Below are 71562 nucleotides of genomic sequence, written 5' to 3'. Positions count from 1 at the left end.
AAAATTTCCCCACAGATCTATCTGCTAACTGGGCCTAGAAGAAAGGATGCCTCAGAAGCAATGAGCACAGATAACTCTGTACCTTAATTTTCAAAAACCATTACCTACTAAAAGGAACCAGAGATACTAACAGAAAATAGCAATTAGTGTCAACTACACTGACTCCAGGACTGTGCCAGGGAAACTACAAGATGAACCTAACATATCTTGCTGTGCCAGAATGTAGGTGCTCAGAAATGATGGGGGTAATTTAAAAGGACACAGAAGCCAGCTTGAAGGGAATCTCACTGGCCAAATCTGACACACTTTGAGCATCAATGATGACAGTAACTGATTATCAATCTTGGGAACTTAAACAAATAAATATGGAAGATGGGATGATTTTCCTTACAGAGGTTTGCCAAATGATGTGAAAGTGAGAACAAAATTTAAAAATGCCCATTTAAACAACACCATCAGAATGATGATAGATGCAGGCAAAATTTGTGAGTCAATGTTAAAGAATAGGTAAAATTTTGATGAGGATCAGGATATTTATGTAGTCTCAGAGTATTTCCCTTATAATTACAATGGAAAATGATAATTTTTCAGGGAAGAAACAGTAATTACAAACTTAAAATCAAGTGATCAAGGTAACTTCAGTCAGCTCATGCCTCTTGGTGTGAGAGAGGATAATAATGTGATTTCTGTGACATTTCGCCCAGTTTCCATAACCTGATGTAATCTTATCATGACTAGTACAGGTTAAGAAAAGTTGAACAAAAACTGGAAAAACTCTTCGAAAACATGTCGGTGTTGTGAAAGACAAGAAGATTAAGAAACTGTTCCAAATTAAAGGGCACTAAAGAGTCAAGACAACTAGAATCACATGTGATTCAGAAATAGATCCTAGCTTGGGAGAGAAATTTCTATGAAAGTTTTTATTGGTACAATTAAACAATTTTTAATAGACTTTATATTAGATTATATTAACATTTATAAATGTTAAATTTACTGAACTTGATAATTGTGCTGTGTTAAAGAATTGACTTTGTTCTTAAGAAATATACATTGAAGTATTTAAGAATAAAAATACATAATGTCTGAAAATCATTATCAAATAATTTAGAGAAATAATCTGTGTCTGATATATATATGTATACACACTATACAATACATACATATGATATGTATTCCAGCGTTGTTGATTGGGTATTGAGGAAAATCTGAAATTATTCCAAGATTTGAACAATATACACTTCTCAGATGGTTCCCATTTCATTTTAAATGTTGCTAGGCAGAGACAAAGATACAAATTTCTCAATGTGTATTAGAACGTAGAAAGTGTTTTATTCTATTTTCCTTGTCACACTCCTTGCTTGTGAGTCAATCAACTAAAGACATCTGAAAGAGAGAATTTCTTTCTCAGAGTCAGGAAGTGATGAGGGGCTGCTGCGGTAGGGAAAGAAATGGTGAAGTTGTTCTTTTTTGGAGAAAAGAAGCAAAAAGAGAGAGGAGAAAAAGAGAAAGAATAGAAGGAAGGGAAGGAGGAAAAGAAACAGTGAAGTTGACAAACAGAACTCCCTTCCCTCTTTATTAGTCTTCAGGAAAGGTAGGGTTGGAAACTATAACATCCCTGGAAACCGTTTAAATAGAGCCATCAGTAGGCCAGAAATTTTGATTAATGCCTTGAAAATAAAACCAGAAGTGATTAGATGGACAGGAAACAGCAGAGAAAATGGCTGCTCCTTCACTACAGTTGAAATGTCTTAGACATCTGGGAACTATTTGTCTTCTTCTGAGAGGAGGGACACTTTTTCAGATACTAAAAAAGAATTGTTTGGCACTTCATGGCAGCAAGATGTTTGATGTTTACTGACATTTCCAGACATCCAGGCATGATTTTTATTTAGCTACTTTAAAGGAAGGATGAATTCGGCCGGGCATGGTGTCTCACGCCTGTAATCCCAGCACTTTGGGAGGCCAAGGGGGGCAGATCGCAAGGTCAGGATATCGAGACCATCCTGGCTAACACGGTGAAACCCTGTCTCTACTAAAAATACAAAAAAATTAGCCGGGTTTGGTGGCGGGCATCTGTAGTCACAGCCACTCGGGAGGCTGAGGTAGGAGAATCGCGTGAACACGGAAGGCGGAGCTTACAGTGAGCCGAGATCGCACCACTGCACTCCAGCTCGGGCGAGAGAGCGAGACTACGTCTCAAAAAAAAAAAAAAAAAAAAGAAAGAAAGAAAGAAAGAAAGAAAATAAAGGAAGAAAGAAAAGAAAGGAAGGAGGAAAGAAGGAAGGAGCGAGAGAGAAAGAAAGGAAGGACAGAGAGAGAGAGGGCAAAAGGAAAAATGGAATGGAGGGAGGGAGAGATTGACAGAATAGATTAGAAAACGTAATCCAACTATACACCGTCTAAAAGAAACGCATTTCAGGCCGGGCGCGGTGGCTCACGCCTGTAATCCCAGCACTTTGGGAGGCCGAGGCGGGCGGATCACGAGGTCAGGAGATCGAGACCATCCTGGCTAACACGGTGAAACCCCGTCTCTACTAAAAAATACAAAAAACTAGCCGGGCGAGGTGGCGGGCGCCTGTAGTCCCAGCTACTCAGGAGCCTGAGGCAGGAGAATGGCGTGAACCCGGGAGGCGGAGCTTGCAGTGAGCTGAGATCGCGCCACTGCACTCCAGCCTGGGCGACAGAGCGAGACTCCGTCTCAAAAAAAAAAAAAAAAAAAAGAAAAGAAAGAAACGCATTTCAAATATAATTATACAAGCAGTCTGAAATTAAGGGGATAAAAATATATTACATGCAAACGTTAATCAAAAGAAAGCAAAAGTGCCTATATTAATACAAACTTCAGAACAAAGAAAATCCACCAAGAAGGCATAACAATCCTTTGGTGTATATGTATACACCAAACAGCAGAGCTGCAACATATGTAACGAAAAAAAAAAAGGACCGGATGCGGTGGCTCACGCCTGTAATCCCAGCACTTTGGGAGGCCGAGGCGGGTGGATCACAAGGTCTGGAGATCGAGACAATCCTGACCAATATGGTGAAACCCCATTTCTACTAAAAATGCAAAAATAAAATAAAATAAAGTAAAATAAAATAAAATAAAATAAAGCTGGGCGTGGTGGTGCGCACCTGTAGTCCCAGCTACTCGGTAGTCTGAGGCAGGAGAATCGCTTGAACCTGGGAAGCAGAGGTTGCAGTGAGCCGAGATCGTGCCACTGCACTACAGCCTGGGCAACAAAGTGAGACTCCGTCTCAAAAAAAAAAAAAAAAAAAAAAAAAAAAGGCAGGGCGCAGACCTGTAATCTCAGCACTTTGGGAGGCCGAGGTGGGGGGATCACTTGAGGCCAGGAGTTGGAAACCAGCCTAGCCAACATGGTGACACCGTCTCTACCAAAAATACAAACATTAGCCAGGCATAGTGGTCCGGTGATGTGTGCCTGTAGTCCCAGCTACTAGGGAGGCTGAGACTCGAGAACTGCTTGAACCTGGGAGGTGGAGGTTGCAGTGAGCTGAGGTGGTGCCACTACACTCCAGCCTGGGTGACAGAGCGAGACCCTGACTCATAAATAAATAAATAAATGTAATACATAAATAAATATTTTTTAAAAAAGAAAAAAAATGATAGAACTAAAAAAATCGACAAATTCAGTTACATTGGAGACTTCACTTCCTTCATAATAAAAGAACAAATAAACCGAAAATCTACAAGGATATTGAAGAACCCCAAATCATTTTCAGCCAGCAGAATTCAGGCACCATGTGTAGAACAGTCCACACAAGAAAAGCAGAACACACATTCATTTCAAATTCATACAGAACATAGATCAAGATAGAACATATCTTGGGCCTCAACAAATTTAAAAGAAGTGACTGATATGGTATGATCCCTAACCACAATGAAATCAAACTAAAAATCAGTCACAGAAAGACAACAAAAATATCCAAACACTACTAAACAGTAGAAAATGAAAAACACACTACTAAACAGTCCGTAGGACAAAGAGAAAGCCTTAGTAGAGATCAAAAACTAAATTAACCTGAATAAAAATGAAAACACAGTGTATCAAAATTTCCAAGACAACTTAAAGGAGCTCTGAGAGAGAAATTTACAGCACTAATTGCATACATTAGAAAGGAAAAAAGTCAGCACAGTGGCTCACACCTGTAATCCCAGCTCTTTGGGAGGCCGAGGCATGTGGATTAGGAGGTCAGGAGTTGGAGACTAACCTGGCCAAAAACAAAAGAAAAAAGAAAAAAGTATCAAATCAGTCCTCTAAGCTCTTACTTGAAGAACTCAGGTGGGGAAAAGGGCAAAATAACCCAAAGCAAATAGAAGAAAGCAAATGAGCAGAAATAAATGGAACTGAACACACACAAAAAATGGAAAAACAAGCAAAAACTAGTTCCTTTAAAGGATCAATAAAAGAAGTCCTCTAGGAGGACTGAGAATTTTTAAGAAGAGAGATGACACAAATTACAATATCAAGAATAAAAAGAGGAGTATATCACTACAGACTCTGCTGACATCAAAAGGGTAAAGGAATACTATGAACAACACTTTACACACAAATTTGAAAACTTACATGAGATGGACTAATTCCTCGAAAATCACTAACTACCACAACTCCCTCAATATGAAATATATTTTTCTATAACCTTGTAACTACGAAGGGAATTAAATTTGTGATATAAAAACTTTTTTTAAAAAAACCAGACTCTTCAGGTTCAAGAAAGTTTCACTGTATAATTCATCTTCCCCCAACTCCACCCCCCAGAAGGAGTCTTGCTCTGTCTCCCAGGCTGGAGTGCAGTGGTGCGATCTCGGCTCACGGCTCACTGCAACCTCCACCTCCTGGATTCAAGCGATTCTCCTGCCTCAGCCTCCCAAGTAGCTGGGATTACAGGCAAGTGCCACCAAGCCCAGCTAATTTTTGTATTTTTAGTAGAGACAGGGTTTCACCAGGTCGGCCAGGCAGATTTCCAACTCCTGGCCTCAGGTGATCCACCCGACTCCACCTCCGCCTCCGCCTCTCAAAGTGCTGGGATTGCAGGCATGAGCCACCGCGCCCCGCCAATGTAGGCATATTTTAAAAAGATACATGACGGGCCGGGCACGGTGGCTCACGCCTGTAATCCCAGCACTTTGAGAGGCCGAGGCGGGCGGATCACGAAGTCAGAATATCGAGACCATCCTGCCTAGCACGGTGAAATCCCGTCTCTACTAAAAATACAAAAACTTAGCCGGGCGTAGTGCCGGGCGCCTGTAGTCCCAGCTACTAGGGAGGCTGAGGCAGGAGAATGGCATGAATTTAGGAGATGGAGCTTGAAGTGAGCCGAGATCACGCCACTGCACTCCAGCCCAGACTCCGTCTCAAAAAAAAAAAAGAAAAAAGAAAAAAGAAAAAAAAAAAGAAAAAGAAAAAGAAAAAGGATACATGACCTGGGGATACTTTGAGTATTGAGATTAATTAATTTTTAAAGAACATCCAGGCATGGTGGCTCAGGCCTCTAATCTCAACACTGTGGGAGGTTGAGGCAGGCTGATAGCTTGAGCCCAGGAGTTTGAGACCAGTTTGGGCAACATGGCAAAATCCAGTGCCTACAAAAAATACAAAAATCAGCTGGGTATGGGGGCACAGCCTGTAGTCCCATCTACTGGGGAGGCTAAAGGGGAGTCCCTTGAACATGGAGGTAGAGGCTGCAGTGAGCCGAGATCGCGCCACTGCACTCCACCCTGGGTGACAGAGTGAAACCCTGTTTCAAAAATAAAATAATAACAATAATAATAATAATAATATTTCAATCCATTGGATAAAAAAGATTGAGTCATTACTAGTAGTAAATAAATTACTGAAGAGGAAAGTGGGTGGACAGTGGACATGTTACTGCACCATGGTATACCAACTAATAAATGTGGAAGAAATGATAAATTTAAAATATCGTGATACCAACACAGTAATGATCGATTAAGGCAAAATTCATTGATCAACCCATAAAACTATGAGTAAAACTTTGATGAAGAACGGAATATTTGCATATCCTCAAATATTTCCTTACAGATTACATACTAGTTACATGGGGAGGAAATTATGATTTTACATTTAGTTAACATCACCAAAAATGGGGGGAAAAATCCTTATGCGATGTACTAAAAACACAACATATCTTATGTTATATTCTCACCAAATGTGCATAACCTGAATCTAATCCTGAGGAAACATCAGAAAACTCAAACTGAAGGACATTCTACTGACAACTGGCTTGAATTCTTCAAAATCAATGCCATAAAATACAAAAGAAAGGTTGGGAAACCACTTCAGATCAAAGGATACTAAAGAAACAAGAAAGGATATGTTGGAATTCATGGTGAAATTTAGATATAGACTGTATATTAAATAATAGTATTGTATTAATGTTTAATTTTCTGAGTTTGAAAATTAACTGTGGTTTACAAGAGAATGTTCTTTTTCGTAGGAAGTACACATTGAATTACTAGAGATAAAAAATACATGATATATGCAAACTATAAAAAACCGATCGGGAAAAATAATGGGTGTGTGTATTTATATGTGTAGAGACAGATAAAGAAGAATCAATGCGGTAAAATATTTGAAATTGCTAAATCTGTGTAACGAGTGTATGGTAGTTCTTTGTATTACTTTTACAATTTTTCTGTAGGCTTGAAATACTTTCAAACTAAAACTTTTTTTTAACTTCTCGCTTCTTACATATTCTTTTCCTTCTGCCTTCAAGGGCTGTCACACGGAGAGTAAAGTAGGTGGATACAAAAACAGAAGGGTCAGTACCGCCTGGGGGGATTTAGGTCCAGGTGAGGAGGTGAGAAAGTGGAAATCCCAGCTCTTAGAAATGAAAACCCAGGAGCGTGGGTCGCCGACCGTCCTTACCCTCGCCAGCCCCTGGGCCGGCACCGTGGCTGAAACCCAGCATGGATTTCATCTTGGGGAAACTGTGGCTCCAGTTCTGAGACTCAAGAAACGACGGATGGAGAGGAGAACGAGGACCACCTGCGAAAAGAGCGCGAGGAGGGAAGCAGGGAAGCGGTGGGGTGCGCACCTGCGGCGGGGCAGGCAAAGGCGGAGGAGGAGCGAAGTGGACGAGCGCCTGAGGCTGCCAGAGGATCTGGGCAGCCCGGGTGCCCATCTCCACTGCGTTTCCTCGGTGTCCGCGATAAGCGAGCGGGCTCATTCCCAGTAGGAAAAGTGAACTGGAAACACTTTCCCGCAAGATCTCTCTCGTTTGTGCTTAAGGCAGTCGCGGCATTGAGAATGCCTCGCAACTCCTTTACTGGCTCGGACACTGGGGATCACGGGTACTCTTGAGTTTTGGTACAGGCGGGTGGTACTGGTGGCTTCCGAGGAAACGACAGAGAAGCCGCCTATTTCCAATCCCTACTGTTCGCGAAGGGGAGAGTGTTGAACCAGGAAGAGAGACCCTCCTGCTTAAGCCCCTTTGTTACAGGTAGGAGAGTGTGTTCTGTTTTCGTATTTGAGAGAGAGAGAGAAAGAAAGAGAGAGAGAGAGAGAGAGAGTGTGTGTGTTTAACTTCTTGAGCTTGGAATATGTCGTGAAAAACAAGAAAGGTCAGGGAGCCTCAGTATATTTTAAACTTAAATTGGTTTTCAGAAGCACTTCTACCTTGTTCCTAAGGAATTCAGGGTGTCCAGATTTCAACCTACCCAGCAGTGCGAAGCTCTATGAATCGAATAACCCAGGCTTTCTTCCACATCAGCAAGCCTCTGAAATTTAGGTTTCTTCCTGGAGAATATCACCCACACTTTAGCAGTGGGCTCCTACATTGCCTACATCCAACTCTTGGAAGCAAGAAGAGTGTGGAAAGTCAAGGTCTCCACACAAAAGAGTATCCCTACACGAGATAAGTGGAAATAAAGCGCTGGCTTAGGTGTGGAAAGGAAGAGACAAATGTGAAAACGCAGAAGGTGGACAGACAGAGAACATCTTCCAAGGAGGAAGAGGAACAGTCTGCTAACAACAAGGAATTCTCTACTTAATGCTGCGAAGATATTTTAATTACATTTTATGCATTAGACTGAGCTTTTTTGTTTGTTTTTGTTTTTTGTTTTTGATGGAGTCTCATTGTGTCACCAGGCTTGAGTGCAGTGGCGCGATCTCGGCTCACTGTAATCTCCGCTTCCGAGGTTCAAAGGATTCTCCTGCCTCAGCCTCCCCGTAGCTGGAACTACAGGCGCAGCCACCATGCCCAGTTAATTTTTTATTTTCCTGCCTCAGCCTCCCTGGCCACCATGCTCAGCTAATTTTTGTATTTTTGGTAGAGACGGGTTTCACCATGTTGGACAGGATGGTCTTGATCTCTTGACCTGGTGATTCACCCGACTTGGCCTCCCAAAGTGCTGGGATTACAGGTGTGAGCCACCGCCCCCAGCCACATAGACTGGGTTTTAACAACTTGATCTTAGACCAGAACATTGGCAGAATTAGTGGGGGCTGGAGAGACAGGAGGGTGAATCCCAACCCTGAGGATGGAGAAAGAGTGATTACAATGTCTTCCTTAGAGCTTAGAAACTTCCAAGCCTAGGTTTCAAATTGAAAGGCCAAAATAGCTCGAGAGGGCTCCAGGTATTTTGGCTGGAAATAGTCTCCTGGCTCTAAAGAACCCCTGTGAGTTCTTCTACAGGAAAATTAAAGGCTCTTGTGTGTGAGCTCCAGCCATCTAAAATATTGAAGGTCTCAAAGAGATAACAAATTCACTTTCACCCCTGATGTAAGGCAAATATAAACCTCACTGGCTTTCCTAGGTGGTCCGAGTTTTTCTATTGAAAATAGGCAGGGAACCCTGGGAGCAACTCTTTCTCCTTAGCCAACATCTGGCCCTGGGACCTCCTTCTGAAACTTCTAGAGCAGTGCTTCTCAAACTTTAGCATCAGAGTCACTTGAGGGCTTATCCAACACGGGCAGCTGGGCCCCATTCTTATCAATTCTGATTCTGTAGATCTGAGGTTGGGCCTGGAATTTGGCATTCCACTGGTAGCACCCTAATCCTTCACCCCTTGCTCTCCTGTGCAGCATCATTTGTGGCAAACATGACACTGTTTCCTTCAAGTGCCTCGAGAGAACCAGTAGCTAGCAGGGGGGGAAAAGCAAGAAATGAAAAGAAAATATATGGCATGTCTTCATTACCTCTTCAAAAAATGCATCTTAAAACAAACATATGATTGGCCTGGGGACACACAGCCAATCCTCAGCTAAACAGGTTTCACAAGACAGTATCCCTCCTGGAAGCTGGTTATGGATATTTTTACCGGATAAAAGAATCAAGAAGTAAGGACATCCCAGCCTGATAGAGTGTTAGACTGGTGGATTGTGACAAACATCATACTCTGTTGCCTCTCAAAGATGCTTTGATTCAACAGCAAACCTACACACAGAGTACAACAATTTTGAAACATACAGCATTGGAAACCCCTAAAAGGTATCATCAGTGGACAGGATTTCCTGGGAGTTCCCTGGTCATACAATGCAGATGTGATGGGAATGACGAGAAAGAACAAAACAATTTTTGCGATCCACTCATCTTTTACTCTGCGTCTATCTTCTATTGTGACAGAAAAACTTTTCCTACTTTTTCATATGAGTCCTCCGTTGACCGTTAACAGAGGTTTCCAGGCAATGTTTTATTTTAACGAGGAAATGGAATTGCTGAAGAAATACAGGAAAATGAATCGATTGTATGGAATATCAGTACGGAATGTTGATCCATATTGGTTTCTGCTCCTAGCATGTGGAAGGCCTCTAATTCCCCGACAGTCTTCGTTCGGTCATCCAGTATCCTTCCACTCCCAACTCAAGTGGCTGGAGAGCCACAGCAGTCCTTGTCTCAGTATTGGATCACACTTGTGGCTGTGCTCTCTGCACAGGTTGACAGGGAGAGACTGTAGGAGAAATCAGTGGATAAGATGCTTTCGCTCTGTTCTTTGGCCCAAAAAACAAAACTAATGTAAAAAAAAGATGATGCTGGGAGCAGTGGCTCACGCCTGTAATCCCAGCATTTTGGGAAACTGTGGCGGGTGGATCACCTGAGGTCTGGAGTTCGAGACCAGCGTGGCCAACATGATGTAACCCCGTCTCTACTAAAAATACAAAAATTACCCAGGCGTGATGACACGCGCCTGTAATCCCAGTTGCTGAGGCAGGAGAATCACTCGAACCCGGGAGGCAGAGGTTGCAGTGAGCGGAGATCGAGCCACTGCACTGCAGCCTGGGCTACAGAGAGAGACTCCGTCTCAAAAAAAAAAAAAAAAAAAAAAAGGCCGCGCGGCGTTTTTCTCCCTTCTTCTTCTTTCTTTGTCTTTCCTTCTCTTTAATCATAGTACAAAATGAGAGCTAATGTGAACTGCCCGTGGATGTGCAGTCTTTGGTTTGGGTTCAAGAGGCCCTGTTGGAATCCCATTCTTTCTTCCTCATTTCTTTTTCACCTTCCTTCGGCCGTGGCAGTCGCCTTCGGTGATGTCGAAGCTCACAGCATAGAGATTGGTTATAAATGGAGGCAACCCATTGGGTTACGTCTTTACTCTCTGTATGTGCAGAAATAGGATAGAAAAAGGTGCGGAGGCAGAAGTCTACGTTGCTCGAGAATTCGGAGTCTAACGTTGCTTGAGAATTAGGTTTGAGCACTGCCATAGCAAAACCAACGTTTGGAGGTGCTGGGGATCGAACCCGGGGCCTCATGCATGCAAAGCATGCGCTCTACCACTGAGCTACACCCCCTTCCTGGAAAACCTTCTTGTAGTAATTTTCAGGAGGTAGCTTTCTTTTTCTGAGTCTAATGGAGCGTCTGCAGCGGCTGTGAGTAGAAGATCCTCGGTACTAATAGGGGATATAAATTATTTAGAATACTGTATACGACATGAAATGGAAGGCGCCTGTAATCCCAGCTACTGAGGCAGGAGAATCCTTGAACCCGGGAGGCGGAGGTTGCAGTGAGCCGAGATCGCGCCACTGCACTCCAGCCTGGGCGCCTGAGGAAAACTCAATCTCAAAAAAAAAAAAAAAAAAAAAAAAATCACTTCCTAGGTTTAAGACTTTAAATAATTTATTAATGTCAGCGCTTCATGGAAGACTTCAGTGGAATATGAAACCAAAGTGATGCATATATACATGCATATATATATATACACGTATATACACACACATATGTGTGTGTGTGTAGTACCTTTATCGGATTTTCAACAGCAAAAAATTGGAGTTCTATACACCCTTCTGGTATTGGCATGCAAGTGTTGTATAAGGGTTGTATTAGCCGGGCGCTGTGGCTAAAGCCTCTAATTCCAGCCCTTTGGGAGGCCGAGGCTGAGGGATCACCTGAGGTCGGGAGTTTGAGACCAGCCTGACCAACATGGAGAAAGTCCATCTGTACTAAAAATACAAAATTAGCCAGGCGTGGTGGTGCCTGCCTGTAATCCCATCTATTCGGGAGGCTGAGGCGGGAGAATCACTTGAACCCAGGAGGCGGAGGTTGCAGTGAGCCGAGTTCGCTCCATTGCACTCCATCCTGGACAACAAGAGTGAAACTCCAAGGAAAAAATAAGTAAATAAATAAAAATAAGAGTTCTATTAGGCAAAACTAAAACTGAAAAAACAAACCTGCCGAAACCCGGGATTGAACCAGGGACCTTTAGATCTTCAGTCTAACGCTCTCCCAACTGAGCTATTTCGGCTGCTTTGAGCCTATTCTTTTAGCTATTTCTTCAAAATATAAAACTGTCATTTGTAGGGTCAGTATATCTTCCAGTTCTGTTGTCTTCAATATCCCCTGTCATTCACTCACCCCTTCACCCCCAAAATATAGATTCTGCTCCAATTTATGCCTGAAAATAGGACCCAATTTTAAGGACAATGAATGGGTTAGCAAAAGCCGGGGAAAGAAAAGGCAAAGGTGAAGAATAGAGCAAAGCAATGAGGAGAGAACTATTTCTCTTACTGTCTCCTGTCTCTGAAGAGGAGGAGGAAGAAAAAGTTGAAAAACAACAGGAATCAAGTCAGTGGCAAGACCAGCCAGTGCCATTGATGACCAGGCCTGAGGTTAAAAGATTAACCCCCCACTCTAACCACATGTGCTCTCAATCTATCACGACCCTTTCATGTGGAACCCCTTGGAGTTGTAAGCCCTTAAAAGAGCCAGGAACTCTGTCTTCGGGGAGCTCGGCTCTTAAGATGAATCTGCCAATGCTCCCAGTGGAATAAAAACCTCTTCCTTCTTTAATCCGGTGTCTGAGGAGTTTTGTCTGTGGCTCGTCCTGCTACATTTGTTGGTTCCCTGACCGGGAATCGAGGTGATTAACACGCGGTCGAGGCAGCCCTTTAGGCCACTTAGGCCTGCCCTGTGGAACATCCCTGCGGGGTACTCTGGCCAGCTTGAGGGACGGGGTCCTGAGAGTGCTTCCGGGTAGGCAATTGCCCCGGTGGAATGCCTCCTCAGAGCAGTGCACAGCAGGCCCAATAGAGGATCAACACAGTGGCTGAACATGGGGAAGGAACTGGCCCTTTAAGTCTGGACATCTGAAACGTGGTAAAACTGGTCTTTGGAACTTGCCCACTCCATTTGAGTGGAAGCGTGGCCTGATCACCAGATCACCCACGGCTTGCCTGAGCCGGCACTTTGGCTTTGACTTGACTTGAATTGCTTGATACTTTGGATTTGGTTTTGACCTGGCTTGGATTTCTGGATACTCTGATTTTGGTTTTGATTCTGGTTTGGTGTAAACTAAAAGAGTGTGTGTGTGTGCCCTTTTTACCCGCTCTTTGTTCTGTGATGTGTGCATGTGGTGTGAGTGTGGTGTTTTGTCTCGTGGAAACATGGGTCAGACACAAAGAAAGCCCACTCCACTAGGAACTATGTTGCAAAATTTCAAGGAAGGATTTAGTGGAGACTATAGGGTTACTATGACACCAGGAAAACTTAGAACTTTGTGTGAAATAGATTGGCCAACATTAGAAGTGGGTTGGCCATCAGAAGGAAGTTTGGACAGGTCCCTTGTTTCTAAAGTATGGCACAGGGTAACTGGTAAGGCAGGATACTCAGACCAGTTCCCATACATAGATAATTGGTTACAGCTGGTGCTAGACCCCCCACGGTGGCTAAGAGGGCAGGCAGCAGCAGTCCTAGTAGCAAAGAGAAAGATAGCCAAGGAAGGATCCCACTCCACCTGCCAAGGGAAATAAACTCCTGAAGCTCTGTTCGACCCAATATCAGAAGATCCATTGCAGGAGATGGCACCAGTGATCCCAGTGGTGCCCTCCCCTTACCAGGGAGAGAGGCTCCCCACTCTTGAGCCCACAGTGCTTGCCCCTCCGCAAAACATACATATCCCTAGGCCACCCAGAGTAGACAAGAGAGGAGATGAAGACTTGGGAGAAACCCCTCCCTTGGCAGCTCATTTACGACCCAAAATTGGGATACAAATGCCCCTGAAAGAGCAGCAGTATGCTGGGATAGATGAGGACGGTCACATGGTGGAGAGGCATGTTTTTGTGTACCAGCCGTTCACCTCTGCTGACCTTCTCAACTGGTACCCTGTCCTATACTGAAAAGCCACAAGCTCTAATTGATTTGCTCCAAACTATTATCCAGACCCACAACCCCACCTGGGCTGATTGCTACCAGTTGCTCACGTTCCTCTTTAACACAGATGAAAGGCGGAGAGTGCTCCAAGCAGCAACTAAGTGGCTGATTACCAAAACCCCCAAGAGTATGTAAAGACCTAGTTACCAGGAACCAACCGACCCCAGTGGGACTCAAATGAAAGAGAGGATGTAGAAAGGCTAAACCAATACAGGGAAGCTCTCTTGGAAGGATTAAAGAGGGGAGCCCAGAAGGCCACAAACGTTAATGAAGTCTCTGAGGTCGTTCAGGGAATAGAAGAAAGTCCAGCACAATTCTACCAGAGACTGTGTGAGGCCCATCGTATATATACTCCCTTTGATCCCGATAGCCCTGAAAATCAGCGCATGATTAACATGGCTTTAGTTAGTCAAAGCGCAGAAGACATTAGAGGAAAACTGCAGAAACAGGCTGGCTTTGCAGGGATGAATACATCACAGTTATTAGAAATAGCTAACCAGGTGTTAGTAAACAGGGATGCAGTAAGCCGTGAGGAAAACTGCAAAGAGGATGAACGTCAGGCCCAGCGAAATGCTGACCTGTTAGCTGCAGCAATCAGAGGGGTCCCCCCAAAGAGGCAAGGGAAGGGGGGGCCTGGGAAAGAAACTCAGCCTGGCTGTCAGCGTTTGCAGCATAACAAGTGTGCTTATTGTAAAGAAATAGGACATTGGAAGAACAAATGCCCTTAGCTAAAAGGAAAACAAGGTGACTCAGAGCAGGAGGCCCCAGACAAGGAGGAAGGGACCCTGCTCAACCTGGCAAAAGGGTTATTGGACTGAGGGGGACTGGGCTCAAGTGCCCCCAAAGAGCCTATGGTCAGGATGACAGTCGAGGGTAAAGACATTGATTTTGTTGTAGATACCGGTGCTGAACATTTGGTAGTAACTGCCCCATTCGCCCCCTTATCCAAACAGACTATTGACATAATCGGAGCCACAGGGGTTTCAGCAAAGCAAGCTTTCTGCTTGCACCGGACTTGTACTGTAGGAGGACATAAAGTGATTCATCAGTTTTTGTACATGCCTGACTGTCCCTTGCTCTTGTTGGGAAGGGACTTGCTTAGCAAGCTGAGAGCCACCATCTCTTTTACAGAGCACGGCTATTTGTTGCTAAAGTTACCCGGAACAGGAGTCATTATGACCCTTACGGTCCCCTGAGAGGAGGAATGGAGACTTTTCTTAACTGAGCCAGGCCAAGATATAAGACCAGCTCTAGCTAAGTAGTGGCCAAAAGTGTGGTCACAAGACAACCCTCCAGGGTTGGCAGTCAACCAAGCCCCCATACTTATAGAAGTTAAGCCTGGGGCCCAGCCAGTTAGGCAAAAATAGTACCTGGTCCCAAGAGAAGCTCTTGAAGGTATCCAGGTCCATCTCAAGCGCCTAAGAACCTTTGGAATTATAGTTCCTTGTCCGTCTCTGTGGAACACTCCCCTCCTGCCTGTTCCCAAGCCAGGGACCAAAGACTACAGGCTGGTACAGGATTTGCACTTAGTTAATCAAGCTACTGTGACTTCGCATCCAACAGTACCTAACCCGTACACATTGTTGGGGTTGCTGCCAGCTGAGGACAGCTGGTTCACCTGCTTGGACCTGAAAGACGCTTTCTTTAGCATCTGAGAGTCAGAAACTGTTTGCCTTTCAGTGGGAAGATCCAGAGTCAGGTGTCACTGACTCAGTACACTTGGACCCAGCTTCCCCAAGGGTTCAAGAACTCCCCCACCATCTTTGGGGAGGCATTGACTCGAGACCTCCAGAAGTTTCCCACCAGAGACCTAGGCTGCGTGTTGTTCCAGTACGTTGATGACCTTCTGCTGGGACACCCCACGGCAGGCGGGTGCGCCAAGGAAACGGATGCCCTACCCCAGCACCTGGAAGACTGTGGGTATCAGGTGTCCAAGAAAAAAGCTCAGATCTGCCGACAGCAGGTATATTACTTGGGATTTACTATCCGACAGTGGGAGCGCAGCCTGGGATCAGAAAGAAAGCAGGTCATTTGTAATCTACCCGAGCCTAAGACCAGAAGGCAGGTGAGAGAATTCTTAGGAGCTGTGAGGTTTTGCAGACTGTGGATCCCGAACTTTGCAGTATTAGCCAAGCCTTCGTATGAGGTCACAAAGTGGTGGCGGGGAGGGGACTGGGAAACTTTTGAATGGGGATCCCAACAACAGCAAGTCTTTCATGAGTTAAAGGAAAAACTTATGTCAGCCCCAGCCCTGGGGCTACCCAATCTGACAAAGCCTTTTGCATTGTATGTGTCAGAGAGAGAAAAGATGGCAGTTGGAGTTTTAACCCAAACTGTGGGGCCCTGGCCAAGGCCGGTGGCCTACCTCACCAAACAATTAGATGGGGTTTCTAAAGGATGGCCCCCATGTTTGAGGGCCTTTGCAGCAACTGCCCTGCTAGTACAAGAAGCAGATAAGCTGACTCTTGGGCAAAACCTGAACATAAACGCCCCCTATGCTGCGGTGACTTTAATGAATACTAAAGGACATCATTGGCTAACGAATGCTAGACTCACCAAGTACCAAAGTTTGCTCTGTGAAAATCCCCGTGTAACTATTGATGTTTGTAACACCCTGAACCCCGCCACCTTGCTCCCGTTATCAAGAGAGCCCTGTTGAGCATGACTGTGTACAAGTGTTGGACTCAGTTTATTCTAGCAGACCTGACCTCTGGGACCAGCCTTGGGCATCAGTAGACTGGGAACTATACATGGATGGGAGCAGCTTCATCAACCCACAAGGAGAGAGATGTTCAGGGTATGCAGTGGTAACCCTGGACACTGTTTTTTTTGTTGTTTTTTTTTTTTTTTTTTTTTTTTTTTTGAGACGGAGTCTCGCTCTGTCACCCAGGCTGGAGTGCAGTGGCCGGATCTCAGCTCACTGCAAGCTCCGGCTCCCGGGTTCATGCCATTCTCCTGCCTCAGCCTCAGGAGTAGCTGGGACTACAGGCGCCCGCCACCTCGCCCGGCTAGTTTTTTGTATTTTTTAGTAGAGACGGGGTTTCACCGTGTTAGCCAGGATGGTCTCGATCTCCTGACCTCGTGATCCGCCCGTCTCGGCCTCCCAAAGTGCTGGGATTACAGGCTTGAGCCACCGCGCCCGGCCGTGGACACTGTTGTTGAAGCCAGATTGTTGCCCCAGGGCACTTCAGCCCAGAAAGCTGAACTCATTGCTTTAATTTGGGCCTTAAAACTCAGTGAAGGTAAGACTGTAAACATTTACACTGATTCTCAGTATGCCTTTTTAACCCTTCAAGTGCATGGAGCATTATATAAAGACAAGGGCCTATTGAACTGTGGGGGAAAAGACATAAAATATCCACAAGAAATCTTGCAATTATTAGAAGCAGTATGGAAACCCCACAAGGTGGCAGTTATGCATTGCAGAGGACACCGGTGAGCTTCCACCTTGGTGGGTTTGGGGAATTCCCGCGCTGACTCAAAGGCTCGAAAAGCAGCATCTGCCCCCTTCCGGGCATCAGTCACAGCCCCTCTGTTCCCTCAAGCACCTGATCTTATACCTACTGATTCTAAAGAAGAAAAGGACTTTCTCCAGGCAGAGGGAGGGCAAGTGATGGAGGAAAGACTGATTCGGTTACCAGATGGGAGAGTAGCTGTGCCACAGCTGCTAGGAGCTGCAGTTGTACTGGCTGTGCACGAAACCACCCATCTAGGTCAGGAGTCACTTGAAAAGTTGTTAGGCCAGTATTTCTACATCTTGCATTTGTCAGCCCTTGCCAAAACGGTGACGCAGCAGTGTGTTACCTGCCAGCAGTGTGTTACCTGACAGCACAATACAGGCAAGGTCCAGCCGTTCCATCTGGCATACAAGCTTATGGAGCAGCCCCCTTTGAAGATTGCCAGGTGGAATTCACAGAGATGCCAAAGTGTGGAGGTAACAAGTATTTACTAGTTCTTGTGTGTACCTACTCTGGGTGGGTGGAGGCTTATCCAACACGAACTGAGAAAGCTCGTGAAGTAACCCATGTGCTTCTTCGAGATCTTATTCCTAAATTTGGACTGCCCTTATGGATCGGCTCAGATAATGGGCCAGCATTTGTGGTTGACTTGGTACAGAAGACGGCAAAGGTATTGGGGATCACATGGAAACTGCATGCCACCTACTGGCCTCAAAGTTCCGGAAAGGTGGAATGGATGAATTGGACTATCAAAAATAGTTTAGGGAAAGTGTGTCAGGAAACAAGATTAAAATGGATACAGGCTCTCCCTGTGGTATTATTTAAAATTAGGTGTACCCCTTCTAAAAGAACAGGATATTCCCCTTATGAAATATTATCTCATAGGCCCCCTCCCATATTGTGGGGACTTCTAGGCACTCCCTGAGAGTTAGGTGAAGTTGAGTTACAGCAACAGCTACAGGCTTTAGGAAAAATTACACACACAATCTCACCTGGGTAAATGAGAGATGCCCTGTTAGCTTATTCTCCCCAGTTCACCCTTTCTCCCCAGGTGATTGAGTGTGGATCAAGGACTGGAACATAGCCTCTTTGTGCCCACAGTGGAAAGGACCCCAGACTGTCGTCCTGACCACTCCCACTGCTGTGAAGGTAGAGGGAATCCCAGCCTGGATCCACCATAGCCATGTAAAACCTGCAGCACCTGAAACCCGGGAGGCAAGACCAAAGCTGGACAACCATTGCAGAGTGACTCTGAAGTAGATGATAAGCCCTGCTCCAGTCACACCCAGAAGCTGACTGGTCCACGCATGGCTGAAGCGTGAGGAAGTTCATCATGGGATTCATTTTTCTTAAATTTTGGACTTGTATAGTAAGGACTTCAACTGACCTTCCTCAGACTGAGATAGGGCAAAAAGTTCAAACAGTCTTTTTGTTTAAAAGGGACTTATGTGTATAATGCCACCCAGTGCAAGGTATGCAGCCCAGGAAGGGACCAGACTGATGTGTGCTATAACCCATTAGAACTACTTGATCCCCGTTGGAAAACAGGAAAGTATGTAACTCTAGAAGTCAATGGAACTGGACTGGCAGGAAGACCTGGGTAGTGAAGATGAGAGTGAGAACTCCCACTAGTGAGTGAGGTTCTCAAAGGGGGGAATGAGGAAAGAAACCATTTCTCTTACTGTCTCCTGTCTCTGAAGAGGAGGAGGAAGGAAAAGTTGAAAAACAACAGGAATTAAGTCAGTGGCAAGACCAGCCAGTGCCACTGATGACCAGGCCTGAGGTTAAAAGATTAACCCCCCACTCTTTCCACATGTGCTCTCAATCTATCACGACCCTTTCACGTGGAACCCCTTGGAGTTGTAAGCCCTTAAAAGGGCCAGGAACTCTGTCTTCAGGGAGCTCAGCTCTTAAGAGTGTCTGCCGATGCTCCCGGCCAAATAAAAACCTCTTCTTTCTTTAATCCGGTGTCTGAGGAGTTCTGTCTGTGGCTCATCCTGCTACAGCAAGAACATGTTCTCCAACTTGTTCACAGCTCAGAATACCAAGGGAATTCAACAGAAAAATTTCTAGACTTTTCAAAATCTTTTCTCTTCTCTGGGCTCTTGTTTTTCTGTCTTACTCTTCAACGATATGGCAAAAAGGAACAAAAGATTATTGGGCATGTTAATGTGGTGTGGGTTTATAGCTTCCGACTAAAGAAATCCAGAGCAAGACAATTCATTTTCGCTATTCCCTTCCTGTCACTCATCTCGGGCTGACACATCCACCTTAGGTGGTACGGAGACCCAGGGAGTGGAAATGGAAAGTATGTTTATTTTAGTGTGACCACGCAAAACGTGTTTTTAAAAGGAGAAAAGTACAGAATGGCAAGAATTGTGAAAAACAGATGAACATGTGTGCTTTTGAACCCTGTGCAAGGCAAGGACACACTACCACTGAGCCACACCTCTCTCACTAAGAAACATCGTGAAGATCTTTTTTGATGCTTTAGCCATATTTCTGAGAGGTCTTCAAAAATATGATAAGTTGGCCAGATAGAAAATCCACTGCCTCATATCTCAGTATTTCTTACCTCTAAACTATATCCCCTAAAAGCTTCTAGGAGAAAAGTAAGAGAATCACAGACCAAATCACACTGTTTCTGCTTCTAGAACATTTCAGCCCATCAGTTTATTCTGAGGTTTTTCTCTCCAGCCAACTGCCTGAGGGCATTTTCTCCCACAGCCAAGAGGTAAGATGTCCAGATGGAACTCTCTCTGGGGTCTTCAACTTGTCTGTGTCCATTTCTTCTCCTTCATCTGCTTACGAAGTTTTTCAAGCCCCATCCTACTTAAGAAAAGACGAGCCTGGGCGCAGTGGCTCACGCCTGTAATCCCAGCACTTTGGGAGGCCGAGGTGGTCGGATCACGAGGTCAGGAGATCAAGACCATCCTGGCTAACACGGTGCAAACCCCATCTCTACTAAAAATACAAAAAATTAGCTGGGAGCGGTGGCATGCACCTGTAGTCCCAGCTACTCTGGAGGCTGAGGCAGGAGAATGGTGTGAAACCGGGAGGTGGAGCTTGTAGTGAGCCGAGATCGCGCCACTGCACTCCAGCCTGGGTGACAGAGCAAGACTCTGTCTTTAAAAAAAAAAAAAAAAAGGTGGGGGGCCTGGCGCGGTGGCTCAAGCTTGTAATCCCAGCACTTTGGGAGGCCGAGACGGGCAGATCACGAGGTCAGGAGATCGAGACCATCTGGCTAACACGGTGAAACCTCGTCTCTACTAAAAAATACAAAAAACTAGCCGGGCGAGGTGGCGGGCACCTGTAGTCTCAGCTACTTGGGAGGCTGAGGCAGGAGAATGGCGTAAACCTGGCAGGCGGAGCTTGCAGTGAGCTGAGATCTGGCCACTGCACTCCAGCCCCAGCGACAGAGCCAGACTCTGTCTCAAAAAAAATAATAAATAAAAATAAGAAGAGATGATGAACCACAGTCTAGGAGAAGATATTTCAATACTTATGTTTTACTAAGGATCTTTATCTGGAATATGTTAAGAACTTCTACAAAGTATTAAGAAAAAGACTAAAACTTCAATAAGAAAGAGCAAATTAATATGCACTTCACAAAAAATTGCTCTTGAGTGATATAAAATATGCTCAACATCTTTTGCTAAAAAGGAAATGCAAATTAAAAACACAACAAAGCTGTGCACGGTGGCTCATGCCTATACTCCCAGCACTTTGGGAGGTCGAGGCGGATGTATCTCCTGAGGTCGGGAGTTCAAGATCAGCCTGGCCAACGTGGCAAAACCCGGTCTCTACTACAAATACAAAAGTTTAGACTGCCACGTGCCCCGGTAGTCCCAGCTACTTGGGGAGGCTGAGGCATGAGAATCTCTTGATCCTGGAAAGCAAAGGCTACAGTGAGCTGAGATTGTACCACTGCATTCCAGCCTGGGCAGCAGAGCAAGACACCATCAAAAACACATACACCCACAAAATAATACTGCTCTTCATCAGAATCATTTAACGTGAAAGTGAACAATATCAAGTGTTGCTGAGTATGTGAAGCAATTGGAACATGCAAACATGGCTGATGAGACTGTAAACTGCTATATCTACACTGGGAAACTATATGAAAATATCAACTAAAAATATATATATAAAACCTGTGACCCAAAACTAGACAGTTACATTTATGCCCAAGAGAAGTGCATGAGCATTTCCCTTGAAGGACATGTATCAGAACATTTACAGCAGCATTAAACATTTCAACCAAAAACTAGGGGTGCTGCAAATGTACTTGGACAGTAAAATGAATAAATCATGATGTACAGTATTCAGACAATGGAACACTCTAGAGCAATAAAAAATAACTACTGTTACTAGCAACAATATAACGACAATGAATCTAATTTTTTTTTTTAACAGAAATTGAGTAAAAGAATCCATACACAGATGAGAACAGATTTGCTATGGTTTGAAAGTGTCCCCTCCAAAGCTTAGGTGTCACCATGTGATAATTATCAAGAGATAGGGCCTTTAAGAAGATTAAGCCATCAGGGTTCCTTCCTCATGAATAATATTAGGTACCCTTATAATAAGACTTGACAAAGGAAATTCATCTCTCTATTGCCCTCAGTTTTCTGCCATGTGAGGACACAACAAAAAGGCCATCACCAGACACCAGAGCCAGTGCCTTGATCTTGGACTTCCCAGGCTCCAGAATTGAGAGAAAGTAAGTTTCTGGGCCTGGCATGGTGGCTGTTTCCTGTAATCACAGCACTTTGGGAGGCCAAGGTGGATGGATCACCTGAGGTCAGGAGTTCAAGACCAGCCTGGCAAACATGGTGAAACCCCATCTCTACTAAAAACACAGAAAAATTAGCCAGGTGTGGTGGCACTCGCCTGTAATCCCGGCTACCCAGGAAGTTGAGACAGGAGAATTGCTTGAATCCAGAGGCTTAGGTTGCAGTGAGCCAAGATGGCTCCAGCCTGGGCAACAAGAGTGAAACTCTGTTGAAAGAAAAGAAAAGAAAAGAAAGAGGGAGGAAAAGATGGAAGGAAGGAAGTTTCTGTTCGTTACAAATTACCAGGAAGGAAGGAAGGAAATAAGTTTCTGTTGGTTACAAATTACCAGTCTTGAGTGATTTTGTAGCAGCCCAAAATACGATGATATTATATGATCCCACTTATATTATTTATTTATTTATTTATTTATTTATTTATTTATTTATAAGGCCTCGCCCGGCCTTATATTATTTAAAACATAACGAAAATAATCTATGGAGGTGGATGTCAGAGAGTTAGGATGATTGAAATGAGGCAAAAGGCAGCTGTTGGTTGCTGAAAAATTCAGTATCTTGGTCTGAGTTTTGGTTATATATATAATAAGCCATAAACTGAATAGATTTCATGCGTTTTATTTTATATAAATGAAGGCTTAAATTTAAATACAAAAAAAAAAAAAGAAGGTTCTCCTAGATACTTCCTATCCTCCAGCACATTCTCTCCCTTCTTTAGGGTTGTTTTGTTTTGAGACGGAGTCTCGCTCTGTCGCATCCTCAAGATTATTAGGACTTGGACGGACGGGATGGTAGAGTGAGTCTAAGCGCTACATTCCTCCGTCGCTTTCTCTGGTTATGAGGGAAGAGAGGTACTTTTTTTGTCACTAGGGAGGTAGGCTCGACGAGGAAGGGGACCTGGTTCTTTTCTGCCAGGCTGTCACGGCTTCAAGAGCAACTCTCCGCTATTTCCGTCGCTCAACAGACCGGCTGAGCTCTTTGGAGGAGCAAGGGATGTTGGATTTTGGCTTGCGCTTCAGGAACCGCTGATACTGTAGCTTCTGAGGGAGCTGCAGGGATTTCCCGATTTCCTGCGTGCCTGCGTTTAAAGTTAGAAGCGGAATCTACTGGCAGCTTCGAAACTGAGCCTGACGGTGGTAACATCTAATTTTATTAGTTTTTGCTTGAAATGCAAAAGATGAAAAAGCAAGTTCCCGTTTGTTTGCTCCACATATTTCTCTTAGAATGAAGCCGATTGAAAGTTAACTTCACCCTGAAGAAACTCCTCCTGGCGTTTGCAACGATCTCCTTTATGCCTCACGTCCAGCCTGACTCAAAAGGACTCTAAAGAGCTGGAGAGCGGCTGCGGAAAGGCGGAGCAGCGGTACAATCGGTGTTAACTACGTGTGCAGTCACCGCCTCTTTAGTCCTATTACAGGTGCAGAGGCAGTATAGATGAATCCCTCACAAGTCGAGTGGGTTGACCTCAGATTGACTTTAGCGATGGCTTGATAGATGGTGGCCGTCACAGCGTTTAGAAAGTGAGCAAAAGAAAGGATGCAGGCCTGGCGCGGTGGCTCACCCCTGTAATCCCAGCACTTTGGGAGGCCGAGGCGGGCGGATGACGAGGTCAGGAGATCGAGACCATCCTGGCTAACACAGTGAAACCCCGTCTCTACTAAAAATACAAAAAGGTAGCCGGGCGTGGTGGCAGCGCCTGTAGTCCCAGCTACTCCGAAGGCTGAGGCAGGAGAATTGCTTGAACCCGGGAGGCGGAGCTTGCAGTGAGCCAAGATCGCGCCACTGCACTCCAGCCTGGGCGACAGAGCCAGACTCCGTCTCAAAAAAAAAAAAAAAAAAAGAAAAAAAGAAAGAAAGGATGCATACAGAAGCCCACATAATTGCTTGGCTTCTACAGATGGAGAGAGAGAGAAAGGTCGCTTTTCTCCCTTCTGGGTGTTTAGTAACTTATTTTTTTATTTCCTTTGTTGTCATGAAATAGAGCTGAAAATAAAAGCAGATTTTCTTTTAACAAGACAGTATTAACATGCTTGCAGAAAATTTCCCTGAGGATTTCTACTTAGCACGGTGATACCACAAAGAGCTCTAATCTGGAGGTATGGGTTGTTCCCTAGCTTAGAAGGAGGTCAATCCTGGAGAGTAAGTACAGTGAGGTACAAAGGGATCCTTTGGGATTAGAAGAATAAACGTTCATTACTTTTATTTATGTAAAACAACAAAATGAGCTTTCTCCTATCCTGATCTTGGTTCCTGGAGTTCAGTGTCAGCATCTCAGACCAGAAGCTTCCTCAGAGGACCCAGAGAAGTGCTTTTTACTTCCACCAAATTTCAGCAGACGTGAATGCTATCTGTTTGTCATTTGCTGTGTGTTTGTAGTTAAATAGTTTAAGTTTCAGAGTTTGTGGGTCTCCAATGGAAAAAGTGACCATCACACATCAAATCATCAACCCCTGGCAGTGTAATCTTTTAGTGAAATCTTGTAGGGCTTCTGCAACCTGGTTAGGGGGAGTTGGAAAAAGAAACAGAAAAGGACTTGAGCCTTTTAGCTTCTGATCTGAAGTCAGACTTGGGCCGCACAGTTCTACGGTTTCTGATGATTTCATTTACAGTTAGAAATCAGCTGGATGACCAGGAATGCTACTTGCTTCCCCCCGTGCGTGGTCCATGTTAATGATTGATGGGTCTGTTTACAAAGAATAGGCGGATAATCCTAAGCAGCAAATAACCTCAGGTGAACACGAATCACCCTCTGCATGAGAGAGAAATGCAGAGACCAACACAATTCACCTTGACAGACAGAAAATTTTAAAGTTGGGGAATGTCATGGACCGCTTCTTACTGGTGTCCCGGGGAAGAAAACGGAACCTGGAGGTACTGGGGATTGAACCCAGGGCCTCGTGCATGCTAAGCACGCGCTCTACCACTGAGTTATACCCCCTTGACGACCCAAGTGCTTCAGAAAACACTTTGGTGACCGCCAATATCTGAGTCTGCCCTCTGTCAGGATAATCATTATATGTTTCCAATTCCACTGTTAATTCCCTACATATGGATCCACCGGCATTCGGGATGTACACCTTGAACTGAAAGATTTAACACTTTTCGGCCAAAGAGGGGACTTGCACTTTATCAGTTCTCCAACCCAGGGCCTGTCTACTTTTATCCAAATGGGAAGAGATAAAAACTTGTCAACATTGCAAACGGTGCTATGTGCTATAGGAGGTGGTGCCTACAAGTTTGAAAAAGATTTTCGCACAATTGGAAACCTCCACTTGGATGAACTTGTCTGTCTTATAAAGCGTTTGCTGTGTATAGACTCTATCAGTTTCAATGGACAAGCAGAGTGCTGTTATTTAGCTAATGCCCAGAACCTCAGCGACGCCAAAAGATGCCTTTTAACCGGGATGATCCCTATCCGCTGCTGGTAGTGAGCATTGGCTCAGGAGTCAGTATTTTAGCAGTCCATTCCAAAGACAACTACAAACAAGTGACTGCGACAAGCCTTGGAGAGGGTACCTTTCTGGGTTTAAGGGTTTATGCAGTTTATTGTATGGCTGTGAAAGTTTTGAAGAGGCTCTTGAAATGGCATCCAAAGGTGACAGCACACAAACTGACAAGCTGTCCTGTGATATTTATGGAGGAGATCATGAAAGATTTGGTTTGCCAGGTTGGACTGCAACATCTAGTTTTAGGAATATGATTTATAAGGAGAAGAGAGAATCTGTTAGTAAAGAAGATCTGGCAAGAGCTACTTTAGTTACTATCACCAATAGCTTTGGTTCTGTGGCACGAATGTGTGCTGTTAATGAGGAAATAAACAGAGTTGTCTTTGTTGGAAACGTTTTACATGTCAGTACCCTTTCAATGAAACTTTTGGCATATGCACTGGGTTTCTGGTCAAAAGGTCAACTGCAAGCATTGTTTCTAGAACCTGAGGGATACTTTGGAGCAGTTAGTGCACTTCTCGGGCTGACAAATTTCAGCTAAAGCACCAGGTCTCTCTCTCTCTGCTAATAAATGTCATCCAAAAGGAACTGAAACCAGAGGCATTATTACTGCATTGTTTGTCACCGGGAACCAAAGGATAAAAGAGTAGCGTAAGCTGCTGAATATTGCCATATTAAAGGAGAGAACTTAGTAAAGTGAAAAAAATAACAATAATTTTAAAAAGACAGCAACATGTATAATTTCTAACAAAAAAGAAATACTTAGATGTAAATCTAACAAAACCTGAATAATGCTGAAAAAGACACAATGCAATGTAAGGTGGGCGTGGTGCCTCCAGCCTGTAATCCCAGCACTTTGGGAGGCCAAGGCAGTTGGATTACCTGAGGTCAGGAGTTCAAGACCAGCCTGGCCAACATGGCAAAACCTCATCTCTACAGAAATACAAAACTTAGCCAGGCATGATGGCAGATGCCTGTAATCCCAGCTACTCAGGAGTCTGAGGTGGGAGAATCACTTGAACCCAGGAAGCAGAGGTTGCAGTGAGCTGAATCACGCCATTGCACTCCAGCCTGGGCTATAGAGCAAGACTCCGTTAAAAAAAAAGAAGCGTACACAATGTAATGTACACAATGCTGATGAAATAAGTTTTAAAAAGCCAAAAATGCAACAACAACAACAACAACAACAAAAACTAAATAAATGGAGAGATGTACAGGGTTAACAGTTCGCAAAACTCAACATGGTAAAGATGGCAGTTCTTCTCAAATTGACATATAGGTTTAACGAAATTCTTATCAAAATCCAAGCAAGATTTTTATTAATATAGACACGATTATTCTAAAATGTATGTAGGAAGTTAAAGGAATTAGAATAGCTAAAATAATCATTAAGAATAAAAATATAAGGGGAAGAAAGTCAACTTGATTTCAAGACTATTGTACTACATTGTTGTATTTTTATGTTATTGTATAAGAAAGGGAGGAAGCAAGTCTGGGCCCCCTGGCTCATGACTGTAGCCTCAACAACACTTTGGAAGACTGAGGCAGGGGGATTGCTTGAGCCCAGGAGTTGCAGATCAGCCTGAGCAACAAAGGATGATCCTGCCTCTACCAAAAAAAAAAAAAAAAAAAAAGCTGGTCATAGTGGTCTTGCGCCTGTGGTTCCAGATACTCAGGGAGACTGAGGTGGGAGGGTCACTGGGGCCCTAGAGGTTGAGACTGCAGTGAGCAATGATACTACCACTGCACTCCAGCCTGGACCACAGAACAAGACTCTGTCTCACTATTTTTTTTTTTTTTTTTGAGACGGAGTCTTGCTCTGTTGCCCCAGGCTAGAGTGCAATGGCATGATCTCGGCTCACTGCAACCTCTGCCGCCTCCTGGGTTCAAGTGATTCTCCTGCTTCAGCCTCCCGAGTAGCTGGAATTACAGGCGCCTGCCACCACTCCCGGCTATCAAAAAAAAATTTGTTTTTTAATTTAAAAAAATGTTAAAAGAATGTCAGGCCGGGCACGGTGGCTCAAGCCTGTAATCCCAGCACTTTGGGAGGCCGAGACGGGTGGATCGCAAGGTCAGGAGATCGAGACCATCCTGGCTAACATGGTGAAACCCCGTCTCTACTAAAAAATACAAAAAAATAGCCGGGCGAGGTGGCGGGCCCCTGTAGTCCCAGCTACTCGGGAGGCTGAGGCAGGAGAATGGCGTAAACCCGGGAGGCGGAGCTTGCAGTGAGCTGAGATCCGGCCACTGCACTCCAGCCTGGGCGACAGAGCGAGACTCCGTCTCAAAAAAAAAAAAAAAAAGAATGTCAACATTATGCCTTACACAAAAATGAACTCAGAATAGATCAAGGATGTAAACATAAAACATGAAAGTATAAAACTTTTAGGAAAAAACATGGAAGAAAACCTTTTGGATCTAGGGCAAGGCAAATAATTTTGCAGTTGACATGGAAGCATGATCCAGAGATCTTGTAAAGCTTGTTCTTCTCTTCCTCTTACTCTTTCCTGCTGTGTCGTTTGCTTTGGGTGATGCTGAGGCTGGAAATAGGAAATGCAAATAGGAAAGCATTAAAGGCAACTAATTGGGTCATGTCTTTACTTTTTTTTCTTCTTTTTTTTTTTTTTTTTTTTGGAGTTTCTTCCCTCTTGTTGACCAGGCTACAATGTAATTGCTCAATCTTGGCTCACTGCAACCTCCGCCTCCTGGGTTTAAGCGATTCTCCTGCCTCAGCCTCCCAAGTAGCTGCGATTACATGCATGTGACACCACGCCCAGCTAATTATTTGTATTTAGTAGAGATAGGGTTTTACCTTGTTGGTCAGGCCAGTCTCAAACTCCTGACCTCAGTTGATCCACCTGCCTCTGCCTCCCAAAGTGCTGGGATTACAGGCGTGCACCACCGTACCTGGCCTGTTTTTACTTTTTATTTGATCAAGAAATGAGAGAAAAAGAAATAAAAAAAGGAGAGAAAGAGAGAGAAGGGAAGAAAGAAAGAGAAGGGAGAAGATAGAAGAAATGAAAGAAAGAAAATTGAAAGAGTTGAATCAGAGTTCTTTGAGGAGTGGGTTTGAGGAGTGAGTCAGAGAAAAGTAAAAAATAAAAGTACACAGAGTTGAACCCAGGGCCTCAAAAATGCAAAACACAAGCTTGTCTATCACTGTCATATAAAGACAAATCCAAGCTAAAAAAAGAAGAGATAATATTCAAAAGAAAGACTATTGCAATAGGAGAGCACTCAGCAATCTAAGCATCTGAAAATCAAACAGAAAACACTTTTCTTTTTCCTTTTCTTTTTTCTTTCTTTTTTTTCTTTTTGAGATGGAGTCTTGCTCTGTCGCCCAGGCTGGAGTGCAATGGCACAATCTTGGCTCACTGCAACCTCTGCCTCCTGAGTTCAAGCGATTCTCCTGCCTCAGCCTCCTGAGTAGCTGGGATTACAGGTGCAACACCATGCCTGGCTAATTTTTGTATTTTTAGTAGAGAAATACAAAATTTTGCCTAGCCCTCCCTACCTATAAAAGAAAAGCATAGGCCGGCGTGGTGGGATCACCCCTGTAATCTCAGCACTTTGGGAGGCTGAGGTGGGCAGATCACTTGAGGTCAGGAGTTTGAGACCAGCTTGACCAACATGTCAAAACCCTGTCTCTACGAAAAATACAAAAATTAGCTGGGCATGGTGGCAGGCACCTGTGACTCCAGATACTCAGGAGACTGAGGCAGGAGAACCACTTGAACTCAGGAGGCGGAGGTTGCAGTGAGCCAAGATTTCACCACTGCACTCCAGCCTGGGTGACAGAGAAAGACTCCCTCTCAAAAAAAAAAAAAAAAAAAAAAAAAAAAGAGAGATGGTAAATCCAACCCCACCCCTGACATAATGCAACTACAAACCTCACTGGCTTTCCCACGTGGTTTAAGTTTGATTGAGAATAGGCAAGGAACCCCAGGAACAAATCTTGCCCCTCAGCTGGTGCCTGGTCCTGGGACCTCCTTCTTAAACCTCTAGAACAGTGCTTCTCAAACTTTAACATCAGAGTCACTTGAGGGCTTATTCAAACACAGGAGACTGAGCCCCACACTCAGCAGTTCTGATTCAGTAGATCTGAGGTTGGGCCTGGAATTTAGCATTCTGCTTGCAGCACCCTAAACCACCACCCCTTGCTCTCCCATGCAGTGTCCACTGTGACTGGCATGCCACTGTTTGCCTGGAGAGAACCAATGGATGCCAGGAAATTAAAAAAGAAAAAGTATGAAACAAAAAGAAAATACATGGCATGTGTGAATTACCTTCCTCCAAAAAATGTATCTCAAAACAAACACATGATTGGCCTGGGGTCACACACACAGCCAGTCCTCAGCTAAGCAGGTTTCACTAGACAGTATTCCTCCTGGATGCTAGTTATAGATATTTTCACTGGACAAAAGAATCAAGAAATAAAGACATGCCAGACTGATAGAGTGTTAGGCTGGTGGACTGGGAACAAACATTGTAATTTCTTGCCTCTCAAAGACACTTTAATTCAACAATAAATAAATGTGTACAGAGAGAACAGCAGTTTTGAAACTGTACACCATTGGAAACCCTTAACAGGTACCATGAATGCATAAAATTTCTTGGGAGTTCCCTTTTCAAAAAAAAAGCAGTTGTAATCAGATGGATCGAGAAAGAACATGAAACGTTTGTTTGTTTTTTTCCACCGGAGGAAGTGCCCAACACGATTGCGATCTACTTACCTTTTACTCTGCATGTATTTTCCATTGTGACAGAAAACCTTTTCCTGTTTTTTTCATATGGGCCTCCGTTTGCTGTTACCAGAAGTTCCCAGGCAATATTGCAGTGACTGAGGAAATACAGGAATATGAATATGAATCAGTCTCATGGAATATCAGTACGAATGTTGATCCATATTGGTTTCTGCTTCTCTCATGTTGAAGGCCTCTAATTCCCCGACAGTCTTTGTTCGGTCATCCAGCGTCCTTCCACTCCTATTTCAAGCGGCTAGAGAGCCACAGCAGTCCTTGTCTCAGTATTGGATCGCACTTGTGTCCCTGTGCAGATCGACAGGGAGAGACTGGTGGAGAAATCAGTCGACAGATGCTTTCGCTCTGTTCTTTGGCCCAGAAAACAAACAAAAACATACTCACCCCCTTTTCGTCTTTGTGTCTCTTTAATCACAGTACAAAATGGAAAGCCGGGTGCGGTGGCTTATGCCTGTAATTCCAGCACTTTGGGAGGCCGAGGCGGGTGGATCACGAGGTCAGCAGTTCAAGACCAGCCTGACCAACATGGCGAAACCCCGTCTCTACTAAAAATACGAAAAAATTAGCTGGGCATGGTGGCGGGCGCCTGTAATCCCAGCTGCTTGGGAGGCTGAGGCAGGAGAATCGCTTGAAACCGGAAGACGGAGGTTGCAGTGGGCCGAGATTGTGCTACTGCACTCTAGCCTGGGCAACGGGAGCAAAACTCCGTCTCAAAGAAAAACCCCAAAACAAAACAAAACAAAATGGGAGCCAACGCGAGCCGCCTGTAAATGTGCACGCTTTTGTTTGGGTTCAAGAGACCCCTGTTGCTATCCCGTTCTTCTTTCCCCCTCGTTACTTTTTTGTCTTCCTTCTGCTGTCGCAATCGCCTTATGTGACGTTGAGGCTCACAGCATAGAGGTTGGAGATAGTTCGAGGCAATGCATTGGAGTACATTTTTACTCTCTATATGTGCAGAAATAGGATAGAAAAATGTGAGGAGGCAGAAGAATGTTCCTTGAGAACTGCCAGAGTGAAACCAGCACTTGGAGGTGTCGGGGATCGAACCCGAGGCCTCATACATGCAAAGCATGCGCTCTACCACTGAGCTACACCCCCTTGCTAAAAAGGCCGGTTTGTAATAATTTCCAGGAGGTGAGTATGCTGGTAGTAGTGGTCAGTACTATAGAGCATGGAGAGCTACTCTGAGCAGGAGATATTTGGTACTAATGGGAGATACAGATTCTTTAGAATACTGTGTAGGGCTTGAAACGAAAAACAAAAGATAGAAAAGTGTCAGATAATAACCACAAGAAGTTTCCATTGTCAAGACATTGAGTTCTTCGGGTCTCCTTCTATTATGCTTGGCAAGAATCAAGTTCTGGTTTTCGTTTCTTTCGACTTCTTCCAGATATGACAGAAAGCCATTGAAATTCAGCCTTTCCCTGCCTAAAACGCTTCATATTTGTTGTTTACTCAGTCGGAATATCAAGGTAAGATTTGATGGAGGAAAGCCATAATCAGAAGAAAACCTGAGAGCGAGGCACTCAGCATGTTTTCATAAGGGTCCCTAGCTGGCGTGGTGTCTTAGGCCTGTACCCACAGCTACTCCAGAGGTTGAGGCGGGAGGATGGCTTGAGCTCGGGAGTTGGTGATTGTAGGGAGCTATAATTACGCCACTACCCTCGAGCCCGGGCAATGGAGTGAGAAAGGCAAGCAAGCAAGAGAAAGCGGGAGTGAGGGAGTAAGCGGGGGTGGGGGGGCGCAGAAAAGAGGAAAGGAAGGAAGGAAAGAAAGAAGGAAGGAAAGAAGGAAGGAAGAAAGGAAGGAAGGAAGGAGAAAGACAGAGGTAGGGAGGGAAGGAAGGAAAGGAGAGAGAGAGAGAAAAGGAGACGGGAGGTGAGGGGAGGGGAGGGAATTCATAAGGCATAAATGAAAAACAGCTTTGGGGGTGAAGAGGAGGGTTGAATTATGAGAGTAAGATGAAAGATAGATAGAAGTAGGATTGAAGAGTAGTTCAGAAAAACAAACATGCTATTGCCAAAGACAAGCAGGTGCAGAAAGGGAGAGGTTTTAACAACTCTTTTAGGAATGGGAGAAAGATTGAAAGATGGAGAAGATGAGTTAGTTTGGCTCACGCTAAATTTAAAGTATCTGTGGGGCACACTTGTGAGGATATTACACAGAGAACTCAGGCAATTAACTCCGTCTCCAGCCTGGGATTTGTAAGCGTTAGTAGTAGTAGACACATTACATGGAGGTGAATAAAGACTAAAAAGTGTGCTTTGAGATATGGGAATTAGAAACCTATTGGTGATATTTGTAGGCAACAAACAAGTTTGCTCCTAAATAGTTCTGGAATCTTGGGACTTATCATGGTGAGACTGGGTTCTTTGAACTATATAAGAAGATAAGAAGAAAACCCATTTCCAGGAACGAAATTTCTAGTGACTGTTAACTCTTTCTCATTCTGGTTTGCCCATATATGAACCTTTGCCAATGTTAATAAAATAACATTGATCCATTTTAAAATTGGCAGATCGCAAGTTGTATGCCAGACTTGTCTTTTCAGTTGACTGATGGGATTTCTAGAATAAAAATAGGAAACACCAAGTAATAGATTTCACTGAATGAGAGACTAGAGAAGCGTTACACACAAAATTAATGTGTATTCATGCGTGTGTGTCTGCCTGTCTGTGTCTTTGTGTGTGTGCATGTAAATACCGGGGAGGATTATCTTGACTCTTTGATGCCGTAAAAGCAATATTAGGACAGTTTGCAGAAACTCTCCTTCATCCTTATGTCATGTCACACCCAGAGAAACCTGGTTATCTATCAGATTCTTGGGAATTCATAATAAGAAGGTATGCTTTTTTGTTTGTCACATAAAAGGGGGAATTTGAAATGATTAAATCTCTATATCTATCTTCAGACTATCTACCAACAACATGATCAAAATACTTTTTGCGTATAATCTGTAGGATGAGCTCGTTTAACATAGCATTCTTCTGAGGAATTAAACGTTTAATTTTGAAGACAGAACACCCTCATGTCATACATACTCAGTTTTGAAAACCTAAAAACATATAAAGTATCTGTTTAAATCTGCACTGTCCAATATGGTTACCATTAGCCACATTGGCTATTGAATGCATGAAATTGCCCAGTCCGAGGTAAGACGTGTCGTAAGTATAAAATATATACCGGATTTCAAAGATGCAATATCATTTTTAATATAAAATAACTCACTTATAATTTTAAGATGGATTACTTAAAATAATGTTTTTGTTATACAAGGCGATTTACATATATTATTAAAACTGGACATAAAAGACGGAAAGAGTAAACACCGGGGACTACTAGGGAGTAGCCGGGAAGGGGAACGGCTTGAAAAGCTAGCTATTGGGTACTATGCTCACTACTCGGGTGATGGGATTAATCCCACCCCAACCCCAGCATCATGCAATATACCCATATAACGATCTTGCACATGTACCCCCTGAATCTAAAATAAAAGTTGAAATTATTTTAAAAATGATATAGAGGCCGGGCACAGTGGCTCACGCCTGTAATCCCAGCACTTTAGGAGACAGAGGCTGGCGGATCATCTGAGATCGGGAGTTCAAGACCAGCCTGACCAACATGGAGAAACCTCGTCTCTACTAAAAATACAAAATTAAGGCCGGGCGAGGTGGCTCAGGCCTGTAATCTCAGCACTTTGGGAGGCCGAAGCGGGCGGATCACGAGGTGAGGAGATGGAGACCATTCTGGCTAACACGGTGAAACCCCTTCTCTACTAAAAAATACGAAAAAGTAGCCGGGCGTGGTGGCAGGCGCCTGTAGTCCCAGCTACTCGAGAGGCTGAGGCAGGAGAATGGCGTGAACCCGGGAGGCGGAGCTTGCAGAGCGCGCCACTGCACTCCAGCCTGGGCGACAGAGCGAGACTCCGTCTCAAAAAACAAAACAAAACAAAACAAACAAAAAAATTGGCCAGGGTGGTAGCGTATGCCTGTAATCCCAGCTACTCAGAAAGCTGAGGCAGGAGAATCGCTTGAACCCAGGAGGCGGAGGGTGCGGTGAGCCAAGATCACACCACTGCCCTCCAGCCTGGGCAACAAGAGCGAAACTGCGTCTCAAAAAAAAAGAAAAAAGAAAAAAAGATATAGAATAAATATTGCCTGTTTTTTCAATGTGACTACTAGAAAATGTAAAACTACAAAAGTGGCTCGCATTTATGACTTGTATTTTTTTAAAATTATTTTTATCCCAGAAGATAAAGTAGAAGACTTGTATTATCTTTTGTTGGACAGCATTGTCTAGAGATGATGCTATCTCTTTAAATGCGGTTCTGGGAGATTCCCAGAGCCAGAGAGCATGGAGCATGGTCTCCGGGTAATTAAGTTTCATGCTTCGAGTGTTCTCGACAGAATGCATTTCTATGCATAATCTCCTTAGATCTTTACAACATCCCATTTTACTTAATTATTATTAGCCGCATTTTTAAGCTATTGAATAGGAGAAAAATCATGCTGGGAATTACCCTAGAACTTCCATTTCAACAGAATGTAAAGGAATCATTACTGTGTTAGGCAAGAAAACATTCAGTACTACCATTTGTCTAACCAAATATTTCTTAACGAAATAAAACACAAGCTTCTGAGTTGAGAAGGCCTCAGTTACCTAAAGGATAAAGTATCTGATTCCCAGTTTCTGTGCAGTCAGTGTTCCCACCTTGAGGTTGCTTCTCATTTGGTACTAATTTTCCTTTTTCAACTTGCTGCAGTTCTGATGTTGAAGTACTGTAGATTATTGTCTCCTCACACAGTATGCAGGAGTAAGGGGGAAATAGCTCTGAAATTGAAACAGCAATTTGAAAGAAAAAAAAAAGGGCGGGGGGAAAACCCATTACCCCCAACACAGCATTTCAACAGAGAAGTTGAAGTGAAAAAGGGAAAATGGGGCACATGCACCTGAGTCTTGATGACTTTGCTGCCCATTTGCTTTCATTTTCAGTATTCCAGGACCCCTCATGAATGTCTGACAGAATAATTCATATAGAAGTACTTGTTTTTGTTCTTTCCTGGATACCAACACAGAAATAAGTTAAGATTTGGAAATTGTAGACAAGGGTGCCAGTTGGAAGAAATGTCCTGTCAGTAAGAAAACTTAGACTATTCCTGTAATTAGGTCTGGTGTGCTGGCTCCAGCCTGTAATCCCAGCATGGTGGGAGGCAGAGGCGGGCCAGGATTTCGAGAAGAGCCAGGGCGAAAGAGCCAGGGCAACACGGTGAAACCCAGTCTCCACCAAAAAATTCCAAAAAAAAAAAAAAAAAAAAAAGCCAGGCTTGTTGTTGCATTTCCGTAGTCTCAGCTACTCAGGAGGTTGACGTGGGAGGATCGCTTGAGTCCAGGGAGGCTGAGTCTGCAGTGAGCTGTGATCATACCACTGCACTCCAGCATGGGTGACAGAGTGAGACCCTGCCTCAAACAAAACCAAACAAAACAAAAGTTATTTTTCCAGCAGTTTAACTGCAGAGCTATGGAGTTGACTCAAGGTACAAACCCACGTTTTTCTAATTGCAAAATGTTTCTTGAATATACCACCACCACATATATGCACTCATACAGTATAATAGTTCTTCTTCTACAGGTTTCTTCACATTTCTTGTGATTTAAAACACCTCCGTCCAACACACATAAATAACATCAAGTGAGAAATGAATTGTAAGTGCCACAGCATACAGCATATTGGAATTTCTTAGGTTTTAAAAGTAATAACTTCCTAGGTTTAAGGCTTTAAATAATTTACATCCTGTCAGTTAACACCTCATGGAAGTCTTCAGTGGAGTGTTACAAATATATATATCTATGTACATTACCTTTATGGAATTTTCAGAAAACATCAAAAAGAAGTGGAGTTATATATAGACCTCTGGAATTTGGTGAGCAAGTGCTGTGTTAAGGGAATGACATGCTAACACCAAAAGGCATCTGCCGAAACCCGGGATTGAACCAGGGACCTTTAGATCTTCAGTCTAACGCTCTCCCAACTGAGCTATTTCGGCCGCTCCGGACAAGCTCGTTTTGTCATTTCTTCAAAATACAGAAACTGCCATTTGTAAGGTCAGTGTATCTTCCAGTGCCTAATTCTGTTGTCTTCAATATCACCGGTCATTCACTCACCTTCCCTACACCCCAAAAATATAAGTTCTGCTGCAATTTATGTGTGAAATAGGATCCAATTTTCCCCAGCAAAAGACGGGAAAGAAAAGGCGAGGAATTGGTCATCAGGAAGATATTCCCATGCTTGGTCACCGTGTAAAACACTCCTCAGAAAACTAAGGAATTCAAAATGAAATTATCTCGGCTTTTACTTTTTTTTATTTTTTATTTTATTTTATTTATTTATTTATTTTTGGGACGGAGTCTCGCTCTGTCCCCCAGGCTTGAGTGCAGTGGCGCGATCTCGGCTCACTGCAAGCTCCGCCTCCCGGGTTCATGCCATTTTTCTGCGTCAGCCTCCCGAGTAGCTGGGACTATAGGCGCCCACCACCACGCCTGGCTAATTTTTTGTATTTTCACCGTATTAGCCAGGATGGTCTCGATCTCCTGACCTCGTGATCCGCCCCCTCGGGCTGCCAAAGTGCTGGGATTGCAGGCGTGAGCCACCGCGCCCGGCCTACTTTTCTCTTTTTTCGGCTTTTCTTTTTCTGACTTGCTCTTCAGTGACAAGGCATAAAGGAATTATTGGACACGTTAACATGGTAGTGGGCTTATAGCTTCCGAAAAAAGACATCCTGAGCGAGGCAGTTCTTTTTTTCTATTTTCTTGCTTTTACCAGTCTTGTGCTCACACATCCACCTTGGTTGGCACGGAGACCCAGGGAGTGAAAATGGAAAGTATAATATGTTTGTTTCTTTGTTTCTTTGTTTTGAGACGGAGTCTCGCTCTGTCGCCCGGGCTAGAGTGCAGTGGCGCGATCTGAACTCACTGCAACCTCCATCTTCCAGGTTCAAGCGATTCTCCCGACTCAGTCTCTTCCAGTAGGCGGGATTACAGGCGCGCGCCACCACGCCCAGCTAAGTTTTTTGTATTATTAGTAGAGACGAGGTTTCACCTTGTTGGTCAGTCTGGTCTCGCCTCGGCCTCGCAAAGCGCTAGGATTACAGGTGTGAGCCACCGTTCCTGGCCTATGCCTTAGGGTTCAAAGAATTGTGGTCTGCACATTGATGCGTAAGTATTGTTTTTTCCGCCTGGGTGCTGTGGCTCACGCCTGTAATCCCAGCACTTTGGGAGGCCAAGGCGGGCAGATCACCTGAGGTCAGGAGTTCGAGACTAGCCTATCCAACATGGTGAAACCCCATGTTGTCTCTACTGAAAACACAAAAACTAGACCGGTGTCGAGGCGCGCCCCTGTAGTCCCGCTAAGGAATTGCTTGAATCCAGGAGACGGAGGTTGCAGTGAGCCGAGATCACACCACTACACTCCAGCCTGGGCAACAAAGCAAGACTCCGTCTCAAAAAAAAAAAAAAAAAAAAAAAAAAAAGCTTTTTACATACACATCTGTGATCATGAGATTTTATTTATTTTTGTTTTGACAGTGTCCCACTCTACCAGACTGGAGTGCAGTGGCAATCTCCTCTCACTGCAACTTTCACCTGCTGCCTCAATCAGTTCCCCCACCTCAGCCTAGAAATTTTATATCAATTCGAAAGTGTCAAGATATTGGAATCCTCTTGCTAAATAACTTAAAAACAATTTAAGACGTTTACAGAATTTCAGAAACAATTCTCTCTGGAATGAAAGAATTGCTGTGGCCAATAATTACTTGCAAACTGAATTTTAATAAAACCCTCTCTATGTCTGGACAGTTTTCAAACTGAGTCTCCTGTTCTGAAAGAGTCGAGGCTTTCAGTTTTAGCCAAAATTTGATGGAAGGGTCGATATTAAGGCCGGGCGTGGTGGCTCACGCCTGTAATCCCAGCACTTGAGACCGAGGCGGGTAGATCACCTGAGGTCAGAAGTTCAAGACCGGCCTGGTCAACATGGTGAAACCCTGTCTCTACTAAATATTCAAAAATTAGCCGGGTGTGGTGGCAGGCGCCTATAATCCCAGCTACTCAGAAGGCTGAGGCAGGAGAATCGCTTGAACCCGGGAGGCAGAGTTTGCAGTGACCCGAGATTGTGCCACTGCGCTCCAACCTGGCAACAAGAGCGAAGCTTCGTTCCAAAAAAAAAAAAAAATTTTTTTTAGATGATTGGATGATTTCCTAAAAAATAAATAAATAAAATTTTAAAAAAAGTATGTTCTCTTACACGCTTTGTTTTTTCCTCCCGCGTGTAAGGTCCGAGTCTTCTCAGACAGGAAACAACATTCCGCTAGGTTTATCCCTGCCGCCTCAGGTCTCTTCCCAGCTAGGTTCAGCCTTAGCCCATGCTGCAGAAATGTTTAAAGTTGAACATATAGAGAGGAAAATAGTGGAAAGTGATGCGGAAATATAAACAGCAGCTACATATAAATCTCAAAACTGCTTAAAATATGTGTAAATGGTTCTAGGACTGCTCTGCACTATTGTGAAAAGTTCGTTCAGAAGTAAAGGGTAGGGAAGGTGAAGAGGAGCCGAGCGCCAAATGGCGGAGAGAGGGAAAAGGTGGGGTGCCGTGAAGTGGAGGAAGAAAAACACAAAAGGGAGAGAGATAGAAGGCAAGGAAAAACATCCTTAAGATGGTTCGGATTTGGATGGACGGGATCGTAGAGTGAATCTAAGCGCCACATTTCTCGGTCGCTTCCTCTGGCCGTGAGGGAAGGGAGGTGTCCCTAGGGAGGTAGGCTCGACCAGGAAGGAAACCTGGTTCGTTTTGCCCAGGCTGTCACGGCTTCACGAGCGCCTCTCCGCTATTTCCGTTGCTCAACAGACCGGCTGAGCTCTTTGGAGTGATGTTGGGTTTTGGTTTGCGCTTCAGGAACCGCTGATACTGTAGCTTCTGAGGGAGTTGCAGGGATTTCCCGACTTCCTGAGTGCCTGTGTTGAGAGTTAGAAGTGGGATCTGCCGGCAGCTTGCATGACTGTGGAAACACCTAATTTTACTAGTTTTTGCTTGAAATGCAAAAGATGAGAAAGAAAGTTTCCGTTTGTTTGTTCCACATATATCTCCTAGAATAAAGCCAATAGAAAGCCAACTTCACCCTAAAGAAACTCTTCCTGGCGTTTGCAACGAGCTCCTTTACTCCTCACGTCCAGCTCTTGGCTCAGGACTCTGCAGAGCTGCACAGCGGTTGCAACAGGGCGAAGTCGCGGTACAACCAGTGTTAACTAAGTGTGCAGCCACCGTCTTCTTAGTCCTATTACAGGTGCTGAGGCAATATAAGTGAACCCTTCACAAGTCGAGTGGGCTGACCTCAGATTGAGTTTAGCGATGACTTGTGACCCCCTGGTAGATGGTGGACCGTTACAGCGTTTAGAAAGTGAGTAAAAGAAAGGATGCATACAGAAGCAGACACGCTTGCTTGGCTCCCGCAGATGGAGAGAGGTCGCTTTTCTGCCTTCTGGGTGTTTAGTGACTTATTTTTTTTCCCCTTTGTTGGCATGAAATAAAGCTGAAAATAAAAGCAGATTTTCTTTTAACAAGTTAGTATTAACATACTTGCAGAGTATTTCCCTGTGGATTTCTGCTTAGTACTGTAATGCCAGAATCCGAAACTCTAAAAAGAGCTCTAATCTGGAGATATGGGTTGTTCCCTAGCTTAGAAGGAGATTATTTCCGGAGAGTAAGTACAATGAGGTAGAAAAGGATCCGTTGGGCTTGGGAGAATAAACGTTCATTACTTTTATGTATGAAAAACAACAAAATGAGCTTTCTCCTATACTGATCTTGGTTCCTGGAGTTCAGAGTGTTTGCATCTCAGACCAGAAACTTCCTCAGAGGACCCAGAGAAGTACTTTTTACTTCCACCAAATTTCAGCTGAGGTGACTGACTATCTTTTCATCATTTGCCCTGTGTTTGTAGTTAAATAGTCTAAGTTTCAAACTATGTGAGTCTCTAATGGAAAGTGACCACCTGCTGGTGGTCAAACACCGGCCGTGTAATCGTTTAGTGAAAGCTTGTAGGGCTTCTGCAACCTAGTTAGAGGGAGTTAGAAGAAGAAACAGAAAAGGACTTGAGGCTTTTAGCTTCCGATCTGAAATCAGACTTGGGCCGCACAGTTCTATGGTTCCTGATTATTTCATTTACAACTAGAAATCGGCTGCATGGCCAGGAACTACTTGCTTCCCTCGTGCGTGGTCCATGTTAGTAACTGGTGGACTGCTTAGAAAATATAAGTGGATAACCCTAAGCAGCAAATAGATTCAAAGGAATAAACATGAGTCACCTCTGTGTATGAGAGATAAATGTCAACACAATTCACCTTGACAGAGAAAATTTTAAAGTTGGGGAATATCATGGACCGCTTCTTACTGGTGCCCGGGGGAGAAAAAAAGACGTGGAGGTACTGGGGGTTGAACCCAGGACCTCGTGCATGCTAAGCACGCGCTCTACCACTGAGCTATACCCCCTCCCCCACGTTTTCTTATCAGAGAATACTTTCATGACTATTACTGTCTGAGTCTGGGCTCTGTCTTGACAATTTTATGTTTCCAATTCCACTCTTAATTTCTTACAAGAAGCGTTTCCCGTCTTAGGGCCCGCTACACCAAACGAAAGGCAGCTTAACAGTACAAATAAAGGCACTGTTCCTGATTTGTGGTCAGCCCAAGATCAACTCACCCCAAGGTGGTCTCCCCATCGCGTTAGATTTCCTGGAGCATACTTCCATTCAGTTATTTGAGTGTGTCCTGGCATACAACATTCTCTTGCAAATTTTCTGATTATAATATTCTGTATTCTTTTGACTCTTGGAAGCATGTTAGTCTCACATAGTCATAAAATAAAACTGACTCAAGTGCGTGTGAAAACACCCTAAAATTCAATACAAATAGACGCAAATTAAAACTGCATTGTGAAACAATACATTACCCCATTGAAATAACTGATTTAAGAAAACGCTTTACACAGTTCGTTATTTAATTGTAAGCACAAAAAGAAGAGGAAAGAAATCTTAAACTCTATGTATGAGGGTTATTTTTTGTAGAGCTAAAGCTGTAGGAATTCTGAGATTTTGTGTGAATTTTAGGATTGGGAAAATGAGTGTGTGAGAGTGTGTGTTGTTGGAAACAGGCTGTCACTGTAAGAAAAAGAAGGTAAAGAATAGTCCTGTTGGTGTTGATGGGAATTGGAGGCATCAGTATGAAATTATACATAGCCGGGCGCAGTGGCTCGCGCTAGTAATCTCAACACTTCGGGAGGCTGAGACGTGTGGATCACTTCTTTCAGGTCAGAAATCGAGAACAGCCTGGCCAACATGGCAAAACCCCGTATCTACTAAAAATACAAAACTTTGCCGGGTGTGGGGGCCGCATCTGTAGTCCCAGCTATTCGGGAGGCTGAGACAGGATAATCGCTTGAATTTGGGAGGAGGACGTTGCAGCGAGCCAAGATCGCGCCACTGCACTCAGCCTGGGCGACTGAGTGAGACTCTGTCTCAAGAAAAAAAAGAAAAAAAAAGCACATTTTCCCTACAGATCTGTCTGCTAACTGGGCCTGGAAGAAATACCTGAGAAACAATGAGCAAGATAACTCTATATTTTGATTTTCAAATACCATTCTCTACTAAAAGGAACCAGAGATACTAATAGAAAGTAGCTACTATTGTCAACTACACTGATTCCAGGACTGTGCCAGGAAAACTACAAGATGAACCTATCTTGCTGTGCCAGAATGATGGGGATGATTTAAAAGAATACAGAAGCGCAGGGGTAGCTCGCGCCTGTAACCCCAGCACTTCGGGAGACCGAGGCGGGCAGATCACCAGAGGTTAGGAGTTCCAGAACCACCTGGCCAACATGGTGAAGCTCCGTCTCTATTAAAAATACAAAAACTGGCCTGGAGTGGTGGTGCATGCCTCTAATCCCAGCTACTTGGGAAGCAGAGATAGGAGAATCGCTTGAACCCGGAGGCAGAGGTTGCAGTGAGCCGAGATCGCACCACTGCGCTCCAGCCTGGACAAGAGGGCAAGACCTGTCTCAATAAATAAATAAAAATAAAGTCCATGAGAAAAATAATAGTGTGTGTATGTATTTAGGCGTAAAGAGAGGAGAATCATTGTGGCAAAATATCGGGAATTGCTAAATCTGAGTAACGTGTGTATGGTAGTTCTTTGTATTAGTTTTGCAACTTTTCTGTAGGTTTGAAATAATTTCACACAAAAAGCTTTTTTTTAATTATCCCTTCTCAAATTTCTTTTCCCTCTTCCTTCAAGGGCTGCACTCTTCTATCAAGAGTTAACGTAGGTGGATACTAAAACAGAAGGGTCAGTACCGCCTCCGGGGATTTAGGTGAAGGCGAGGAGATGAGAAAGTGGATTCCCGGCCGGGCGCGGTGGCTCACGCCTGTAATCCCAGCACTTTGGGAGGCCGAGACGGGCGGATTACGAGGTCAGGAGATCGAGACCATCCTGGCTAACACGGTGAAACCCCGTCTCTACTAAAAAATACAAAAAACTAGCCGGGCGCGGTGGCGGGCGCCTGTAGTCCCAACTACTCGAGAGGCTGAGGCAGGAGAATGGCGTGAACCCGGGAGGCGGAGCTTGCAGTGAGCTGAGATCTGGCCACTGCACTCCAGCCTGGGCGACAGAGCGAGACTCCGTCTCAAAAAAAAAAAAAAGAAAAGAAAAAAAAGAAAGTGGAATTCCCAGCTATTAGAAATGAAGACCCAGGAGCGTGGGTCGCTGCCAGTCCTTACCCTCGCCAGAGCCTGGGCCAGCACCGTGGTCTCGAAACCCAGCATGGATTTCGTTTTGCGGACGCTATTGCTCCAGTTCTGACAGTCAAGAAACGACGGATGGAGAGAACGAGTACCGCCTGCGAAACGAGCTCGAGAGGGAAGCAGGGACGCGGTGGGATGCGCAACCTACGGCGGCGGCGGCAAAGGCGGAGGAGAAGCGAAGTGGGCGAGCGCCCGAGGCTGCCAGAGGATCTGGATGGGCCGGTAGGCGGAGTGCAGCCCGGAAGCCCATCTCCGCTGCATTTCCTCGGTGTCGGCGATAAGCGAGAGGGCTCATTCCCTGTAGAAGTGAACTGAAAACACTTTCCCGCAAGATCTCTCTCGTTTTGCTTAAGGCAGTCGCGGCATTGAGAATGCCTCGCAACTCCTTTACTGACTCGGACACTGGGGATCACGGGTACTCTTGAGTTTTGGTGGGTGGTATTGGTGGCTTCCGAGGAAACGACAGAGAAGCCGCCTATTTCCAATCCCTACTGTTCGCGAGGGAAGAGTGTTGAACCAGGAAGAGAAACCCTCCTGTTTAAGCCCCTTTGTTATAGGTAGGAAGAGTGTTCTTTGCTTTTGTTTTTGTTTTAGCTTGTCAAGCTTGGAATACAAGTCATGGAAAACAAGAAAGGTAGGGCAGTCCCAGTATATTTTAAACTTAAGAGGGTTTTCAGAAGAAGTACTACCTTGTTTTTATGGAATTCAGGGTGTCCAGATTTCAACCTACCCAGCAGAGGGAAGCTCTATGAGTCTAATATCTTGGCTTTCTTCTACATCAGCAAGCCTCTGAAATTCGGGTTCCTTTCTGGACAATATCACCTACACTTTTGCAGTGTGCTCCTATATTACTTACATCCAACTCGTGGAAGCATGAACAGTGGGAAAAGCCAAGGTTACCACATAAAAGAGGATCCTTACATGAGACAAGTGGAAATAAAGCAGCAGCTGAGGTGTGTGTGTAGAGGAAGAGACAAACGTGAAAATGTAGAAAGTGGATAGAAAATTTTTTCCAAGGAGGAAGAGGAATGGTCTACTCACAACAAGGAACTCTCTACTTACTGTTGCGAAGATACTTTTATTACATTTCATGCATACACTGGATTTTAACAACCAGAACACTGGTAGAATTGGTGGGGGCTGCAGAGACAGCAGTACTCCCAACCCTGAGGGTTAGTCCCCACCCTGAAGGTGGAGAGAAAATGATTACTCTCTGTCATAGGGCTTAGAATCGTCCAAGCTTGGGTTTCAAATTGAAGGGCCCAAATAGCTTGAGAAAGCACCAGGTATTTCAGCTCAAAAGAGTCTCTTGGTTCAAGAGAATTCCTGTGAGTTCTTCCAGAGGAAAATCAGTCTGTTGTGTGTGACCTGAAAAGTTACCTAAAATATTCAAAAGGTCAAAGAAATGGCAAATGAAACCCCAGCCCTGACATAAGATGAATACAATACTCACTGGCTTTCCTAGGTTTGAGTTTTTGATTGAGAATAGGTAGGGAACCCCAGGACCAACTCTTCCTCCTCAGCAGGTACCTGACCCTGGGACCTTCCGAAACTTCTAGAGCATTGCTTCGCAAACTTTAGCATCAGAGTCGCTTGAGGGCTTATTCAAACACAGGAGGCTGAGCCCCTTACTCAGCAGTTCTGATTCAACAGACCTAAGGTTGGCCTGAAATTTATTATTCTGCTTGCAGCACTCAAATCCCCCACCCCTTGCTCTCCTGTGCAGTGTCCACTGTGGCTAACATGCCACCGTTTGCCTGGAGAAAACCAATGGATATCAGGAAATTAAAGAAGAAAAAGTATGAAACAAAAAGAAAATACATGGCATGTGTGTATTACCTTCCTCCAAAAAATGTATCTCAAAACAAACATATGATTGGTCTGGAGGCACACACATGGCCAGTCCTCAGCTAAGCAGGTTTCACCAGACGGTATCCCTCCTGGATGCCGGTTATAGATATTTTCATTGGACAAAAGAAGCAAGTAAGGTCATGTCAGCCAGCCTCATAGAGTGTATCTATCATGCCAGCCTGATAGGCTGATGGACTAGGAACAAACGTCATACTCTCTTGCCTCTCAAAGACACGTTAATTCAACAGGAAATACGTGCAGAGAGAACAGCAGTTTTGAAATCATACATCACCGGAAACCCTAAAAGTTATCATGAGTGTATAGGATTTCTTGGGAGTTCCCTCTCCAAACAAAGCAGATGTAATCTGATGGATCGAGAAAGAACATGAAATGTTTGTCTGGTTTTTCCCACGGCAGCAAGTGCCGAACACACCTGCGATCTACTTACCTTTTAGTCTGCATGTATTTTCCATTGTGACAGAAAATCTTTTCCTAGTTTTTTATATGGGGCCTCCGTTTGCTGTTACCAGAAGTTCCCGGGCAATATTTTACTGTAACGAGAAAAACGGAGCTACTGAGGAAATACAGGAATACAAATTAGTCTTATGGAATATCAGTACGGAATGTTGATCCGTATTGGTTTCTGCTCCTCGCACGTTGAAGGCCTCTAATTCCCCTACAGTCTTCGTTCGGTTGTCCAGCGTCCTGCCACTCCAATCTCAAGCGGCTGGAGAGCCACAGCAGTCCTTGTCTCAGTACCGGATCACACTGGTGGCTGCGCTCTCTGCTCAGGTCGACAAGGAGAGACTGGTGGAGAAATCAGTGGACAGAGGCTTTCGCTCTGTTCTTTAACCCAGAAAACAAAAATAACTTTAAAAAAAAAAATTGATGCCTGCAGAGCGCTTTTCTTCCTTCTTCTCCTTTGTCTTGGCGTCTCTTTAATCATAGTACAAAATGGGAGCGAACGCGAGCCGCCTGTGAATGTGCACGCTTTTGTTTGGTTTCCAGAGACCCTGTTGCGATTCTGTTCTTGTTTCCCCCTCATTTCTTGTTTGTCTTCCTTCTGCTGTCGCAATCGCCTTAGGTGATGTCGAGGCTCACGGCATAGCCAGTGGAGATAGTTCGAGGCTGCGCATTGAGCTACATTTTTACTGTCTATTTGTGCAGAAATAGGATAGAAAAATGTGAGAAGGCAGAAATTTGCTGCTTGAGAACTGCCAGAGCAAAACCATCACTTGGAGGTGTCGGGGATCGAACCCGAGGCCTCATACATGCAAAGCATGCGCTCTACCACTGAGCTACACCCCCTTGCTTAAAGGGCTGTTTGTAATAATTTCCAGGAGGTAACTTTCATTTCCTGAGACTCTCCGTGAGCATGCTGGTAGTAGTGGTCAGTATTATGGAGTGTGGAGAGCCGTTCTGAGCAGGAGATACTTGGTACTAATGGGGGATACAGATTCTTTAGAATACTATGTAGGACTTGAAATGAAAAACAAAAGATTAGAAAAGTGTCAGGTAATAACTACAGGAAGTTTCCATTGTGGCTTCAAGACATTGAGTTCTTCAGGTCTCCTACTATTATGGTTGGAAAGAATCAAGTTCTGGTTTTCGTTTCTTTTGATTTCTTCCAGATACCACACGAAGCTATTGAAATTCAGCCTTTTCCTGCCTAAAACGGTTCATAATTGTTGTTTGCTCAATAGGAATATTAAAGGTAAGATTTGGTGGAGGAAAGCCACAATCAGAAGAAAACCTGAGAGCGATGCACTTAGCATGTTTTCATAAGGGTCCCTAGCTGGTGTGGCGTCTTATGCCTGTACTCACAGGTACTCCAGAGGCTGAGGCGGGAGGATGGCTTGAGCTCAGGAGTTGGTGGTTGTAGCGAGCTATGATTGCGCCACTGCCCTCCAGCCTGGGCAACAGAGAGAGAAGGCGAGGCGGGGCGAGGCGAGGCGGGGCGGGGCGGGGCGGGGCGGGGCAGGGCAGGGCAGGAGAAGAGAGGAGGGGAGGGGAGGGGAGGGGAGGGGAGGGGAGGGGAGGGGAGGGGATTAATAAGGCGTGAATGAAAAACAGCTATGGGGATGGAGAGAAGGGTTGAATTATGAGAATAAGACCGAAGATAAATACAAACAGGAGGATTGAAGAATGGTTTAAAAAAACATAGTATTGCCAAACACAAGCAGGTGCAGAAAGGGGGAGAGGTTTTAACAGCTTTTAGGAATGGGAGAAAGATTGGAAGATGGAGATGAGTTTGGCTCATACTAAATTTAAAGTATCTGTGGGGCACGTTTGTGAGGATGTTACATAGAGAATTCAGGCAATTAACTCGGTCTCCAGCCTGGGATTTGTAAGCGTTAGTAGTAGTAGACACATTACATGGAGGATGGATAAAGACTAAAAAGTGTACTTTGAGATATGGAAATTAGAAACCTATTCGTGATATTTGTAGTCAACAAACAAGTTTGTTTCTAAGAAGTTCTTGAATCTTGGGACTTATTGTGTGTCCTTTGAACTATATAAGAAGATGAGAAGAAAACCCATTTCTCAGCACCAAATTTCTAGTGACTATTAACTCTTTCTCATTCTGGTTTGCCCACATACGAGCCTTTGCCAATGTTAATAAAATAACATTGATGCCTTTAACAACTGGCAGATTGCAAGTTGTGTGGCAGACTTGGCTTTTCAGTTGGCTGATGGGATTTCTAGAACAAAAATAGGAAACACTGAGTGATAGATTTCACTGAAGGAGAAACTAGAAAATTGTTATATACAAAATTGATGTGTATTCATGTGTGTTTGCCTGCCTAACTCTGTCTGTGTGTGCATGTAAATGATGGGAAGGATTATCTTGGCTCTTTGATGCTGTAAAAGCAATATTAGCACAGTTTGCAGAAACTCCTTCATCTTTATGTTGTGTTACACCAAGAGAAACTTGGCCGTCTATTGGATTCTTGGGAATTCATAATAAGAAGGTTGCCTGATAAAAATGCGAGAATTTTAAATAATTAAGTATCTGTAGCTATTTTCAGGCTATCTACCAACAACATGTTTTTTGCATATAATCTGTAGGATGAGCTCATTTAACACAGCATTCTTCTGAGAAATTAAACATTTAATTTTGAAGACATACATACTCTGTCATACATACTCAATTTTGAAAACCTAAAAATATGTAAAGTATATGTTTAAATCTGCACAGTCCAATATGGTTATCGTTAGCCACAATGGGTATTGAGTACTGAAAACTGCCCAGTCCAACTTAAGATGTGTTGAAAGTGAGAAATATGTACCAGATTTCAAAGATGTAATTTTCTTTTTTTTCGTGGAGTCTCGCTTTGTCACCCAGACTGGAGCGCAGTGGGACAATCTTGGCTCACTGCAACCTCTGCCTGCCGGGTTCGAGCCATTCTCCTGCCTCAGCCTCCTGAGTAGCTGGGACTACAGGCATGTGCCACCATGCCCAGCTAATTTTTTTTTTTTTTTTTTTTTTTAGTTTAATTAGAGATAGGGTTTCACCGTGCTGGCCAGGCTCGTCTCAAACTCCTGACCACGTCATCTGCCCTTCTCGGCCTCCCAAAGTGCTGCGATTACAGGCAGGAGCTGCCGCACCTGGCCAGATGTAGTATCATTTTTTAAACATAAAATATCTCACTGATAATTTTAAGATTGATTACTTGTTAAAACAATATTTTGGACATGCAAGGTGATTTACATATATTAGTAAAACTGGACATAAAAGATGGAAACAATAGACACTGGGGACTACTAGAGGAGGAGGCAAGAAGGGGAAAGACTTGAAAAGCTAACTATTGGATACTATGCTGACTACCTGGGTGATGGGATTAATCCCACCCCAACCCCAGCATCATGCAATATACCCATGTAAAAAACCTGGACATGTACCCCCTGAATCTAAAATAAAACTTGAAATTATTATTATTAATGTTATTATTATTTTGAGACAGAGTCTTGCTCTGTCTCAGGCTAGAGTGCAGTGGCACTATCTGGGCTCACTGCAAACTCCTCCTCCAGGTTTCAAGTGATTCTCCTATCTCAGACTCCCAAGTAGCTAAAATTACAAGCGCGCGCCACCACACCCAGCTAATTTTTGTATTTTTAGTAGAGACAGGGTTTCACCATGTTGGTCAGGCTGGTCTCGAACCCCTGACCTCAGGTGATCTGCCCACCTCGGCCTCCCAAAGCGCTGGAATTACAGGTATGACCCATTTTGCCTGGCTAAAAGTTGAAATTATTAAAAAATCATATAAAATAAGTATTGCCTGTTTATTTTTTAAATGTGACTACTAGAAAATTTAAAACTACAGAAGTGGTTCTCATTTAAGATTTGTATTATGTTTTTAAAAAATTCTGTTTATCCAAGAAGCTAAAGTAGAAGACTTGTATAATCTTTTGATTGGACAGCATTGTCTAGAGACAATGTTATCTATTTAGGTGCTGTTCTGGGAGAATCCCAGAGCCAAAGGACATGGAACATGGCCTGCCAGTAATTAGGTTTCACACCACGAGTGGACTTGACTAAATGCATTTCTATGCATGATCTCCTTACACCTTTACAACATCCCATTTTACATAATCATTATTAGCCTCATTTTTAAGGTATTGAATGAGAGACAAATCATGCTTAGAATTACCCTAGGCCTTCGATTTCAACAAAATGTAAAGGAATCATTACTGTGCTAGGCAAGAAAACATTTAATGCTGTCATTTTTGTAATCAAATATTTCCTTTTTTTTTTTTTTTTTAAATGACAGAGTCTTGCTCTTGTTGCCTAGGGTGGAGTGCAATGGTGTGATCTAGGCTCACTGCAACCTCTGCCTCCCGGGTTCAAGGGATTCTCCTGCTTCAGCCTCCTGAGTAGTTGGGATTACAGGCATCCACCACCACGCCCGGCTAATTTGTTATTATTATTATTATTTTGTATTTTTAGTAATGACAGGGTATCACTATGTTGGCTAGGCTGGTCTTAAACTTCTGATCTCAGGTGATCTACCTGCCTTGGCCTCCCAAAGTGCTGGGATTGCAGGAGTGAGCCACCACGCCCAGCCTATCAAATATTTCTTACTGAAATAAAACACAAGCTTCTGAGTTGAGAAAGCGTCAGTGACTTAAAGGATAAAGTATCTGATTCCTAGTTCCTGTACAGTCAGTGTCCCCACCCTGAGGTTGCTTCTCATTTGGTACCAATTTTCCTTTCACAATTTGCTGCAGTTCTGATGTTGAAGTACTGTAGATTATTGTCTCCTCACACAGTATGCAGGAGTAAGAGGAAAATAACACTGAAAATGAAACACCAATTTGAAAGAAAAAAAGATATTCAAATAAAAAAAAACAAAAACAAAAACCCAGGATAAAAAAGGCCCATTGGGCCGGGCGCGGTGGCTCACGCCTGTAATCCCAGCACTTTGGGAGGCCGAGGCGGGCGGATCACAAGGTAAGGAGATCGAGACCACGGAGAAACCCCGTCTCTACTAAAAATACAAAAAATTAGCCGGGCGCGGTTGTGGGCGCCTGTAGTCCCAGCTACTCGGGAGGCTGAGGCAGGAGAATGGCGTGAACCCGGGAGGCGGAGCTTGCAGTGAGCCGAGATCGCGCCACTGCACTCCAGCCTGGGCGACAGAGCGAGACTCCGTCAAAAAAAAAAAAAAAAAAAAAAAAAAAAAAAAAAAAAAAAGGCCCATTATCCCAACACAGAATTTCAAGAGAGGAGTTGAAGTGAGAAAAGGAAAATGGGGCACATGCACCTGAGTCTTGACTTTCCTGCCCATTTGCTTTCATTTCCAGTATTCTAGGGCCCCTCATGAATGTTTGACAGAATAATTAATTTAGAAATACTTATTTTTGACCAGACACAGTGGCTCACACCTATAATTCCAGCACTTTGGGAGGCCGAGGCAGGCGGATCACGAGGTCAGGAGACCAGCCTGGCCAACGTGGTGAAATCCCGTCTCTACTAAAAATACAAAAATTAGTCGGGCATGGTGGTGGATGCCTGTAATCCCAGCTGCTTGGGAGGCTGAGGCAGGAGAATTGCTTGTGCGGGGGAGGTGGACGTTGCAGTGAGCTGAGATCGTTCCACTGCACTCTAGCCTGAGTGACATAGTAAGACTCCGTCTCCAAAAAAAAAAAAAAAGAAAAGAAATATTTATTTTTATTCTTTCCTGCATACCAACAAAGAAATAACAAGATTTGGAAATTCTAGACAAGGGTTCCAGGCTGAAGAAATGTCCTGTCAGTAAGAAACTTAAAATATTCCTGTAATTAGGTCTGGTGCGGTGGTTCCCACCTGTAATCCCAGCATGTTGGGAGGCAGAAACGGGCAGTTTGCTTGAGCCCAGGATTTCAACAACAGCCGGGGGAACATAGTGAAGCCCAGTTTCTACCAAAAAAAGTACAAAAGAGAGACAGAGAAAGCCAGGCTTGTTGTTGAATTTCTGTAGTCTCAGATCCTGCCTGACATGGGAGGATCGCTTGAGTCCAGGGAGGCTGAGGCTGCAGTGAGCTGTGATCATACCACTGCACTCCAGTATGGGTGACAGAGTGAGACCCTGCCTCAAAAAAACAAAACAAAACAAAACAAAAGTTATTTTTCCAGCAGTTTAACTGCAGAGCTATGGAGGTGACTCAAGATACAAACCGAGGGGTTTCTAATTGCAAAATGTTTCTTGAATATACCACCACCACCACATAGTTCTTCTTTTACAGGTTTCTTCACATTTCTTGTGATTTAAAACACCCCCACCCAACACATATAAATAACATCAAATCAGAAATGAATTGTAATTGCCACAGTCTATAGCATATTGGAATTTCTTAGATTTTAAAATTAGTAACTTTCTAGATTTAAGATTTTAAATGATTTACATGCCATCAGTTAACACTTCATGGAAGATTTCAGTGGAGAGAGTGATACAAATATACATACATATATATGTACATTACCTTTATGGAATTTTCAAAAAACAGCAAAAAAATTGGAGTTATATATAGACCTCTGGAATTGGTGTGCAAGTGTTGTATAAGGGAAAGACAACTATGCAAAAACCAAAAGACATCTGCCGAAACCCGGGATTGAACCAGGGACCTTTAGATCTTCAGTCTAATGCTCTCCCAACTGAGCTATTTCGGCTACCCTAGGTTTGTTTCATTAGCCATTTCTTCAAAATATAAAAACTGCCATTTGTAAGGTCAGTGTATCTTCCAATGCCTAATTCTGTTGTCTTCAGTATCACCCGTCATTCACTCACCTTCCCAACAATCCAAAAATACAAGTTCTGCTGCAATTTATGTCCGAAAATAGGATCCAATTTTCCCCCGCAAAAGACGGGAAAGAAAAGGCGAGACGACCAGGCACGGTGACTCACGCCTGTAATCTCTCCACTTTGGGAGGCTGTGGTGGGTGGATCACTTGAGGTCAGGAGTTCAAGACCAGCCTGGCCAACGTGGTGAAACACACGCCACCTACAAAAAATATAAAAATTAGCCAGAAGTGGTGGCGCACGCCTATAGTACCAGCTACTTCGGAGGCTGAGGCAGGAGAATCACTTGAACCAGGGAGTTCGAGATTGCAGTGAGCTGAGATCGCACCACTGCACTCCAGCCTGGGCGACAGTGAGACTCCGTCTCTAAACAAAAAAAAGAAAAAGAAAAAGAAAAAAGAAGAAAAGGAAAAGCGAGGAATAGGTCAGATCAGGAAGATGCTCCCATGCTTGGTCACCATGGAAACACTGCTCAGAAAACTAAGGGAAATTATCTAAAACTAAAATGAAATTATCTAGACTTTTCCTTTTCTCTTCTTTTGGCTCTTTTTTGTTTTGTTTTCTGTCTTGTTCTTCAATGACACGCCAAAAAGGAACAGAAGATTATTGGACACGTTAACGTGGTAGTAGGTTTATAGCTTGCAACTGAAGAAATCCTGAGCCAGCCAATTCTTTTTCTCTGTTTTCGTCCTTTTACCAGTCTAGTGCTAACACATCCACCTTAGGTGGTACGGAGACCCAGGGAGTGGAAACAGCAAGCATATGTTTATTTTAGTGTGACAACGCAATATATATAATACATATAAATATATAAATTTAAAATTAAAAATAAAAATATATTATGATATAAATATTATATAATACAAAAATACATATATATAGAGAGAGAAGATTCCAGCGAGAGAGAGAGAGAAAGAGAGAGAGAGAGAGAGAAAGAAAGAGAGAGACAATCTCACTCTGCCAGGCTGGAGTGCAGTGGCAATCTCCTCTCATTGCAACTTTGTCCTCCCGGCTCAATCAGTTCTCCCACCTCAGCCTAGAAATTCTTATATAACTTCAAAAGTGTGAGAACATTGGACTCCTCTTGTTAAATAATTTAGAAACAATTTCAGAGTTTACCGAATTTCTGAAACAATCCTCTCTGGAATGAGGAAATAACTACAGCCAACAACGACTTGCAAATTGAATTTTAATAAAACCGTCCCTATGTCTGGACAGTTTTCAAACTCGGTCTCCTATTCCGAGAGAGTCCAGGCTTTCTGTTAAAAAATTTAGATTCTCTTACAGGCTTTTTTTTCCTCCTCTCCCTCTTGTAAGGCCTGAGTCTCCCCAGACAGGAGACAACATTCCTCTAGGTTTATCCCCGCCGCCTGACGTCTCTCCCTAGCTGGGCGCAGCCTCAGCCTATGCTGCAGAAATGTTTGAAGTTGAGCATATGGAGAAGGGGAAAAAAGTGGAAAGTGATGTGGAAATTAAAACAGTGGCTACATATATAAATCTCAACACAGTGCTTAAAATGTGTGTAAATGGTTCTAGGAGTGCACTATACTATTGTGAAAAGTTCATTCAGAAGTAAACGGGAGGGAAGGTGGAGAGGAGCCGAGTGCCAGCTGGTGGAGAGAGGGAAGAGACGGGGTGCGGTGAAGTGGAGAAAGAAACACAAAAAGGGAGAGGGGCAGAGGGCAAGGAAAAGCATCCTCAAGATTATTAGGACTTGGATGGACGGGATGGTAGAGTGAGCCTAAGCATGCATCTCTCGGTCGCTTCCTCTGGATATGAGGGAAGAGAGGTTCCTTTTTGTCCCTAGGGAAGTAGGCTTGACCAGGAAGGAGACCTAGTTCGTTTTGTCCAGACTGCCACGGCTTCGCGAGCGCCTCGCCGCTCTTTCCGTCGCTCGATAGATAGTCTGGGCTTTTTGGGGGAGTACGTGATGTTGCGTTTTTTTGTTTGTGGTTCTGGAACCGCTGGTACTGTAGCTTCTGAGGGAGCTGCAGGGATTTCCCGATTTCCTGCGTGCCTGTGTTGAGAGTTAGAAGCGGGATCCGCCGACAGCTTCGAGACTGAGCACGACAGTGGAAACGTCTAATTTTATTAGGCTTTGCTTGAAATGCAAAAGATGAGAAAGAAAGTTCCCGTTTGCTTGCTCCACATATTTCCTTTAGAATGAAGCCAATAGAAAGTCAATTTCACCCTGAAGAAACTCCTCCTGGCGTTTGAAATGAGCTTCTTTACTCCTCACGTCCACCTCTTGGCTCAAAAGGACTCTGCAGATTCGCACAGCGGCTACGGAAAGGCAAAGTCGCGGTACAACAGGTGTTAACTACGTGTGCAGCCACCGTCTTCTTAGTCCTATTATAGGTGCAGAGGTAATATAGGTGAATCCCTCACAAGTCGAGTGGGTTGACCTCAAAATTGACTTTAGCGATGGCTTGTGACCACCTGGTAGGTGGTGGACCATTACAGCGTTTAGAAAGTGAATAAAAGAAAGGATGCATACGGATGCCCACTCACTTACTTGGCTTCTACAGATGCAGAGAGAGAGATCGCTTTTCTGCCTTCCGGGTGTTTAGTAACTTAATTTTTTATCTTTTGTTCAAATGAAATAGAGCTGAAAATATAAGGAGAATTCCTTTCAACGAGATAGTATTGAGATGCTTGCAGAGTATCCCCTCGTGGATTTCTGCTTAGCCCTGTGATACCAGCATCAGAAACTGTGCAAAGAGCTCTAATCTGGAGGTGTGGGTTGTTCAGTAGCTTAGAAAGAGGTTATTCCTGGAGAATAAGTGCAGCCAGCAGAAAAGGATCCATTGGGATTGGGAGAATAAAAGTTCATTCATTATTTTTATTTATGGAAAACAAAGAAATGAGCTTTACCCTATACTGGTCTTGGTCCCTGGAGTTCAGAGTGCTTGCATCTCAGGGCAGAAACTTCCTTAGAGGACCCAGAGAAGTATGTTCCCCCTAACAAATGTCAGCTGAAGTGACTGTGGTCTTTTTGTCATTTGTCATTATGTTTGCCATTTATTGTATGCTTGTAGTTAAATAGTTTACATTAAGTTTTAGAGTTTGTGGGTTTCTAATGGAAATAGTGACCACCAGCATATCAGGTCCTCAGCCACTGGCAGTGAAATCGTTTAGTGAAAGCTTGTAGGGCTTCTGCAACCTTGTTTAGAAGAAGAAACGCAAGGTCAGGCATGGTAGCACACGCCTGTAATCCCAGCACTTGGGGAGGCTAAGGTGGATGGATCACCTGAGGTTGGGAGTTCGAGACTAGCCTGACCAAGAGGGAGAAACCTCCACCTCTACTAAAAATATAAAATTAGCCGGGCATGGTGGTGCATGCTTGTAATCCCAGCTACTCAGGATGCTGAGGCAGGAGAATCACTTGAATCCAGGAGGCAGAGGTTGTGGTGAGCCAAGATTGCACTATTGTACTCCAGCCTGGGCAACAAGAGCGAAATTCTGTCTCAAAAAAACCAACCAAACAAACACCACACACACAAAAGGACTTAAGCCACACGGTTCTGTGGTTTCTGATTATTTCATTTACAGCTAGAAATTGGCTGGATGGCCAGGAATAGTACTTGCTTCCATAGTGCGTGGTTCACCTTAGTGACTGCTGGGACTGCTTAGAAAGAATAGGTGGATAATTATAAGCAGCAAATAACCTTAAGTGAATGAACAAGAATTACCTCTCTGTATGAGAGAGAGATGTAGAGGTCAACCCAGATATCTTGACAAGGCAGGAAATTTTGGACAGCTAGGGAAGGTCATGGAGCTCTTCTTACAGTGCCACCAGGAAGGAAATGGACCTCTGGAGGTACTGGGGAATGAGCCCAAGACCTTGTGCATGATAAGTACACACTCTACCACTGAGCTATACCCCCTCATAACTCTTGTGTATTTGGAACACTGGTGACCACCATTATCTGAGTATGTGCTCTATGTCATAAAGACAATTACCATGTGTTTCCAATTCCACTGTTTTTGATTTCCCTATATCTGAGTGCCCCCTCTCTTAGGCACGGTTACACCATGAAAAGGTACCTTAACAGTAAAAAGAAAAGCACTGTTTCTGATTTGGGATCAGCAAATCTATTTCCAAATAGAGCAAATTAACTGCATTTCAAAAGTATAACATAACCACATTGAAAATTCAGGAAAGAATTGACCTAAGAAAATGGTTTACACATTGTTCTCATTGTAAAAAGAAAAAGAACAGCAAGCAAATCTTAAACTCTATGTATCAGGAATATTTTCTGTAATGCTAAGGCAACAGTAATTCTGATATTTTGTGTGAATTTTAGGATTGGGAAAATGAGAGTGTGTGCACCTGTGTGTTGTTGGAACCAGGTTCTCACCGTGGGAAAGGAGGATGGTAAAGAATAGTCCTATTGGTGATGATGGGAATTAGAAGCATCAGTATGAAGTTATACACTTAATTGTAAAATGTCTCCACAGATCTCTCTGCTAACTGGGACTAGAAGAAATGATACCTCAGATGCAATGAGCAAAGATAATTCTATATATTGATTTTCAAATACCATTCCCTACTAAAAGGAACCAGCCATACTAATAGAAAGTAGCTATTAGTGTCAACTACACTGACTCCAGGACTGTGCCAGGGAAACTACAAGATGAACCTAAGATATCTTGCTGTGCCAGAATGTAGGTGCTCAGAATTGATGGGTATGATTAAAAGGACACAGAAGCCAGCTTGAAAGGGATCTCAATGGCCAAATCTGACACATTTTGAGCATTAATGATGACAATAAGTGATTATCAATCTTGGGAACTTAAACGAATAAATATGGAAGATGGGAAGATTTTCCTTACAGTTGTATGCCAAGTGGTAAATGTGGAAGTAAGGATAAAATTAGAAAATCCTCATTTGGGCCGGGCATGGTGGCTTACACCTGTAATTCCAGCACTTTGGGAGGCCAAGTTGCGGGGGATCACCTGAGGCTGGGAGTTCGAGACCAGCCTGACCAACATGGAGAAACCCCATCTCTACTAAAAATACAAAATTAGTCGGGCGTGGTGGCGCATGCCTGTAATCCCAGCTACTCAGGAGGCTGAGGCAGGAGAATCGCTTGAACCTGGGAGGCGGAGGTTGCGGTGAGCCAAGATCGCACCATTGTACTCCAGCCTGGGCAAGAAGAATGAAATTCCATCTCAATAATAGTAATAATAATAGTAAATAATAATGAGAAAAACTGACATCACATGCCTCTTGGTGTGATAGAGGGTAACATGATTTCTGTGACATTTCCATAACCTGAATCTAACCATGGCTACACAAATTAAGAAACATTCCACAAAACCACAGGCATACGCTCTTAAAAAACATATTCATGTCGTGAAAGACAAGAAGATTAAGAATCTGTTCCAAAGTGAAGGAGACTGAAAAGTCAAGACAACTAGATTCATATGTGATTCTGAAATGGCATCTAGTTTGGGAGAAAAATTTCTATAAAAGATTTCATTGATATGATTTAAATTTATATAGACTGTATATTAGATAATACTATTTTATCTATGTTAAGTTCACTAAATTTGATAATTGTGCTGTGGTAAGAAATTGACCTCATTCTTAAGAAATACACATTGAAGTATTTAGGAATAAAAAGATATAATGTCTGAAAATCATTATTAAATAGTTTAGACAAATAACTTTTGTCATATATAGATAAATATATATACACACATATACACACACACATACACACACTCATACACACACACACATATACATTCCACTGTTGCTGCTTGTTTGGTTGTTGAGGTAAGGAAGAGGCAAGATAGTGTTCTGAAATGTCAAGATTTGGACAACATGTGCTTCTCAGATGGCTCCCATTCCATTTTAAACGTTGCTAGGATGAGACAAAGACACAAATTCCCCAATTTATATTAGAATTTAGCAGGTGGTTTGTTTTGTTTTGTTTTGTTTTGAGACAGAGTTTTGCTCTTGTTGCCCAGGCTGAACTCCAATGATGGGATCTCGTCTCACTGCAAACTCGGCCTACTTGGTTCAAGTGATTCTCCTGCCTCAGCCTCCCAAGTAGCTGGGATTACAGGTGTGCGCCACCATCCCCGACTAATTTTTTATTTTTAGTAGAGATGGGGATTTCACCATGTTGGTCAGGCTGGTCTCAAATCCCCAACCTCAGGTGATCTGCCCTTCTCAGTGTCTCAAAGTGTTGGGATTACAGGTGTAAGCCACTGTGCCTGGCCAGCTCCTTTGTAATCTTATAAGACCACCATAGGATATGCGGTCTGTGGTTTACTAAAATGTCAACCTGTAGCACATTACTGTATTCATATCAGACTTTTGGCTTCCAGAAGTGTGAAATAATAAATTTTTGGCTGGGCACGGTGGCTCATGCCTGTAATCCCAGCACTTTGGGAGGCCAAGGCGGGTGGATCACGAGGTCAGGAGATCGAGACCATCCTGGCTAACAGGGTGAAACCCCGTCTCTACTAAAAATGCAAAAAATTAGCTGGGCGTGGCGGTGGGCGCCTGTAGTCCCAGCTACTTGGGAGGCTGAGGCAGGAGAATGGCGTGAACCCTGGAGGCGGAGCTTGCAGTGAGCCCAGATCGCGCCACTGCACTCCAACCTGGGCCACAGAGCGAGACACTGTCTCAAATAAATAAATAAATAAATTTCTGTTGTTATAAGCCACCTAATTTGGGCTAATTTGTTACAGCAGCCATAGGAAACTGATCAACGACAAGTTTATTCTACTCTGCCAACTGCCTTGAGTGGTTTTGAGGCTCATGAAGTCTAAATAACATAACATTGAAATTACCATCTTGGCAAAATTCAACAGCCTTTCATGCTAAAAACTCTCAATAAACTAGGTATTGATGGGGCACATCTCAAAATAATAAGAGTTATTTATTACAAACCCACAGCCAATATCATACTGAATGGGCAAAAACTGGAAGCATTCCCTTTGAAAACTGGCACAAAACAGGGATGCCCTCTCTCACCACTCCTATTCAACATAGTGTTGGAAGTTCTGGTCAGGGCAATCAGGCAGGAGAAAGAAATCAAGGGTATTCATTTAGGAAAAGAGGAAGTCAAATTGTCCCTGTTTGCAGATAACATGATTGTATACTTAGAAAATCCCATCGTCTCAGTCCACAAGCTCCTTAAGCTGATAAGCAACTTCAGCAAAGTCTCAGGATACCAAATCAATGAGCAAAAATCACAAGTATTCCTATACATCAAAAACAGACAAACAGAGAGCCAAATCATGAATGAACTCCCATTCACAATTGCTACAAAGAGAACAAAATACCTAGCAATCCAACTTACACGGCATGTGAAAGACCTCTTCAAGGAGGTAGAAACCACTGCTCAATAAAATAAAAGAGGACACAAACAAATGGAAGAACATTCCATGCTCATAGATAGGAAGAATCAATATTGTGAAAAGGGCCATACTGCCCAAGGTAATTTATAGATTCAATGCCATCCCCATCAAGCTACCAATGACTTTCTTCACAGAATTGGAGAAAAACTACTTTAAAGTTCATATGGAACCAGAAAAGAGCCTGCATTGCCAAGACAATCCTAAGAAAAAAGAACAAAGCTGGAGGCATCATGCTACCTGACTTCAAACTACACTACAAGGCTACAGTAACCAAAACAGCATGGTACTGGTACCAAAATAGATATATAGACCAATGGAACAGAACAGAGCCCTCAGAAATAATACCACACATCTACAAACATCTGATCTTTGACAAACCTGACAAAAACAAGAAATGGGGAGAAGATTCCCTATTTAATAAATGGTGCTGGGAAAACTGGCTAGCCATATGTAGAAAGTTGAAACTGGATCCATTCTTTACACTTTATACAAAAATTAATTCAAGATGGATTAAAGACTTAAATATTAGACCTAAAACCATGAAAACCCTAGAAGAAAACCTAGGCAATACCATTCAGGGCATAGGCATGGGCAAGGACTTCACGTATAAAACACCAAAAGCAATGGCAACAAAAGGCAAAATAGACAAATGGGATCCAATTAAACTAAAGAGCTCCTGCACAGCAAAAGAAACCACCATCAGAGTGAACAGGCAACCTACAGAATGGGAGAAAACTTTTGCAATATACCCATCTGACAAAGGGCTAATATCTAGAATCTACAAAGAACTTAAACAAATTTACAAGAAAAAAATCAAACAACCCCATGAAAAAGTGGGCAAAGGATATGAACAAACTCTTCTCAAAAGAAGACATATATGCAGCCAACAGACACATGAAAAAATGGTCATCATCACTGGCCATCAGAGAAATGCAAATCAAAACCACAATGAGATACCATCTCACACCAGTTAGAATGGCAATCATTAAAAAGTCAGGAAACAACAGTGCTGGAGAGGATGTGGAGAAATAGGAACACTTTTACACTGTTGGTGGGACTCTAAACTAGTTCAACCTTTGTGGAAGACAGTGTGATGATTCCTGAATGATCTAGAACTAGAAATACCATTTGACCCAGCCATCCCGTTACTGGGTGTATACCCAAAGGATTATAAATCATACTACTATAAAGACACACACACATGTATGTTTATCGTGGCACTATTCACAATAGCAAAGACTTGGAACCAACCCAAAAGTCCATCAATGATAGACTGAATTAAGAAAATGTAGCACATATACGCCATGGAATACTATGCAGCCATAAAAAAGGATAAGTTCATGTCCTTTGTAGGGACAAGGATGAAGGTGGAAACCCATCATTCTGAACGAACTATAACAAGGACAGAAAACCAAACACCACATGTTCTCACTCATAGGTGGGAAATTGAACAATCAGAACATTTGGACATAGGATGGGGAGCGTTACACATCGGGGCCTGTTGCAGCGTGGGAGGAGGGGGATAGGATAGTATTAGGAGAAATACCTAATGTAAATGAGGAGTTAATGGGTGCAGCACACCAACATGGCACATGTATACATATGTAACAAACCTGCACATTATACACATGTACCTTAGAACTTAAAGTATAAAATAAAATTTAAAAATACTCAAGAAAAAAAAAGAAATTAACGTCTTGAGTCACGTGTTTACTTCTCATGTGACAGGCAACGAAAAGAGAGTAAGACACCTGAGTGTGCATTGTACTGAGGAGTGGTATTAAGAACTTGGAAACTGACCGTTGGAGGTGCTCAGGAACTGAACCTGAAGCCTCCTATATGTAAGGCACACGTACTATTGCTGAACTACATCTCCTCATGCCAAGAGATATTTGTGTGGTCCTCCAAGTACTATTGCAGTATATGAAAACAATAAAAATATGGAAATAAAAAATAATTTTAAAATTTAAAAGGTAGCCAGGCACAGTAGCTCATGCTTGTAATCGCAGCAGTTTGGAAGGCGGAGGGGGGCAGATCATTTAAGAACAGAAGTTCGAGGCCAGCCGAGCCAACATGGTGAAACCCTGTCTCTACTTAAAACACAAAAATTAGCCAGGCATGATGGCACACACCTGTAATCCCAGCTGCTCAGAGGTTGAGGCAGGAGAATCTCTTGAACCTGGGAGGTGGAGGCTGCAGTGAGCTGAGATGGTGCCACTGCACTCCAGCCCGGGGGACAGAGTGAGACTCTGTCTCAAAAAACAAACAAACAAACAGAAACAAAAAAAACCCTAAAAAGGTATTTCTCCAATCTAAAGATGTAAAAAATTAAATAAAATGAAAAATAAAGGAATATCTCACTCTATTCTGTGGGTCACCATTCCTGGGTTCATTGTTTTAGCACTAAGTGTTGGGTGTAGAAGCAGGATTTGTGACCATTTTAAGTTAGAAGACCCCCAGCTGTGGGGGATATTGAAATTTTGGCAAATAAAGTTTGAAATGGAACACAAAATACTGGAAACTTGCATTAGAAAACTGACCAGCTTTTTCCTGAATAAAACACTTCTGCTATTGCCGTTTGCTCCTCAGGAATGGTAAGAGCAAAACTTTGATGAGAAAACCCCAGGTGAGAATAAAACCACATGCAACTTGTTATTCATTGCCAAGGGGTTCTTGACTGTATTACAGCATGAAGGCACCTGAGGAGGTTCATGGAGTAGTCCAGAATAATGTTCAAGACATGAAGTAAATAGTAGTTTCAAGGATGGAGAAAAACTTTGAAATTTTGAAAGCACGTTCATAGGTAGCTAGACACAGGATTCGAAGACTTATTGGATCTATAGAGCAAGCCAGAAAGTGGGGAATCCGTAAAAGAAAGCCTCAACAAACAGGAGGAAAAAAAGCAGAATAGAGAGGCTTATTGTTCTTTGAAGGAATGAATAAGATATTAGGAGGAGGAGGCGAGTTTGTTTGGGAACGTGTTGAACTTACCATATTCTTCCTTAGGATCCTGCCCATTGATGAAACACAGTGAACTCAGCCCAGTGCTCTGACCTGAATACGTGGAGGTGGGAGTGAGTAGAAGGCACCAATAAAGTGTGAGTACAATGAGAACTCAAAGTGTCCTTTGAGATATGAAGATCAGGAACTTATTTACTGATAGTTGTGAAAAGCAAAAAAATGAACTTCTTCCTAGATAATCTTCAACCCTGGAATTCACACTGGTTATCGCCATGGACTTGAAACTTTCACAAAAGACCCAGAAAGTCTCATTTCCTGCCAGTTTCCCAGTAGGTATTATCTTTTCTCATTCATCTTCATTGTCATCCTCCATGTATATGACTTTACCTATATTGGTAAGTATATCACTGAGCCCCTTTCGAAGTTGAGACCACCTTATGGTTTGGCAGAATTTCTCTCAGTTGGAATAGGTAAGAGGAAACATAAATGGCAGATTTCACTGAAATTGGGTATTAGAGATGTGTCACCCAAAAAACTCTACAAGCTTTGGGGTGTGTGTGTGTGTGCGTGTGTGTGTACGTGAAAGTGCTGGGACGATGTGAGGAAAATTATCTAGGCTGTTTGATGATGTGAAAGTTTCCAGAGTCATCATGTGATTTTTCTCTGACTTGCACCTGAAGAAACCAAGATACCAGTTAGATTACCTGAAGTTCCTCACAAGGAGGTGTTTCTTTTTCTTTCTTTCTTTCTTTCTTTTTTTTTTTTTTTTTTTTTTTTTTTTTTGCTCTGTTTGCCCCAAGGTACAGAGAACACTGTGAGAATTGTTTATTAAGTTTCTGTAAGCATTCAGAAATATCTATGCATGGGGAGACATAGGATGAGTTCCAAATATATGAGATTTTTCTGATGAACCAACCACTTATCTCAGGAGATAGAACTCATTCATACCTAATTACTCTGTTCGGGGAGCCTGCAGACATGCGAAGGACATCTCTAGTGCATCTAGAACCACAGAGAAGATTATAACTGGTTGAGTATTGTTTTCCTAAAGATGACAGATCAAAAGGGTGGAGTAATAGTTTTCACGTAAGGAACTTTTATATGATAATCTAGAAATTGAATTCACACTCTATATTCTTTGGTATTTACATCTTGATTTGTTGACAGGGAGAGGGAGGTTTGATTACACTGTTGTAAGTCTCCCACCTTGATTGAATATTAAAAAAGAATTCCTGAACTAGACAGTAAAGGGTTAAATAATATTTTCTTCAATTAAATATGTATTTGAAAAGAATAAAACTCAACCTTTTAAGTCAGATTGACTACATGGTCTAATGAATAGTGTCTGCTTCCATATCACTGTGCAACCAATGGTCCTGCCCACCTGCCGCTTCCCACACATTTACCCAGGGTCTCACACATGGCCACGTCCTCATTCCTCTCAGAAGTCCTTAATTTTTTTTTTTTTTTGAGATGGAGTCTCATTGTGTCACCCAGGCTGGAGTGCAGTGGCACGATCTTGGCTCACTGCAACCTCTGCCTCCCGGGTTCAAGCAATTCTCCTGCCTCAGACTCCTAAGTAGCAGCGATTACAGGTGGCCGCCACAATGCCCAGCTGATTTTTGAAAGAGGTTCTTAATTTCTCCCTGTAGAAAAATTTTTTAAAATATGATCTCATTGAAGTATACAACCCCAAAATAAAATATAGTTGAATTTCCAAAATTCATCTATAATGTACCTTAAAATGATTCACTATTGTCCCAGGCCAAAGATAGGCACTGTTTGCTCTCAAAGAAGTATTTCTGTCTGTCATATGTCATTTGTTTTCGTTGTCCCAAAATGTTTTTGAAATCTCCATCCTATATTTCCTATAGCTTTCTTATATTAAACTCTTGGTTTTTGCATCCTATCCATTTCTACCTTAAATTACAGAGGTGGACTTCCTTAAAGTCTATTGTGGGGAGCATAAAAAAATATTTCCATTTGGGCCTGAGCCCTAGCATAAAGCAATGGTAATAATTCATTATATTCTTCCTCACACTTTTACTATATTCCTTTGCAAATTGATTCCCATGACTGAAGCCTGTGAATAATTTTCTCCTTCCACAGTGGGTATAAGTGGCAAAGAGACATTGTGGAGCTGTACTTTGAAAACAAGAGAAGAGAGAGAAAAAATGTCAACAGAACAGAAAATGATCTATTTCCCACATCAAGAAAGTGTGGCTCCTCAGTACTAGCTCTGAATCTTTCTTTAAAGAAGTAAACTGAAACCTGAGAAAGAATGACTTTTGGAACTTATTTTCTCCACTGAAAATTTCCTAATCACTTAACAGGGAGAGAGGTGGCCTGACATTATATCGGAAACCCAGGATTTCCCAATTCTTGCGATATCCTTCAGCTCACACGTTCATTAGGATTAGCAAGGGTTTTGGATCTTTAAAATCTATCACAGGGCTTAGAATACAAAATGGAGTTAATACAAAAGCTCCTGAAGATTTGGTGGTAGTTGATCAGGATAGGGCTGTGTATTCTGGAATGATTACAAAATCTTATCCTATTTAAAATGTTTCAGAGCAAAGATACAAACTTCCCAGTTTACATTAAAAGTTACCACAGCCTTTATTGCAAAACTTGAGAAATTTTTATTTTATTTTATTTTTTTTGAGACGGAGTCTCACTCTGTCGCCCAGGCTGGAATGCAGTGGCCGGATCTCAGCTCATTGCAAGCTCCGCCTCCCGGGTTCACGCCATTCTCCTGCCTCAGCCTCCCGAGTAGCTGAGACTACAGACGCCCGCCACCTCGCCCGGCTAGTTTTTTGTATTTTTTAGTAGAGACGGGGTTTCACCGTGTTAGCCAGGATGGTCTCGATCTCCTGACCTCGTGATCCACCCGTCTCGGCCTCCCAAAGTGCTGGGATTACAGGCTTAAGCCACCGCGCCCGGCCGAGAAATTTTTATTAAAAAAATAATGAAGGCCGGGCGTGGTGGCTCATGCCTGTAATCCCAGCACTTTGTGAGACAAGCAGATCATGAGGTCAGGAGTTCGAGACCAACCTGGCCAATATGGTGAAACCCCCGTCCCTACTAAAAATATAAAAAATTAGCCGGGCGCTGTGGCGCGCGCCTGTTGTCCCAGTTACTCGGGAATGCTGAGGCAGGAGAATCGCTTGAACCGGGGAGGCGGAGGTTGCAGTGAGCCGAGAGCGCGCCACGGCACTCCAACCTGGACGACAGAGCGAGACTCTGTCTCAAAAAAAAAAAAAAAAAAAAGAAAGAAAGAAAAAAGAAAATGAAAACGTTACATAATATTCAATCATGAATAGTGATTCAAAAAAATATTAATAAATACAATATTACCAGAGAGAGAGGGAACAGAGTCAATGATAAGAACACAAAAATGATGCAGCAATAGAAACAGATTATTTTGCAATTATGTTTTCTATGTTAGAGTAGAAAATTGGGGAAAAAAATACAGCCGTGTATTTATACCATACACCCTTACTCCACGTCAAAGCACGTCATAATGCTTCTTAAATATGCAAAAGAATCTCTTGTGAATCCTGTTAAACTGCTGCTTCTGGTTCAATACGTCTGAGGTGAAGCTGAGATTTCGCTCTTCCAACAAGCTCTTGTGTGGACCAAGAGTCTGAAAAATACCTTTACGATAGAGGGCGCCCCTGTCTTAGGTAAAATTACTTCTGTAACCTCATCTAAGGGAAGTCAAATTATCCGGCAAGAGTAAAGACAGAATAAAACTGGAAATCAATGCGTAAACTTTGAGATCTTCAACAGAGCATGCTTCCCAATGGAGCTATTTCGGCAGAAGTGTGACGCCTCTACATTCCCTGATGAAAATAACTTTCTCAATTTCCCAGTTTGGAAGGCTCTGCGTTTCTCAGTGCTCAGCCTGCAATGGATCATGGCTATTTAAGGACCAGAAAAGAAAGGAAATTGTCTGAGAGCTTACGTTTTACTTTTATTAAATATTTCTACATTTATCTTTTATTTCCTGCTTTTTAAATAATAATACTGCAAAGTAATAATACCCCAAAGGTTAATGAGCTCGTCAATTTGGCGACGCCATTGAAGTTTTGGAATCGGGAGCCGTCTTTGTCTTCCAGCTCCATCTTTTCCACCTTTTGCTTGGGCAGCCCCCGTGAGTCGTGTCAAGGCTGACGAGTAGAAATGGAACAGCACTAATATTAATGGCGAAACCTTTGTAAAATACGTTTGGTTTCTGTTTAACAAGGAAAAGAAAGTAAAGCAATGGAAAAGAATTTAAACACAAAAACAACTGGAGGTGCCGGGGATTGAACCCGGGGCCTCGTGCATGCTAAGCACGCGCTCTACCACTGAGCTACACCCCCTTATCGAAACTACTCTCTCGAGAATATATTCAAGACAGAATCTGACCATTTTGCTACGTTTCAGAACAATTAGTTGTAACAAGCCAAAGTCTACTTTATTTAGCTATTTCTTATATCTTAAATTTAGGTTTTGTGTCCCTGTTTGCTGATAGCTGAGCAAACCGCATTCTACACCGAAGGCCTCTATTGATGGTCCTGGGATTTTTCTGCTCGTCAGTCCGGAGTCACTTCCCGGCCACCACTAGAAGAACCAGGGATGAAATTTTCTCCTGAGTTTTGACTGTCTCCTTTCTTTCTCCGCTGCTTTAAAGGGCTGCGAGAAAGTCACAAAGTACAAAGCGAAGCATTTAGAGACCATATTAGATGCAGATGGCGAGGGAAGACAGGTGGACAAAAGCAGACAGGTTCGTGTCGGTGCAGCCACTGCTTTGGACCCGAGCGTCCGTCCCGCCGGCGGCCGGAGTGCTAAGCCCAGCGAGGCGCGGACTTGGGCGCTAGGAAGAGGAGCGCGCGCCAGATCGCGCTCCCTTTCGGGCAGAATCTGCTCCTGGTCCGGTCCCGATTCGGCAGAAAAAGATACGAGGGCGGTATACATTCAACACCAGCATGAACGATTCATCATGCCCTCCGTGTGCCGGGTCTGGCTCACTAACCTCATTCTCTGAGCTCTGGATTTCTGCCTCCCAGCCCAACGAACCCACAGGGTCTCAGCCAATATTTGGAGAGTAACTTAAATGGGCAGACAGACAAGATAAGGGGATGTGATGAATAATAGAATTATCTAATCCTATTATCAGCCCAACTGATATTAAAGGGACGTCAATCACACTTGAATACTTTATTAAAAAAATAAAAAAGTTTGCAATGGGTCGCATACAAGAAGAATAAAGTGTGTTTTTTCATAAAACTGTGGATTCAGGGGCACTACCGGAAATAATCAAGGAACGGGGAAGAGTGTGGTGAGAGTGTTTGGGTCCAGTATACCTCTGTCTCCGCACCACATTCTTTTGTAGTACCTGTGAAACATACATGAAAATGGACCACAGAAGAAAACCTCCGTAAGTTCCAAAGCATATTAGTTACACAAACATCATTCTCTGACCATCATGCAATAAAACTAGAAATTGATAAAATAAAAAATAAAAGTCCCTTCTATCTGAAAATGTTAAAGCATGCTATAATACAACTCGAGTCAAGAAGGAAATACAAATTTTAATTACACAATTTTTTTGAAAAGGACAAAAGTGCAAATGTGACATAGAATCTGTGAGATAGAGCTGAAGTATTTATCAGAAGGAAATCTATTCCCTCACATACCTATATCGATAACAACGAAAAACAACAAATGAATCAAACACAGCTCAAGATGCTATTAAATGAACAACAAAATAAAACAAAAGCATGAGGAAGGAAGGGTTATAAGGACAAATTCAGAGAATGAGTTAGAAACAAAGTAGAACTAATAAAGATACAAAAAAGCTGGATATTTGAAAGTCAACAAAATAGACTAACCTCTAGCCAACAAAGAGAAAATAAGTGCAAATACACAAAATTAGAACTAACTGAAGGAAATAATCAACACAGAAGACCTTTTTTGAAATCATCAGAGATAATATAACACAACTAGCAAATAACTGGCAAACTTGATGGATTTTGTAGATAAATGTAGCATACTCAAATTAACCCTTGTAGAGACAGAAAGTCTAAACAGACCAGTTAAGAAAAATAGTTTAGGCCGGGCGCTGTGGCTCAAGCCTGTAATCCCAGCACTTTGGGAGGCCGAGACGGGCGGATCACGAGGTCAGGAGATCGAGACCATCCTGGCTAACACGGTGAAACCCCGTCTCTACTAAAAAGTACAAAAAACTAGCCGGGCGACGTGGCGAGCGCCTGTAGTCCCAGCTACTCGGGAGGCTGAGCCAGGAGAATGGCGTAAACCCGGGAGGCGGAGCTTGCAGTGAGCAGAGATCCGGCCACCGCACTCCAGCCTGGGTGTCAGAGCGAGACTCCGTCTCAAAAAAAAAAAAAAAAAAAAAAAAAAAAAAAAATAGTTTAACAGGCATACTCAATAAAAAGGGCACCAAGCTCAAATACTTTCATAAAGAAATTCTACCAAACTGTCAAATATCAAAAAATCACAATGCTACTTAAATTATTTGAAGCATAGAAACCAGTATTTTATAAAGTTAGTATAACATTGATCACAAACATTTCAGTTTGCACTAAAAATGCAAACTACAGGTCAATTTCACATATGAAATATATGAAATGTAATGCCTAAATCTTAAATAAAATTAATAGTAAACAGAATCCAACAGCACATTTAAAACAATAATACAGATGTCCAAGTGGGGTTTATTCCAGACATGTAAAGATCACTAATTATTAGGAAAGATGTTAATATAATCCATTGTAATTGGAACTGGAGGTCATTATGTTAAGTAAAGTAAGTGAGAAACAGAAAGACAAATTTCACATCTTTTCAGTCATATGTGGGAGTTAAAAATGTTGATCTCACGGAGGTAGAGAGTAGAATCATAGACACCAGGGTCAGGGAAGGGTGTGTGCGTTGGAGCTGCGTACAAAGAGAGGTTGGTCAATGGGTACAAACATATAATTAGATAGAAGGCATAGGTTCTTTTTTTTTTGAGTTGGAGTCTGGCTCTCTTGCCCAGGCTGGAGTGCAGTAGCACCATCCCAGCTCACTGCAACCTCTACCTCCCAGGTTCAAGTGATTCTTCTGCCTCAGCCTCCGGAGTAGCTGGGATTAGAGGTGCCTGCCACCACAGCCAGCCTCTAATGTTGATAGTAGAGTAGGGTGACTGTAGTTAGCAACAATGTATTGTATATTTCAAAGTAGCTAGAAGAGAGAACCTGAAACCAACACACAGAAATGATAAATACTCAAAGTGATGGATACCCCAAATACACTGACCTTACTCATAATAAGTGAAATACATACTAAATTAGATAGCATACTTTGTTGTCAAGGTTGCCAAGAAATTAGTCTTTTCATAGAGTACTGGTGGGAATGGAAAATGGTATAATTCCAAGGGCAGAAAATTTGCAGTATCTAGAAAAAGGGTATAATTATTTACCATTTAACCCACAAATTCACTTCTACAAAGCTATCCCTAATATATACTATCAAAATTAAAAGGGCCAGGCACAGTGGCTTACTCCTGTAATCTCAACCCTTTGGAAGGCTGAGGCCGGCAAATCACTTGAGGCCAAAAGTTTGAGACCAGCCTGGCCAACATGGTGAAACCCTGTCTCTGCTAAAAATACAAAAAGTAGTCAGGTATGATGGCGGGCGCTTGTAATTTCAGCTCCTCAAGAGGCTGAGGCAGGAGAATTGCTTGAATCCAGGAGGCACAGGGTGCAGTAAGCCAGTATCACACCATAGCACTCCAGCCTGGGCGACAGAGCAAGACTCCATCTCAAATAATAAATAAATAAATAAATAAATAAATAAATAAGAAGGAAAATAGATGCATGACTATTCATCACAACTCTGTTTGTAAAGCAAAAGAAGGAAACAATCCAGGCCAGGTGCGGTGGCTCACGCCTGTAGTCCCAGCACTTTGGGAGGCTGAGGCGGGTGGATCACGAGGTCAGGAGATCGAGACCATCCTGGCTAACATGATGAAAAACCCTGTCTCTACTAAAAATACAAAAAATCAGCTGGGCGTGGTGGTGGGTGCCTGTAGTCCCAGCTATTCGGGAGGCTGAGGCAGGAGAATCACTTGAACCTGGGAGGGGAAGGTTTCAGTGAGCCAAGATCACTCCACTGCACTCTAGCCTGGGAGACAGAGCGAGACTCGCTCTCAAAAAAAAAAAAAAAAAAAAAAGGAAACAATCCAAATGCCAAATGTCTGACAAAAGGGTCAATTTGAGAAAACTATGGTACATCAATATAATGTCACTGTAAAAAGGAATATAAAATGATCAGCTTCAATCTCCCCTTCCCCTATGAAGAAGGGCGTATATGCATCTGAACTTCACTGGGACACTGGGCAATCACTCTCCTGCAATTACCCCATGCTTATGTGTGTTAAATAAATGTCGTGTGTCTTTTTCTTTATTAATCTGCCTTTGTCACTTCATTTTCAGCAAATTTCAGTGGGCAGAGAAGAAACTTTTCCTCCATCCTTAGATAGTTAATACTCTACCTTGAGCATGGCACACAGAGAATACTGAGGTGCTAATAGCTCTTACTGCAGCATGTGAGGCAGTGGCTTCAAAACAGGAAATACAAGCCAAGAGGATTTCAGACTACTGCACTCTGTCCACTGAGTGTTCAGCATCTAGAACATTTCTTTCACAAAGAGAAGCATGCAATTGTTCCCACCTCTAGCTCCAGAGTGCTAGCTCAGAGATTTTTCCTATAGAAATAAGTGAGCCAGCCAGGCATGGTGGCTCATGCCTATAATCCCAGCACTTTGGGAGGCCAAGATGGGCGGATCACCTGAGGTCACGAGTTTGAGACCAGCCTGGCCAACATGGCGAAAACCTATCTCTACTAAAAATACAAAAAAAAAAAAAAAAAAAAAAAAGCTGGGCATGGTGGTGTGTACCTGTAATCCCAGCTACTATGGAGGCTGAGGCAGGAGAATCGCTTGAACCCAGGAGGTGGAGGTTGCAGTGAGCTGAGATTGCGTCACTACACCCCAGCCTGGGCGACAGAGCAAGACTCCATCTCAAAAAAAACAAAAAAGAAGAAGTGAGCCGAAAAGTAGATAGCTTCCAATCCTTCCCAAAATAATTAAATTTGTAACAGAGAATAGAGAAGTTGAAAGCTAAGGGC

General features: G+C 43.2%; 9 non-coding genes and 1 pseudogene across 9 annotated transcripts; 1 reads left to right on the top strand and 9 right to left on the bottom strand.

Annotated features, from left to right (window-relative positions):
- Positions 1-10694: 10694 nt before the first annotated feature.
- Positions 10695-10766, bottom strand: TRNAA-UGC (transfer RNA alanine (anticodon UGC)). Its single transcript has one exon. It is a non-coding gene; the product is annotated as a tRNA-Ala (tRNA).
- An 877-nt stretch (positions 10767-11643) lies between these two features.
- On the bottom strand, positions 11644-11716 carry TRNAF-GAA (transfer RNA phenylalanine (anticodon GAA)). The gene has a single exon. It is a non-coding gene; the product is annotated as a tRNA-Phe (tRNA).
- Positions 11717-24734: 13018 nt separating this feature from the next.
- TRNAA-AGC (transfer RNA alanine (anticodon AGC)) lies at positions 24735-24806 on the bottom strand. Its single transcript has one exon. It is a non-coding gene; the product is annotated as a tRNA-Ala (tRNA).
- A 109-nt stretch (positions 24807-24915) lies between these two features.
- Positions 24916-25855, top strand: LOC102115123 (pantothenate kinase 3 pseudogene; annotated as a pseudogene).
- A 5245-nt stretch (positions 25856-31100) lies between these two features.
- On the bottom strand, positions 31101-31172 carry TRNAA-UGC (transfer RNA alanine (anticodon UGC)). The gene has a single exon. It is a non-coding gene; the product is annotated as a tRNA-Ala (tRNA).
- A 4873-nt stretch (positions 31173-36045) lies between these two features.
- TRNAF-GAA (transfer RNA phenylalanine (anticodon GAA)) lies at positions 36046-36118 on the bottom strand. Its single transcript has one exon. It is a non-coding gene; the product is annotated as a tRNA-Phe (tRNA).
- Positions 36119-40539: 4421 nt separating this feature from the next.
- TRNAA-AGC (transfer RNA alanine (anticodon AGC)) lies at positions 40540-40611 on the bottom strand. The gene has a single exon. It is a non-coding gene; the product is annotated as a tRNA-Ala (tRNA).
- A 5395-nt stretch (positions 40612-46006) lies between these two features.
- On the bottom strand, positions 46007-46078 carry TRNAA-UGC (transfer RNA alanine (anticodon UGC)). The gene has a single exon. It is a non-coding gene; the product is annotated as a tRNA-Ala (tRNA).
- A 5766-nt stretch (positions 46079-51844) lies between these two features.
- Positions 51845-51917, bottom strand: TRNAF-GAA (transfer RNA phenylalanine (anticodon GAA)). Its single transcript has one exon. It is a non-coding gene; the product is annotated as a tRNA-Phe (tRNA).
- Positions 51918-66683: 14766 nt separating this feature from the next.
- On the bottom strand, positions 66684-66755 carry TRNAA-AGC (transfer RNA alanine (anticodon AGC)). Its single transcript has one exon. It is a non-coding gene; the product is annotated as a tRNA-Ala (tRNA).
- Positions 66756-71562: the final 4807 nt, after the last annotated feature.

Source organism: Macaca fascicularis, chromosome 4 (genome assembly GCF_037993035.2).
Source record: "Macaca fascicularis isolate 582-1 chromosome 4, T2T-MFA8v1.1".
NCBI classification, from domain to species: Eukaryota; Metazoa; Chordata; class Mammalia; order Primates; family Cercopithecidae; genus Macaca; species Macaca fascicularis.
This window is presented reverse-complemented; position numbering and strand designations above follow the sequence as displayed.